General features: G+C 30.9%; 3 protein-coding genes across 11 annotated transcripts; all 3 read right to left on the reverse strand.

Annotated features, from left to right (window-relative positions):
• Positions 1–31,133: 31,133 nt before the first annotated feature.
• LOC148234059 (inositol monophosphatase 1-like) lies at positions 31,134–36,822 on the reverse strand. Of its 5 annotated transcripts, none has more exons than XM_088188318.1 (7): positions 36,775–36,822; positions 35,871–35,969; positions 35,647–35,780; positions 33,240–33,387; positions 32,142–32,359; positions 31,794–31,945; positions 31,134–31,733 (listed from the first exon to the last, which is right to left on the reverse strand). In XM_088188318.1, the coding sequence occupies exons 2-7, from the start codon at positions 35,937–35,939 to the stop codon at positions 31,627–31,629; spliced, it is 828 nt and encodes a 275-aa protein (XP_088044444.1). In that variant the 5' UTR covers positions 35,940–35,969; positions 36,775–36,822; the 3' UTR covers positions 31,134–31,626. The 5 variants fall into 5 exon arrangements, with proteins under 5 accessions (XP_088044444.1, XP_088044446.1, XP_088044447.1 ...); XM_088188320.1 differs by having other exon boundaries at positions 36,767–36,822; XM_088188321.1 differs by having other exon boundaries at positions 36,685–36,822.
• Positions 36,823–39,971: 3,149 nt separating this feature from the next.
• Positions 39,972–45,174, reverse strand: LOC148234060 (lysosomal aspartic protease-like). Its single transcript, XM_088188327.1, has 9 exons — positions 45,015–45,174; positions 43,171–43,288; positions 42,670–42,793; positions 42,473–42,591; positions 41,268–41,461; positions 41,071–41,193; positions 40,805–40,967; positions 40,421–40,513; positions 39,972–40,325 (listed from the first exon to the last, which is right to left on the reverse strand). Exons 1-9 carry the CDS (start codon positions 45,086–45,088, stop codon positions 40,167–40,169), a joined length of 1,167 nt encoding a protein of 388 aa, XP_088044453.1. The 5' UTR covers positions 45,089–45,174; the 3' UTR covers positions 39,972–40,166.
• Positions 45,175–46,580: 1,406 nt separating this feature from the next.
• LOC148234061 (uncharacterized) lies at positions 46,581–60,746 on the reverse strand. 5 transcript variants are annotated; one of them, XR_015810156.1, is made up of 8 exons: positions 60,654–60,746; positions 60,512–60,582; positions 54,886–54,958; positions 54,718–54,803; positions 53,548–53,642; positions 47,605–47,720; positions 47,253–47,529; positions 46,581–46,743 (listed from the first exon to the last, which is right to left on the reverse strand). XR_015810156.1 is itself a non-coding variant. In XM_088188324.1 (6 exons), exons 1-6 carry the CDS (start codon positions 60,679–60,681, stop codon positions 51,007–51,009), a joined length of 1,977 nt encoding a protein of 658 aa, XP_088044450.1. In that variant the 5' UTR covers positions 60,682–60,746; the 3' UTR covers positions 47,804–51,006. The 5 variants fall into 5 exon arrangements, 3 of the variants coding, with proteins under 3 accessions (XP_088044450.1, XP_088044449.1, XP_088044451.1); XR_015810155.1 differs by lacking the exons at positions 46,581–46,743; positions 47,253–47,529; positions 47,605–47,720 and adding exons at positions 52,625–52,703; positions 52,779–52,803; XM_088188324.1 differs by lacking the exons at positions 46,581–46,743; positions 47,253–47,529; positions 47,605–47,720; positions 53,548–53,642 and adding exons at positions 47,804–52,703; positions 52,779–52,800.
• Between the last annotated feature and the right edge of the window lie 202 nt (positions 60,747–60,948).

The following is a 60,948-nucleotide window of genomic DNA, read 5'->3' on the forward strand; positions in this document are numbered from 1 at the left end:
AATAGAAAAAGGCAAGACGCAATTAATAGAATATTATTTAAATTAAAACCTATTAAATATTATTTTTTTAATATAATATTTATGAGTTAAAAGATTAATGATGTATGGGTGTATACTTATTAAACGAAACTTTGAAAATTACTATAATAAAAATCATAAGTTTACAATAATTAAACATAAAAAATATGTATTGTTATCAAAATATGTATAATTATATTATATTATCTTTTTTTTAATAAATGATTCAAATAAATTTTATTTTCAGAATACAGATAAATTTATAATTGTATTTGATAATCAAAAAGCAAAGGTGCAATAAAAATTAGTACCTCAAAATTAATTAGAAAACTATTATGGTTGATAAATTTATCAGTTTTAAAATATTCTTATAACGAATAAACAATTTGATTTATATCTATTTTTATTTTCTATTTCTAGCATGCGTGAAAAATAAATTGCATAATTAAAACTAATTCAATACAATCACAAAAAGGCATAGGCTCTTTTAAGATTTTTTTGTAATAATCAAGATATTCCATCTTCATATTAATTTAAATATAATATTTTTTCTTAACATTTATTTTTTTATAGGTATTTTTTACTTAAATTAAATTAAAACCATTGTTTATCATTTTATTGAAAAAAAAATTTTAAAGATAAAGAAAAGTGGATAATCAAATATACAAAGAAATAGAAAATGTGCAACAAAAACACGACGAAAATAAATTATTTAAAAAATTATAAGAAACAGGACTAAATCGAAAAAAATTTACCCTCCTGAAAGACACAAAGAGAAAAAATGAATGGAAACAGTGCATAAAATAACTATTTGAGGACCATAGAGAAACCATAACCAATGATAACCAACATAAAACAGGACCGCACAAACGCCCATCTGAGATAGAATATGTGATGAGACTTTTAAAATTCTGTAAGTGGAAAACTTTACATAATTTCTCCAAAAATATACTTTTCTTGAAAATTACCTTACCTACTTCTGGTGGCGATCGTCATTTATATCACCAAAATAACAATTCAAACATGTGTTTCGACGTCAGCTAAATGAGTCACTTGCTGAAATTTTGTTAAAAATCATACAAGAGGTATTTCACACACTATTAACAGGAAACAATTTGGATTTAGGAAAGATTCAGAAGTAAGGATGTTATGAAATTTGTAAACCTGTTCACATTTGCTTCATAGATTTGTCTGCTCAGTGGTATTTTACGGATGCGAGAGCTGACTCGTACTAAAATGATTACAATAAATAGACTGGATTATCTTAATGATAAGATGCGACCGAGAACTTCTGAATAATAGTAAAAATGAATGGGGGAAAATGGATCGGAAGAAAGAAGATGTCTTGCTTGAGAAAAATACGCATATGGACAGTTTCGTGCTTTGAATTAGTTCCAAAGACTAGGAGAAATACTTGGAACTAATCAATAAGACTGTACTGACTTAGCAGGTTACCATAATGAGTCACGATAATAAAAAAATATATATTATATTCTCCATTGTGGTGTTTTGATTCGATAAAATAATTGAACATTTCCTTCATGGAACAATTACTATGTTCTGTAATCTTAACATATCTTATATTTTGAGTCATTTGCGCACTGTGAGCACTCTGTAGTATAATCCAATGATTACAAAGTACTTTGCCTTATAAATTTCATTTCAAGTATTCTCTCTCACTTCACTGGCAAATAGATTTATTACTTCATGTTAAGTGTTTTACAGCTTCGTCATGGCAGTATATTTCTAGTTAATTAATTACTAACTTATTAGTCTAAATAAAAATTCCGCAATATTTCGCTTTAATCATACAGCACATAATCATTCGCCTATGATTCATCATCATTACACATAAATCACATAAAACTTTGTACTACTATTCACTTTAAGCAAAATGCGAGAAAAATTATACAATAAAAAAATACCGGAAGTAGCTTCGATCGATCGATATTTTTCAAAAAGCGACCATGTAAGTAACATTCTCGACCGTCACAATGCCCACTTACATGTTTAAGCATTTGGTTGTCGGATCGAACGGCGCACTTTGTCTCCTCCAATTCTCCGCATTTTTGTGGTGGAAGAAGAGTTACACGGCATTTCCTGTGCTCGCCCACCCACCACAACGATTAGCCGCGTACCCAGAAAATAGTTGGATAATTTTTGACGAAACAATGTGGCCCCAAGTTTACAGAAATATATTACATGCATATACTATAGCATTTCCACCGCTGCCTGATACGAATCTTTGGAATTTGTAATGAAACTGTTTATTTTCTTTGAGAGAGGAGGGCATCGTTAAAAGGTCTAGTGGTATCTCTAGATCGGACATGACGCCTAGACGAGTTTCGGAAGCAGGCGTTGCGTTAAATGGGATAGGTAACACGTGGAATGAACGATTAATAAAGTAAAACAATTTATTTCACCATTAACACTTGTTCTAAGATGACGATAATGAAATAGGAAAATCTAGGGCTGTTGTTGTAATGCAGTAGACCCGCTTTTAATTCATGCAGGCTTCGATTTATATATATTTTTGCTACAGACAAACCTTAGAAATATAATAAATAAAAAGAGAACTAACACTCGTATCACTGATCTTACTGATTAGATACACAAAGTTACCAAAACATATCTTAAAAGAGGAACAATCCGAAAAGTTTAATGATCTGCATTCACGCAATTATTAGACACAATTCTGATGCGTTCTTTAAATTCAAAAATTATTACTACACTTGCTTTCATCCCAGAACAAGATATTAAACATGCTATTTCTAAACTGGAGAATTGCTTATCCAATAAATTAGAAGCAATTTTATAATGGTTTACGAACGCCTATATAGATCGCTTAAGAAACAATAGAACTAGGGCTCTATCGATTCTTCCCTCCAACGATTGGTGTGCTTATCATAGAACACTAAACGGAAGCCATAGGACCAATAATTTTACTGAAACATGTCATCAGAAACGGCAATTGAGCTTTAGTAGCAGTAATCCACATTTATGGTTTTTTTTTCAATGGTCTCAGAAAAATCCAAAAAAGTTATGATGTTGATTATTTATTTATTTATTTATTTATTTATTTATTTATTTATTAAAATTATAACCATCGTGACCTGACAGGCAAACCCAATGCGTCACGATAGTCAAAAGTACTAATACATCATAATACATACAAATATAAACAAGACAAAACAACAGACACAAATCACCTCAACAGGTGTGCATTGTCCCATACGAAATGAACCAAAACTCCATATGTGCAAGAGAAAATGTCAATATTACTATGGATAGAATTGAGCAGATAAATAGCCTTGGCCAGAGAAGAGTTGGCAAGTGCTCCAGTTCTAGACTTAACAGGCAAGAATAGTGGATGCGACCGAGAACTATAACCACCTTCAGGAGCCCACATTTGAAGCTGCTCGAGCACTGAAGGATTGTCTACGATGCCCTTGAGCAATTTCCAGAAGTGTTTAATTACATAAACACTTCTGCGAGTCGACAAAGAAACGTATCCCAGGGCTCCCAAAATAAAAGCACTGGGAAACAAGAACGGATAATACCCGTATTCCTTCAAGTATAAATATCGAAGAAATTTACGTTGTACTTTTTCCAGCTTCAATTCATTACATTGATTCATTACGCCTGGGATCCAAATGATGGAGCTAGTTTCTAGTATGCTGCGGACTAGAGTATCATAAAAAGTGCGTACTACTAAAGTATTCCTGAAGTAACGCGCATTTCTCAAGATAAAACCGAGCATTTTTAAGGATTTGCTATGAGTCTCTGCAATGTGCTGGCTAAATTTCCAACGTTCTTCGAAAGTCACTCCTAAATCCTTAGTTGAAGAAAACCTTTCCAGAAAATATCCGCCTAGATGGTATGAATATTTTGCCGGCGTTAATGACCTTGAAAATGAAATTGTGTGACATTTCTTTACACTGAAAGGCAATTGGTTATAGCAAGCCCATTTCCATATAGAGTTGAGATCCTCCTGTAGGCCGAGGGAATCAGAAAACGAATGCATTTTCTTGTAAATTTTCAAGTCATCTGCATATAATAAAAAATCTGAATGCTCTATTGCTGTTTCTATGTCATTAATGAACAATAAAAACAACAATGTACCCAAATTGGATCCTTGAGGTACTCCAGTAGGGGTCTTATATCGTTCTGAAAAGGAGTTATTATACTTGACGAATTGATATCTAATGGTCAAGTAATTTGAGAATAGATTTATGAGATCTTCAGAAAACCCGAAATTAGATAACTTTTTTACAATTAAAGCATGGTTAACTTTATCAAATGCTTTTTCAAAATCTGTGTATACGACGTCCACTTGTACACCAGAGTCCAATGATTTTGAAACATAGTTAGACAAAACCATTAGATTAGTGACAGGGGATGAAGAGAATTATATCAGGTTTTGAACATTAGCGCCAAGACATTGCGCAGAATCTGACCAAAGAATTTCTATAAAGGTTTTAAGGCACATGGTATTGCGTATAATTATAATAAGACTTAATAATTTTAAAATAAAATACTTTATCGTTTTAAAATATATTTTTACTAATGTTTACAATAGAGCTAAGCGGCAAGTTTTTTTTTAATTTCTGTCGCCCAATTAACCATCGCCCAATTGACCGGAATCGCCCGTTTGTCCGTCGCCTGATTTTAATAGTAAGAAAGTAAAGTTTTATTATTAAATTTTCTGATGCAAGATCGTGCTAGAAATGTATTGCGAAGTAAGTTTTGTATGCTCTTATAATAATATCATTATTTATTATTATATAAGGTAAATTACTATAAACTACAACTAGGTGCAATTATTTTATGTTAGAGTTCGTTAAAACTAATAATGTGTTATATTATATATATATTAGATTATTTTGTGCAATTTAATAATTTGTTTGCGAAGTGAGTGTACAGTTTATAATAATATTACTCTAAACTACAATATGCAATAATTCATTTAATAAAATTGGATTGACTGACGTTGCCTATTATCGACCCCAATAAATTATTCCTTGATATACGATATGTATAATAGATTAGTGAATTATATATTAAACAAAAATTATTCACAACAAACAGGTGTACGTCCATCATTTTTAACACGTTACGGTCCGACGTTTTCACACACATACACATAACTACTTTATGACTTTTCGATTGAAATGCGTTATCAAATTTTAACAATCAGCATTTAGTATGCTTTGTATTTATTAAGCATTGTATGTAACTACTTGACACTACAATATATTTTCATAAAAAATCTACTATAAAAATGAATATTGTGAATCTAGGCTAAAAACATATTTTTTGTATATGGTATATATATATATATACAATATATACTAAAAAATAAAAAAAAATTTTAGGAGTATATCGAAAAAATAAGCTTCTGAAAGACAAAGAAAAAAATATTGTCAAGTATATTAAAATAATGGATTTAGTATAAAAATCAATAATTGAGAACCATAAAGAAGCCATAACACAAAAAAAATTGAAACAGAACAGTAAATATTAAAGTCTGATGTAGAATATATAATAAAACTTAAAAAAAACAATTAGTATTAAAAATATTCACGAGGAAAACCTAAACATCTTCACGAAATTGCTCAATAAAATATACTTCTACGTTTACTACCAAAAAAGAACGTTTTGAATGTATAACTTCCTGATAACTACATGTGCTTGCAAATAAAAACAATTCTACAAAATTATTATCGAAGAATAAGTTATCATTTTTTTTCAACAAAAATATATCATAAATTTATTTTTTTAGAAATATATCGTAAAATAATAAGCTATATATATATATACCAGATAATAACACGGATATTTAGGATCGTAGTGCAGACGTTATATACCATCAATTACACACTTGTTTCACCAACCCATAATTAGATTATGATAAACACAGGTCATTACCACCTCAATGATATCCTTAGTCGATAACAACGATGATGAAGATTAACACCTCGGCTCAGTGTCAATTATTTTCAAATTTATCATGACGCAATACAATCACCACATTCAACGTTTTAAAGGTACTTGAACTTCGAATTTATTTCCAGGTGAATATCGTACCAATAAAATAATTAATTTCCAACCAGTTCCCTGTTGAAAGCTAATTTGTTTATAAACTTTCATTCTATTATCTTCAATCAATGTCAAGACTATTAAAAAAGCTTGTTAAATTTACGAATAATTTAAACATTAGATCGAATATTTATCTTGCAATCAAATACAGTGAAAAGATTTTCTTCTGAAAATTTTAACAGGCGCAACATTGTATTACGTATTAAATGTATATTTTTTTACGTTTTTTCAATATTTGTTAATAACATGTTTGTAATATAAACATTACCATTACACATAATCCTTACCATAGCCACCGTATAAATTCATTTAAAGGATTATTTTAACTCTCTTAAAGAGGTAATCGGGCAGGTGTGTCATTCTGACACCTCCGGTCGACTAATGGACCTTTATCGGAATATCGGGCAACTCTGCGGACCGACACGTGTCAAACACCTGCCCTTCTAGCAACCGATACCGTTGCTTATATTCGAATAAATAAAATGAAAAGTATTCGGCAATTACTTGGTGACATTTATACAAATTCCAAATGCCATTTTTACATAATATGTATATTGTTCCAATGGGTAACCGCAATGGCAAAATATGCTCGATTATTGTAGTAGTGTCGGAATTCCAAGCCTCAGCTATTTATTGTATAATATATAAAACATATCACCCCTCTAAATGTATGTTTATCGTAAAAGTGGCTTTCGCTTAACCTCGTTTCCTAATAATTAATGTTTAAAATATATTATTAGTCTTGAAGCAATAATCAATGAAAATTTCCATCCACCCATCGCAGCATCGGCGCTTTGAAATATCATGTACCTTTTTTTATAGGTATATAAAATGTATGTTAACACTTTTGTTTGTGTGTGTATGTTTATTTGTGAATTTTGAGTCGTGAGCACACAGAGGACATGTCAAGTTACAATGGAGCCAACAACGGCGGTAATATTGTCGGGGCCTTCGCCCGGGGCCTCGTATTAATGATCCATAACACAACTCAATGATCCTGCATCAAAAGGCCTCTTTACAACGCAAGAACAAGCGGTTCCGTTGTAAAATATGCAACAAGGGGTTTCCGACAAGGGAGTCTCCTCCGTTTTTACATCCCTTGTTACTTTTTTGTTGTTGTTTCTCCTCCTCTTCCTCCTCCTCCTCCTTCTCCTCACCCTTCTACAGCCGAACACGCATTAATTCCGACGCGGACAATAGGCGCGACACGCGCGCGCTCGTAGCTCCTCTTTGTCAAAGCACGTCCTCTATGTTCGTTACAAATGAAAATAATTATAATGATGCTAAAATTGATTAACCACTACAAGCACTCAAATTCTCAAGTCGGTGATTTATTATATAAAATTGAATTTAGAAAGTTTTTGAGAAGCGCGAATCGCGTAGTTCCACAGACACCATCCCTGGACGCCATCCCTGATTTTATATGTTAATTTGTCACTTAAAACTTCGTAGTTTCCTGATTTATAGAGATTTAATAAAGACACCTCGAACCACAAAAAGGGTGGAAAATCATGTATCGAAAATTTAATAACGGTCACCGTTGGGAAAAAAGTCCATTCTTAAGAAATTTCTTTCAAACAGATTAAACCACCACAGTGTATAGCAAGTTTTTGCTCTTTTAAAAAATACATCAGACAATCGTTTTTTTTTTTAAGACTGATGTCCGAGTTCAAATAGCTTAAGACAGATCTGTCCTGGTGTCCATCGGACATATGTGTGCTTAGCTATTGACAAAAAAAGCAAATCTTTCATTAGTTACGTAAAAGCTGATCTCAATTACTCGTTGTTTTAATATTGAGTAAAAACTGAGTAAAAATTGAGTTACCGATATTAATATATTTAATTAACTATTTATTTATTTTAGGAAATAAAACACTCTTAGATACAGAAATACCTGATAATTTAAATATTGTTATTATTATACCTGTACCTAAAATAAAAAATAATAAAAGGGTTGAAGAAATGAGAGCAATTAACATGTTGCCTTGTATAGAAAGAAGTAGTAATTAAACAATTTAAGGATTTCATTATTTCGCAAAACATTCTATGTGAACAACAATTGAGATTCAGAGAAAAACATTCCACTAAGACTGCATTATAAATGATTAGTTGTTAGCCAAGGATACAAACTAAATTATAAGAGCATTTTTCTTGCATTTGAAGAGAGCTTTCGAAACAATAGACAGAATAATAATGTAGATGAAATTAGAGAATATTGTTATTAGTGAAATAGTTTTAAGATGGTTTAATAATTATTTTAATAAAAGAAAGCAAAATTTAATATAAATTATGTGTATTCCAAAAAGCAAATAATATCTCCGGTGTGCCACAGAGGTCTAAATTGGGACCATTGCTGTTTATATTATATATTAATAATATAAAAATATTTAAATACATCTGTTTGCGGATGACACATTAATATATTGCATAAGTGATAATATTAGAGAAATTGTAGATGATTTTAATAATGCTGTAAGTATAATATAAATATGGTTAAAAAATAATGTACTTTAACTAAATGAGAAAAAAACAAAATTTATGTTTAATAATTATAAAGATGTTTTAGTTAATAATACAAAAATAAATATAAATAACTCTATTATAGAAATAGTTGATAATATAAAATATTTGGAAGTGATTGTAGATACAAAATTAAAATTTAAGAAACATTGTATTTACATATTGAAAAAAATTAGTCGAAAAATATGTATATTTTCCACAATGAAGAATATGTTAAATATAAAGTCAATAAAAAATACAATGCCATTAAATTGCCCCATTTTAATTATTGTTTAACAATATTAAATACGTTTAATAAATTAGATAAAATGATGTTGCAAAAATTATAAAAATTGCAATGAAAGTAGTCTTAAATAAAATTAATTAATTAATTGTAGAAATATGATTGATAAATTGGAATGAAATGTTCAAAAAATGTTGAAGAATAATGTTTTAGTATTTGTATATAAGTTATAAAATAATATGTTACCAGAGTATTTTATATTATTAAATAAGAAATATAGATGTACAAAGATTTTTTATTAGAAATAGAGAAAATTTAAGGAATTATGAATGGAGGTGTAAATTTGTATAATAATATTCCCAAGACAATCAATGCAAAAATAAAAAGGTAACGTATTCCTTAAAAAGAATAAAAAAACACCTTTATACATTAAAAAGTATTTTTTATTTTGTATGTTTATATTATTTATTTTTAGTTTATATTTGTTTAATGGTAAAATAAGCTTTATTAGCTTAATAAACTAATTAATTAATAAATAAATAAATAAGTTACGCGTGTTAAAAATCAATTTATTACCTGTAAAATATTATTTAATTAAAAAAAAAATGATTGCTTAATATAAATTATTTCAATTAATCAATAATACCTTTCATACTTTAAATTTTATAAAATATGCATAACACACTGCTGTGAAAATTATTAATCAGTGAGGGCGTCAAAATAAAAATGTTTAATTTAATATTTCATATAGTTTTTAATCCGGAATTTACTCAAATGTCAAAAGCAAATTTACTGCAGATATATAAGTGACTTTAGGCAATTTTAAAGAATGCCACTTTCTGTGTTTAAGACTAGCGACTGTTTTCCGGTCAATTATTAGCCAATGGATAAAAGGGCAAATTTTGGAAACAAAAAATTGCGCATAAAAAAACATGGATTTTGGAGCGGCACTAGTCACTCGGTTATATCGAGAGAAAAAGCGACTACCTCTGTTGCTCAAATATAATTGGGAATAGGCACTATTCTCGAGGAATACCAGTTTTGGATTCCGGTACGTCCTAGAGAATTTAAATCGCGTCTTCTTCTGATGACATTCGGCTCCTAAATACGCTGACATTTCACATTTATTTATTAGTCAGCTATGAGGAGCTGGCTTAGATCGTATCATTTTATGATTTTTTGTCTTTCCTACTATGTATTGTAATAATGTATTGTTTTTTTTCCATTAAAGAACATGTTGGTATTACAATCACCATGGTCTTAATTTAAATAAATGAATAAAGCTACGAACAACGCCTATCTATAGTAATAACACAATAACAGCACGTGATAAAAAATTATTGCCAAAATAAATATTCAAGGATCAATGCGCAATTATTTTTTCATGAATTTAGTATATTATAAACATTCAAAAAGTTGGTTTAATAGATTAAAGTTACAAAAAATTATGCCTTCTACCGCATCAGCTTAACCGAGTTCTACTGTACCCTGGAAAGAGTTCTGGTCAATTTAATAACACTGAATTGCGGTTTATTGTAACCAGTTCGTGAACGATATTAAATTTGGTTTACAGCCAATCTGTTTTATTGCTTTAAATATTGAAGAAATAACAGTATTGTGCATGTCACAATCGGTGTTTCCGTAACCACGATAGTTAATGGTTTCAATAATGATACGTTCACGAAGCAAAAACGCGACATACGTCAATATAATAAAATAAAAACGTACGTGATTGAACCCGCGTTATATTGCGCAGGTATATAGTAAAATATTTTTATAGTTATACGATTAACCAATAATAAAGTTTGCGCTTTCGCAAAGACCAGTTTTAAGACATTTTTAATTTTTATTATATGAGTATCGTAAAATATCTGCACTATAAATCCGAAATGGTTTTATTTATACTACCAACTTTACCATTAGCAGGTCCTATCTTGCCTTTGATTAAACTTAATTATTTTATCAGCAGTAAAACTACTAAAGGTAGCTGTAGACAAGCATATAACTAACAAATTAACATGAATTCATAACTATTTGAATAAAAACATACATTAATTTTCCATCTACAATTTTAATTTTGTTTGTTTGTTATTTTATAAATAAATTTGTTGAGAAATTGTTAGGAACTACTCCTTGAATGTGAGATTAAAGTTGTTTCAGTCACTTATTAAAAGCGTAATACAAGTAATTGCTATGCGAATTACTGTGAGGGCGGCAAAGAAAAATACTTAATTTATTATTTTACATACTTTTTGCTTTAAGACGTCATCTCAAAATTGTACAGGATTAAAAATTTATAAATAAAATTACAACCCCTCTTCATGTTTTTAATTGCTTATGTTCTATATATTCTATATATTTTTTAAAAATACACCACAGACGAAAATTTTTACAGTAAAATCAAATATGTTTTAATTGACTGTTAGATTATTGAATACTAATTAAAAAAATCAAAAAAAAATCTTTTTTTTTCAGTCTGTGTTGTTTACATAAAATAATGAGACACAGTGAATTTTATTTTAACTCTAATACGGTGTCGCTTTTTTTTATGGCAATTAAGGGTAGGATAATGCACCTCCCAAATGACGTTCCTGTGTCTCAAAATGAATAAATACGAAAATTCGTCATGTACTCACACATTAATGAAATTTGTTAAAATATATATGGATATGTTTCAAGATCCATAATGATAAAGAATTAACCATTCCCATCATAGGTATTACTGAGAGTGCACTTTTGCTGTATCCGGAAAGCTCATGGACTGCAATTCACCGACTGGTAAATTAATCTAATAGAAAATTCACCGACCCCGCAATTCGTCAAACGGAAAGTTCGCCGATTCCGATGATTTATTTATTGAAAATAATTATTTACATTTTTTTTTTTTACATTAATATTTTTTAATATTTGGAACGAATTTGATATACATTAAGAGCAGATCCGTATCGGCCTTTGTTTTGTGCCTATTTGCAAATAAATTAAATATGTAACTAGAAATAAATTAATCGAGCTGATCGAAATAAAAAATCTTGAAACAACAAATAACTTATAACGTTTTGCGATAAGCGTTAAACAACAATAAAGGGTAGTCTTTCCAATATTTTGTTGCCTTCAACAAACAATTTCTGTGAATTCGGTCATACTAAACACGGCCACAATTATTCTATTCACAAATGTTTTTCGAAAGCATTTTTTATTGAGAATGAGCTTTTAATTGTCTGGCATTTCGAAACAAAGATCATGAATTTAAAGCGGCATTAGTCACCCTGTGCTGCTCATGTATAGAAACTGTTTCAATCTAAGATTTTTTTGAAATTTTATATGAGATTGAGTGTAAATGAACATAATAAAAATCAGGAGAATAATTCAAATATTCGATTGAGGAACCTAGTCTGAATTCTTCAATGAAACTTGGCGACCCATCTCAGCTTCTAGATTTAAAGTTAATCGTTGAAGGTTTCGTTGAGAGTTTCAGTATTCTTGGTAAAGGCAGATACGACATAAAATAATTATTATTACTACCAACGACTCGGATGAAGATTGATATTAACAGTGTCCCGACGGACCGTAGGTAAAAAATGTTTTATGATAATGTGGCCTATGACAATATAAACAAATAAACACGTTATACTAATTTCATATATGGTGTTAAGCAACAAGGAGAGTCATTCTGGTATTTTCTGAATGAGCCTAAAAATAGCTATGCAGCATTTTATCATTGCCAAAATACATAATATTAATTGTTGAATATCTATAAAGCCCAAAAACACAGAAACGCTTCAATTATTAAATATTTCTAATATAAGCCTTTATTTTATTTATTTATATTTTTAATAATTCATGACATATTCTAAAATTGCACTCCGAACGTCTCTGCTTCTTTTACAAAAATTTTCCATGATTTGATGATGCATTAATGCAGTACAACTCGATTATTTAACTAATAAACTAAAATTGCCAATTAGATAAGTAAAATTAAATCGGCAGGTGTTATTACATTAGTCGTTATATATACTTCCGAGTGGTATAAACGTTGAAATGTCATGGAGTCATCATTCGGCGAGCCCGGAGCGAAACGATCATTATAATTCTTCGCCGGCCGTAAAACAATCCCGCGGTAGAATATAAATTAGTGTTATGGATCTAATTATGGTGATCTTATTTGTTGAACCAGCCAAAGGCCTTTACAAACACGGTGTTGTAAAACATCTCGGCCGGTGGTCCCGGCCCAGACTTTTACAACCGGAGTAGTCACCATAAACCGACGTTCTTATTCGTGTTATGATGCGTTAATACGACTCTGACATTAAAATTTTATATTTTATATTGTATGCATATAAGTTAATTTTTCACACGACCATAAAACGGCGGCTCGGGTGCTAGCCCTGAATGAGGTCACCAATCTGTCTGCAGGGCCGACCCTAGATTCCACCATGCAAAATACTTATATGTAAATAAATATGAGTCTGACAACTTTAACCTGCCGTGGTTAAGCGAATGTCGCAATGACTTTCTAAAGGCATATATATGATGCGACTTCAGCGATTGGCTGGATGATCGCTGCATAACGGTGATGGTCAGCGATCTCTGCAGCTCTGGATACTTAAGCCTGGACTCCGATGGGGAGAAGGCAGTCACCAGCAGACAACATACTGTCATGGGCGCTCTCATCTCGAGAGAAACTTCTCAATACGAACACAACCGTAGCAGAGAGGGAGCAACTACTATACCCCTGATGGCCTCCCACGGACATAATCTTTGCACCAGCTTCTCCACCACCGCTCGGAAAAAACATCTCATCATTTATCGTCTATCGCAATTGTAATATAATAAAAAAAAAATTGAGCGCATTGATAGCTAAAACATTTACTGAAACAATAAAACATATTTAAAAAGTATTATCATATAATAGTTAATTTTGTGAAGATTTTTCTTTTACTTTTGCTTAAGCATTGAGCGCGATCGCGTTAAGCGGTTACACGTTTTGACATCTTACATCAGTATCTCTTGACAGTTTCTGCGTGCCGCGTGTGTTTTAGATTAGCAATATATTTAGCTACTGATACATATTGTTTTTTACTTCAATTTGAATTTACAACGGTGAAAATAAATAATTAAAATGTACGTTTTTTTTAATTTAAGCAAGATAACAAAATGAGTTCAACAACTGAAACATTCGTAAATGCGATTCTGTGAATAGTGCTGATAGTAATATGGAATATGTTTTTAATCAAATAGAAAGTTCAGAAAGAAAAAAAATTTACACAAATACAACTTCCGGGTTTAATGACGTTCAGGAGAATTTCGATACATATCAGTCAACCTCCATATTTTTTGAATCGCTTGATCAATCAATTGATATGAAAAGCCATTTTTATTACAATAAATACATGTAAGAATAGAAAAAGTAACCTTCAACTTTTTTCCTTGTATGATCCTAAATGCTTATATCATTTATAAAATTAACGTGGGTAGTAAATCTATGTTACGTATTCAATTTACATCGAGCATAATTGAAAAATTGAGCAGGAATGGTTACAAATAAAAATCAAGTACAAATGCTACCCCAACAGAATTAAGAGGGTTGAAAAAATTACCTTATAGTGTATAAAAAATATTACTATTGCTTCTCATTTAAAAAGGTTTTGTTTTTTTTATATCCCTCTTTTTAGTTAGGAAATTGTTGGTAATTCTTACATAATATGAAAAAAATGTATTACACTCAAATGGTTAAGCAGCGAGTTGATTCTAAGTGGGAGAAAAAATCAGTAAATAAATTTATATACATTCAATAAAATAGACAATTCAATGTTAACGATTGTTTGATTTTAAATATTCAACATAAATATTAATCAATCGATTTTAAACATTTGGATAATATATAAGCATATTGTACATATTTTATATGTATATTCATAAATATAATACATGTCGTATAAACTCGTAGCCAGAACCATTACATTCCTTTGGTCTTGCATGCAAGCTATTGAATTCAATTAGCCACGTTATAATGACCATCAATAAATTTTATTGTGCCCACCTACATTGGACACGTATATTCAACGAACACGGTTTTTTAGAAAAATTGTGTTATAACTTTTATGGTTCCACTAATACAAAAAACAATATTAACTAAGTATATGTATACAGATGTAGTAAAACGTGATTATTGTTCGTTGAATAAAAATGGATTTTTATTCACAAAGATTATTTTATAGCTTTAAAAAAAATATAACAACTGAGATCAGAAAGAGACAAGCAAACGTTTTTATCGATCTGAGTTTCATAGGACATTTTTTGTGAAACGTAAAACTCTAATTTGTTTCAAGAGAATATTAATAAAAAATAAATAAATAACATGTATTCATAGATATTTTATATTCAGTATAGTAGCAATTGTAATAGTATATGTTCCCTTATACCTACTGATAATATATTAACAAAAATTTAAAGGAAAATTATGTATGTAACACAGCGCGTACTATTTCGTTGAAAAAGCCATTCATCATAATAATTACGGGGTAGTAATTTCGCTGTAAATAACAACAACACGTAATTTATTACAATTATGTAACACCCGTCATGCGACTGTAATATATGTGGGGCAATTAAATAATGAAATTGATATACAATCCTGATTCCTGTTTAATTTTTTGTTTATAAAATAAAAATAGCATTAAATTAGTAATAACATTATTAAAATCTTGTAACATAAAATAATGATACACAACTATTGAATTTACGTCCTATTGATCACAAGATCAAAAGGAAGTATCGTGAATATATTCTGTTATAGTCTAAAAGCTTTTATCTAAATTTACAGGCGTGATAATCTAAATAGTATGCTATTAAATTATAGATAGTTTTGGCATGTGATGAACAAAAATGTGTTTAATAAGAGAAGAAAGATTATTCTATGTTAAAATGGGACACCACCATGAGAAAACCTTTTTCCTATTAAGTAAATTAAGTCAAAGTACTCACTATCAAAAAAAAACAATTAGCATGAACGATTTTCCTTCTGTTCATCAGTCAAAAGTTTGGGAACAAATTTTACAAAATTTTTCATCGCTGACCTTTGGTAAACTGTATTTCATTTAAATAAAACAAAAAAGATTTTCCCCAATATTATTGACTAATATCAGTGAAAAATATTTTTTTGCTATTTAATAAATATTTTTTACTACATATACAGTGCTACTAATTAAGAATGCTATTTTTTATTAGTATTTAATTTTATATAATTATTTGCTATTTTTAGTAAATTTTTGCTAATAGTTTTAAAGTTTATTTGTAAAAATAGTATTTGCAATTTAAAAACGTAAAAAAATAAGTAAGTATCTGAACGGTTCAGGCCTAACCCCTATACTACGTTTCTTTTAACGGAGTCACTTTGAGGTTTCGTTATTTTCATAAGCGAAAAAGAGATGACAACTTTGGATGTACAAGATGCAAATATACGTTCGATATACTTATCATTACTACTTTCTATATTTTAAACAAAATTAGAGAAATTTTACTATATTTTTTTGTTGTCAAAATCAAGCATTTATCAATTGTTATCATTTACGTCCGTGCGCTGCAAATGTCAGAATAACATAACATATGAATAGTTGGATCGTATATGACAATTTTACACCAATGAGGTACCGTTGTAAAATATTAGATAAGCCTCAAAGTGACTCTGTTAAATGAAACGAGGTGTAGGTACCTAATAAAAATGATTCCAGTGGCCACTTTCAAAAGATCCTAAAACGCATTATATTGTATGCAGAAGATATTTACTTTACTATAAATATAAAGTGCTTAACACATTTTTGCACTACATTATTTTTTGAACAACCCACTTCTCTTGTCACCCTCCGTGGCTCTTCCATAGCCCACCGAATTCCCCAGAGCCAGCATTGCTCACCCAGATTCGTCCGGTGGGCGATATTGCCCACTTTGAGAACCTATGAGCTATTTTTTTTGTATCATAAAAAATATCTAATAAAACAATTTTAAAGATGCAAACCAAAAAATACGTTTGATAGAGTGACAATTTACAATTTCAAAAATATTGACTCTCAAATGAAAAATTGGACTGTTATTTCTGGTCCTTGACTATAAAGAACCAAATGAAAATGGTTTTTTATAGTTTGTCCTAGATTTTCAATCATGCCGTTATCTAACCCGATAACCCTACGCATGACCCTTCGGCCAGTATTTCGCAGTAATAGTACTCTCACAAAGCGCTAGGTATTTGTAAAACAGTAAAAGGGTTAAAGCATCGTTCGGGTGCGATTAAAACGCCACCTATTATTTTAATTGGACCCTGCCAGGTATAAATTAGGGGGCAGATGTGTGAAACGGCCCCAAACCAGCGCCGACTCACTTGATCGCCGGCCCCACCTATTTTTCTACTTGCACCGCTAATTACACGCCCACCAAAACAATATTTTCAACCGGACGAACACCGGTTGAACGCTTTTGGTGACAATAAAAAATCGGACATATCGCACCTCAGTACAATAACCAAATAAGTAAAAAGTCAGTAATAATTAAGCAAATGCGCCAGACACTAGATATGATTACGTTTAAATACAGCTTAGGAACCACTGAACTAGATTCTGCTTAACCTTTGCAATCAACTTTTGTTACATAGCATCATTGCAATCTATCAATATACAGGAAAAATATAAATCTCTTATATAACGTTTACAAATACACAATAAAACATTTAAGTGAGAACAATAAATATATAATAAAGTTTCATAGCGTGTGTGTTTAATTGAATAATAGTTAGAGTCTTTAACATTAAAGAAGAGCTTTAATAACAGAGAAAAATTAAATAAAAAGATCTTTAGTATGCAAACGAAAGAAGTTCCGAATTAAAATCTCCTTAAAAATGATTTTATTTTCAATGGAAATTAACTATGAAATTCTGAAGATAAGAAAAAAGAAGATTATTTTTAAAAGAACAGCAAGAAAATTGGCGACCGAAACAATTTTAACCAAGAAGATGCTATTTAAATATAATCACAATACGATCTCTTTCTTTCTAAATAATATTAGTATGCAATAAACTTTATATAAATAAGTAAAAAATCTGCAGAAGCTATGCTTAATAAATTAAATTTGTATTTATTGTAAATTTTTCGTTGCAACATACAGGGTAAAAATGATCAACGATTACTAGTAAGTGTTGAAAAACCTGTAAATTAGTTACATATTATATTAATAATAAATTATTATTACAGCTGAAAATCGATCTATCTCTATTTCATATTAATTATTAATCAGTGAAATTAAAAAATGTAGGAAAACTTTATTTGTGATGATCTATTGGAAATATAATTATATAATAATCACTGACTCCGATCTCGAAAATACGATACATATTGTTCATGCTCGTCCTTAAATTCATGAAATAAAATGCCCTCTACTGGACCATGGATGTGGAAACAATATAAGCTTTATTTAATATTGATAGTATAATGACCTATTAAATCATTTTCACATTTAACTGCTACTATCGAACAAGCTTGAAACTTAAAATTTGAATTGTTAAACATGCTAAATGTATCGATATTATCGTGAAATTATGTTTAATTGATTACTATGTAGTTAGTTGCAAACTTTTTTGGCATTTGAATCAGATTTTTTTCGAAACGTTTGAGAAATGTTGTGTGACAAATTTAAAATTACACACAAGGGTTCCATAAGCGGCCGTAATTGGGTCGATTATATTTTAGCAATCGCGTGAATCTGAAAAATACACACGCTAATGTGAGACCTCAGAGGCAATTTAGTGCCCAATTCGCGCAGACCCCAAAATTTGCCTTATTAAAATTATTTTGTGTCCTAATACAATGTTCCCATACGAGAGCCTAATTAAAAACTTCTAGATCTAAATAATAGGAGGTGCTGGTGTACAATTATACAACTAATAATGCTTAATGAACTAAAATAAATCATGTTATTAAAGCAGAAAAGGTGTACAAGTGAATACTGTATTGCTATTGGCGAAGTATTTTTAAGCATAATTTCACATGTACATTGTCACTTTAAATTTATGAAAGAGTTATTTTATATCATATAAATATAGATTCTGAATATTTTTCAAGTATTAAAATTTAAACAATACTAGGTTGATAATTTCCGCGTAGAAAAAACCGAAAAAAGTTCTAAAACCAGAATGCATCAGAATACTTTCATATACAAAAGTACCTAAAGGAAAAGAATACATAATTAAATACATTCTGTTCGTTACCTTCAAATTTTAGTCTCTCACAAACGCACACGACAAGAAATTTAAAAAATAAAAATAATGGATGACGGTTTGATGGATGCACGAGTAAGGTATACAAATATTTTATGATACCATACTAGGTATGTCGGTGCCTAGTTTATTTGCAATTCGAGTAATTATATTCAGTCAAATCTAACGTATATTTGTATTAAATCGGAAGCAATGATAATGTGTATGTATTGTAAAAAAAAACTCACTTTTCGGCCTCGGAACTCAAAATTTGAAGATCTCAACACGAAGATTGCTTTATGATTGATTATATAGTTTAATCAATTTATTCTTCCAATCCTCACTCACATTATTAATATACTTCATATTAATAGTTAAAACACAGATAATTCATTTACAATCCGAATATTCATATTCAATCAAATCGAACAACGCACATGACAAAATAATGAAAATTACCGTCGCGTAGCAAAATTATTTAAAACTGTCGGCCATCTTGTTTTATATTTGAATGCTTATTTTTCATTGGTCGAAACAACAGAATTCATTACCGGTGGCTCGAAAATCAATCGATCAAATTCAAATTTTATTATTATAATTAATATATTTCATTTGTTTACGTGTATTATTATAAACACCGTATATACAAAGCGATACGATTTATAAAGTAGAAAATTGGCATAGAATGTTTTATTTTAAATATTCCTCTAACAAGTTGAAAGCCGAACGTCCTTTTTACAGCAGCAGGTTTATTGGGTATCAAATTATATCAATATTAAATAGCAACACATTCAATGCTTTGTTATTGTTTCAGACATATTATTCATAATAAAATGGTTTGCTCTTTTATATTGTATATGCCAATTTTACTTATCGTATATCAAAATATTCTTATCTGACTTAAATATAAATATTGCATTAAATAACGGAATGTGTAAGAAACATATGACTTTAAAGACATGTTGATGGTCCTAGATTGGATTTCTTACTCTCTGGATTCTGCATTTCTATGTGAGTAACGTTTTATTATTATATTTGATGAACATCTTTTTCGCCTTCTGCTCAGTCGCTTCCTTGTTCATGTTCTTGGTCTTCAGTACTGACCATCAAAGAAACTGAGCACTCAGATCTTAAATACGGATTTAATAAATTAAAGACAGGGCGTTCTTCTGGACCTGATTTAATTCCCGATTTTATTTTGAAGGGTTGCGAAGTCAGTCTCGCTGCTCCTCTAAAATTTATTTATGATCTGATTCTCAAAACATCGTCATTTCCTGATCTATGGAAATGCACAAAAGTCTATTCATAAAAAGGGTGACAAATTAAATATAAAGAATTATAGACTAGTCGCAGTGTTGTCAGCTCCTGCTAAATTATTTGAAATAATTATTCATAAATATCTCTATAATCACTTTCGGCAAGTTTTGTTAGACCAACAGCACGGGTTTCGTCCTGCCCGTTCCACTGTTACTAACCTTATGTCGTTCACCAAAACGGTGACAACTTCTCTCGATGCGGGAATTCAAGTAGACGTCGTGTATACAGATTTTGAGAAAGCCTTTGACAAAGTTTGTCATAGGTTATTATTAAATAAATTGTCGAACCTCGGTTGCTCATATAATTTAACTCGGTTATTCTCGAGTTATTTAAGCAATCATAGACAGTTTGTAACCTATGGTGGACGATTGTCAAAAGAATATTTAACCCCTTCGGGGGTTCCTCAAGGATACAATCTGGGACCTCTGCTTTTTGTGTTATTTATTAATGACATAAATACAGCAATTAAAAATTCAAGTTTTCTTCTGTACGCAGATGATTTAAAATTATATAAATGCATTCGATCTGTTGTAGACTCCTTCTCTCTATAAAGTGATTTAGACTCTTTGTGGAGATGGGCTTCCATTAACCGTCTGCCTTTAGTGTCGGAAAGTGCCATACTGTGTCATTTTCTCGATCCCGTTCGCCATCAGCTTATTTCTACCATCTCGGTGGTAACATTTTGACTAGAGAAACTTCCACTAAATATCTCGGAATCACTTTCGAGAGCAAATAGAGGTTCTCTCTACACATACACGACGTCTGTGATAAATCTTCCAAGATGCTCGGCTTTGTTATGAGGAATGCCTTTCACTTTAACGATCCGTCAGTTATTCGCATCATCTATGACACCTTAGTTAGTAGCATTCTTGAATCGGGATCTATAATTTGGAATCCCTGAATAGCCAAATATTCCCTTTTAGTGAAAAAAATTCAAAAAAGATATTTAAGATACCTTTACAAAAGGACATTTGGTTATTATCCGTACTTATATCCCAGCGCCTTTCTTTTAGGAGCGTTGGGATATGATTCGCTGAGTTCTCGCAGAAAGCTGTATGTCGCTAAGCATTTTTTCAAATTACTAAAAGGTGCTGTCGACAATCCAGCTATTCTCGAGGAATTCCAGTTTTGGGTTCCGGAACATTTTCGAGAATCACGATCGAGACCTCTTCTGATGGCCGTTAGGGCTAGGACATCCGCACTTGCCGACTCGCCTATAGCTGTGGCCATCCGGCTCCTTAATACGCTGGCATTACATATTGATTTATTTAATGTTAGCTACGAGGATCAGTTTGTATTATTTAATTTTAATATTTCATATTTTTTTTGTTATGTTTAAGTATTGTTATATTTATGTATTTATATATACGTTTGTTTTATGTTTTATTATATAAATTTAAAATTTGTTTTCGACCATCGTGGCGCATTGGGGTAACCTGTTAGGCCACGATGGTCTTAATTTAATCTAAAAAATAAAAAAAATGTGGTCATCAGTATTGACGAGGATTTGTTTAAAATTGTTACATTAAGTAGAATGCAGGTCGCATCGCTCCCCAGGTGTAGGTTAATTCGCAGCAATGATATCGGAACATTCCACCGAGGCCGAATCGCTTTCCGCGACATGATGAAGTGGCCAACGGAGACGCCGGAACCACTGGTGCCAACATCCGTTCGCTCTAATGTGTTTTTCGTGTTGCGCCAAACTTGTACATGTGTACCAGTTGTGGTACCATTGCTCCTAGACCTAGACGACCCACCCACGACCTCCCGCCGGACACGAATCGATTAGGCAGTGTGCAATTTGTCATCTTGCCCGCAATTTATACCACCACCGCTGCTCACCAATCGATCATGTGCTCGGAGATATCGGACCGATGGGGTTGTAAGGAAAGAAAAGCTAGTTATTCGTACAAAGGGGTATATAAAATTCGGTTTAACAAAGGAGATCGGAAATTTATTTTTCATTTTACATCAGTACATGCTCTAAATTTCTATATTTAAGCGCTTGCATTTTATTCTGCTTCACAGTTTTTTTGTGCACACTCGAGTTCAAGTTGAGCAGTTTCAATAAAAAAAAAAAATATTAAAGCAAATCAATATTTGGGAGAGGCGAGTGCCAAAAATATGCATGAAATTTAAATTTAAAAAAAAATAGAAAAAGAAGAAATGACGTTTCTGATTCTAAACCAGAAATTCTCGAAAATCTAAGCCAGATAAGTCTCTATCCTAAAAGTGTTTTTTTTTTAATATGTAATTTCAGTGAAATCATAACGGAATAAATTCTCACTGGTTAATATATATTTTAACCTGTGAAAATATAATTTATCCTGTTCAGGGGGAATGAATATTTTTAATTTTATTTTCACCTGTAAAGTATAAATAAATTTTAACCAGTAGATAAATAAATAATTCCACTAGCGCAAATATAATTTAATTTATAGGCGTTAATAAAATTATATACTGCTCTAAAATGTCTATGAAACTCAATTTTAAAGAATCTAATGAAAATCTGATGAAAGTTCTAAAATGAATTATAGTTTCTAAGCTTGCATTAAGTGAAGTCTGAAAGAGAAATTAAACCAATTTATTTCTCAGGGGAAAATATGCGGAAAAAGAAGTCAGACAGACGTCGCATTTCTCATATTGCTTCATATTTTGTCAGCACTTTGATATCACACTGTGTTTTAAAAATATGATCACCGTAGCAATGGGAACGCTCGGTAACGAGCGTTCACACGATTTTATTGCTTTTGACGTGGATTTTTGACTTCTGAGAAAACATAATTGTTTTTTGCGCTCTCCTATTGGTCAAAATTTGGTTAAGATATGCTTCATTCGATTCTCACTTATCATAATATTGTTTAAAAAAAGTCTTAATATGATCACTTGATAACCGAGCGTTTCTACTACGACGCTGACGGCACGTTTTTATTACTTTTGACGTGGATTCTAAACAGCCTTTTAATGATATACTATGAATCTTAATGAAATGGAAATATTAAAAAAAGCAACCATTTACTTGCTTGGTATATTTTATTTTTTTTTTATATTACAAATCTGATTATCTTGATATAAAGCTTAAATTTTTACCAATATAAAAAAATGTTTATATATTAAAAAAATAGAAAATATGGTGCGCACCTAAAATAGATTAGTATTATCCCACATATTTTTTCCAGCTCCCCATAGCTAACGCCGAAAACATCCTTGTGCTTGGTAAGCTCGTCAAAAAGCTGGATGGCTTGTGCAATAGAGTACTGACGTCCTGGCCGCGACGAGCAAAAATAAAAAAACCCATTGCCACTCTCTAGGGCAGGAGTCGATAATCTTTTCAGAGTGGTGAGCTACATTCAATTTTTAGTTTTTAAACCAGACCGTAAGTAATTAAGATGATACGAGGTTCTTACTCAGTCAATTGCGATCAACAAGTAAATCACGAGATAAAATCTGATACATTAGATGATGTTTTAAAATAATTTAGGATTCACATTAACAGCCACTAATTTTGCTCAAAAAATAATTGAAAAATAAAAAAATAATTATTTAGTAACAATTAATTTTTGGTTTAACGCCCTTAATTTTTATCATTTTGGTGTCTCGATACTCTCGATACAAATATTCCAGAGTCCCTTGAGAAGCTGACGATATCAACTTGTGCTCTGTGTTTTGCGACTACTTTTTGTAATTTTTAACAATATACTTAAATGTTGTTTCGGTTGTCGCATGTACTTGAATTATGTTCAATAAAATAAGCATAGAATTTGATTATTTTACTTTTTAGATTTATTTTTGCAATTTCTTCTTTATATTATGAGATCTAGTAGTTCATTTTAATACAACTTTATTTATTTCAAAATAAGTGAATCTTTATTGGTTAAAAAGGTTGTCGTCCCATGATAATATTAAGCTAAGTATACGCTATTTTCCTCCCATACATATCTTCGAGGGATATTAATAAAAGTTCCCGCATTCAACGCTTAGGTATCGCAAGAATCTATAGCATGAAGTTATCCGCCAGACAAACCGTTAATAAAAGATCTCATCGAAAATATTTTATTATTATTTATAAATAAGTAGTATTCAATTAAATCAAAATCAAAATCAAAATTTATAACACATTTATTATTCACCAAAATTTATTTTATTATTGCACACAAAATATTTATAATTAATTTTTTTGCATGAAGTAATGAATAAATGATTTTATTTTTGATATGTTTGTAACTTTACTAAGCTTATAATATTTTAGGGAAAGAGATATGCTGGTAACTAATACTTGAAAAACATAGGTTCGTACCGCATTTTTTTATTCATATTCAACGATTTTTAGTAAATCAGAATCAGTGATTTTTATATAATTATAATTTTTATCGATCATCACAAATAAGGTTTTCTTAGATTTTATTAATTTCACAATTGAATATCGTAATAAATAATTAAAATAAAATCGAACTAATTAGTGTTTAATGTTTATAAGCTGTAATAAGAGTTTATAGTTAATAAAAATTAAAACGAAAGATCGACAATAAATAAATAAATAATAAACATTACCGAATTAAGCAAACTTCATAAAATAATTATCGATCTAATGATTAAACGTTGACTGTAGTATATACTATGTTATTATCTGGGTTATGATATATTTATATTATGATGCAAACATATTTGATCTTGAATGTTATACAAAATTTTATATACTTTTACACTCTCAGTTTTATGCGATGTTCGATATTAAAGGCGCTTACTGTAAATATGCATAATACATTATGCCCTTCGTCGAGGTTTCGCATCACGAAATATCATCACGTACAGAGAGATTCTAAGCTTTCAAGAACAATGATTTAAATATTGCCCCCTCGAAAATTCCGTTGCGAAGAGAAGCAAAAGTACATTCCACGTGCATAGCAATTGAAGAAATATTAGCACAATTACAAAAATGAAATTCTTAGTCATATTGTATCGATACTACAAACACTTTGAAAAGTAACATACAGCGAGTCCTCGTCTTATTCGTATTTAATAAATTAAAAAAATATCTGTGCTTAGTTTTGTTAGATAAAATAGTATGTACATATGTCAAGTCCCTAACACAATAGCAAAGCTTGGTAAATATTGAAGAATATCAAATAAAAAATCCAGAGTATTTAATAAGGAATAAATACGTAAATATATTTAATACCAGAAATAGAGACAATTTAAGAATAGTTAGTACAAGAAAATGAGTACAGCCAGGGGGAAAGTGTACAGAGGTGTGAATTTGTATAATAATATTACCATTCTGTTATATTTATAATATTTTTTGATTAAATTTGTGTATAAACAATTAGCTATATTAGCTAAATAAATTAATAAAATAATAAATAACAAAAAAAATTGTTCCTAAGTATGTAGTTATTGGTATTTGTAAAGCAACAACACTGGTTTTGTTTATAGAGCGCCACCCAGGAGACACTCATGATTCATTAGAAGGGCTAAATAAATTAGAGACAGTTTGACGATGTTGAATAACTAGGTTAATTACACATTTTTCATGCTTTTATACATGTCATGTATAAAAGAATAACCTCAAATTAATTTATTCTAAAGTTTACATTGTTTGTGTGTCAACATTCAATTTTATTGCATTTATACATATTATTTACATCAATCTCCATGTATTTTTTTCTTATTTGATTGCGAAAATTCAGACGACTAGAGGCTCTATTTCTAGCCCTGCCTTAACCACTTTCGATACGTTAAAAAAACGCGTTAACTGGATAATTCATAGCCGCTCTCGACTCTCCGACAACCCCTTGTACATATTTTTTCGAACAAACGAAACGTGTCGAGAATAAGCATAATCCACAGCTATGAGTCGGAGGGGTTGGCGCCATATCCATTATTTTGGCCAACGTCCACGTGGTTTTAATGGCCACTCCACTGCGTGACGAATTTGTTCATGTTGAATTCATTATTGTGAAGGATTAGTGTTGTGCGTCAGACACGCGGCCGACACTAAAAATAACAATACTTTCAAGTGAATCGATCGCTCGTCAACCGCTGGCTAGCGTGTAAATTGTAACCTTATTTATATATACATACATATAATATACATACATATTGACTCTCAAAACAAGAGAGGTCACATTAAAATATACAAATATCAAATTTTATACGCCTAAGAGATAAAGGCTCTAGCATAACATAAAATTCCAGCAGGAGTTCCTCAGGGAAGTTTACTCGGACTGTTTATTTCCAATGCATAACCCATTAAAGAGAGCACTCTATGCTAAGATAGTAATTTTAAGCGATTTATTTATTATAAATATAAAGATCTGTTTACAAACGTGTAATAAAAAATAATAATAAAATAATGAAAACGATTTATTTTCCTCAAAAAATCTATACTAGTTTTGTGGAAAGGAAAACTAACAATTATTCTATATAGAATTAAAGAGTGAAAAATATGTGATTAAATTATATAAGTTATGATAATCAAAATATTTGTCTCTTTTTCCATTTGTCATTGTCTGTTTGTACAAAAAAAATGGCAATGTCTGTCAACAGCAAAGGAATTCGGCCAAAACTAGCATCCGAAAAATATTTTTATTCACTTTATTATATGTAGAAAGGTTATTCACTAGCCTAAGGGCTAATTTACACGCTGCCAGTTTCTGGTATGCCAACTGGAAATCGTCTGGAGGGTCATTGGCATTCTAAATCAATGGCGCCTTACCGTTTACACATGTAAGCAACTGTAGGAACTATTGTTGAAAAAAAGCGCCACTTACCTTGCGCCAGTACGGTAGTGTGGGGTGCTGGCGTGACAATAAAACAAAAATATTTGTTCCATTTGAGCTGTCAGTGGCGCATTGGCTTCTCCAGTGACTGACGTTAAGTATTTGCACGGTGCTAATCACTGGCATCCAGTAACTGACAACCTCAACTGGAACGACGACTGGCATCGTGTAAATCAGCCTTAAACGTAAATATTATAAACATTTGAAGGCATTTAAGACCCCTTGAATTTGGCCATAAAAATGCATATCATTTAATTAAATACTGTTAATTTTAATGAAACCAAAATATTAAATGACTGGCCAACTTTTGTCTCCACCCCCTCCCTTATTGTAAAAGTCTGAAATCATGTCCTTGATTCTGAACTAAAAATCTCAAAGAAAATCCAGAAATAAACAATCTCGAATCCATTACAAAATTTTTTTTCTAAAAATATGTCAATTCAATGAAATCATATTGGAATATATTTTCACCGGTTGATATATATATTTTTACCAGTGAAAATACAATTTATCTGGCAGATGCTAGTAAAATATATATTTTTTACTTTTCCACGCGTATTTTATTGATATGCGACGTACAAATGCTACAGTGAATGTGTATTTTTCGGTGAAGTAATTGTTTCACTAGTGAAATTATATGCTGTTATGAAACCTAATTTGACAGTTGCGAAACGTAAATTTGCTCCTCAAACACAAACCTAGCCTACATGAATTAACCAAACCCAACTTGACCTTATGAAAATTTTAAAACTAATTAGAATTTTAGAATTTTCATTAGGTCAAGTTCAAAATACAAACTGAGCCAGCTCAACTTCCAGGGGAAATAAGCGGAACAAAATACAGACAGACGTCGCATCTCGCATAGTGCTCCATTTTGCAACATAGGGTAATATCGAAGTGCAGTTTGTCTGCACTTCGCTATTACTCTATGTTTTAAAAATATGATAGCTATCCTTGCCGATATTACATTGGACTTCTGATATTCTAGTATTGGTATATTCAAACCGAATTTTGGTCAATAGGAAGGCGCAAAAACAATTATCACTTCTCAGAAGTCAAAAATTCACGTCGTGTCGGCGCCGTCGCAGTGGGAACGCTCGGTAACGAGCGTTCCCAATGCGGTTTAGATATGCTTCATTCGATTCTCACTTATTGTAAGTCGTAATATTTCTATCGTAAATCGTAATGTTTCCCCTGTGACGGCATAATTTTATTGCTTTTAATGTGGATTCTAAACAAGGACGTCATTTGGCGGGAGCAGGTAGAGGCATTTACCCCCCCCCCCATCCCTACCTTTGAATTTGGCTAGAAAAAATTATCGTTTAATGAAATTCTATAAATCCTAATGAAATCGAAACATTAAACGACTGGCCAACTTTTGCCCCCCCCCCACCTGAAAAAAGCTAAAATGGCGTCCCTGTATTTAACTCATATTTTTTATTTCTGACCTATTATATAAAAGTTAATTTTACATATAATTTATTAAACTGATTTTCTAGAACCGAAATTCTAAGATTGTCATATTGTAATTTCGAGATTAAAATTTTAAGGTAAAAAATATGGGCTAATTCTAATAGTGGAAATATTTTATCCGTTTCTTACAATTTTCAATTTACGTTTGTATATTATGTAACAAACAATAAACGACAACGCGAAGAGAGAAAATTTCCAAAAAATAATTACAATTCGTTTCGTCGTTGCATGAATATGAAATAGCACTCCATTTTTAATTGGAAACGGTATAAGCTGCGAGATTTTAATTGATATTTCCATTTCACGCCCGCGGCGCTTGCGACGCTTTTTTCGCGAAAATCTCCACCCCTTAACCCATCAGGGTTCTCAATTTTGTTTATGATGCAAATGTATGTATATACGGGGGGATATGCTCAAAAACTTAATGAACTTTTATTTAATATTATATGGAGCTTCCCTGAGAATATAAAAAAATACAATAACAGCCTGAATATGTATTAATATTGTGCAATATAAGTAATAGAAGCATCTCTGTCCTCCTCTTAAACAATTTAAACAAACAAATATGCTAAAAGAATCCGTCGACGTCGAGGCAGGTAGAGATCCTGCCCCACCAAACCGCAGTGGCATAGCTGTGGGGGGGCGGAGGAGCGGGCCGCCCCGAGTGGCACTTGCTTAGGGGCGGCATATTCGCGATGGGATCGTCTAGTGTGGTTCTTAACCCTGAATGCACTAAAAGATATATAAATCCACAAATAACAAGAGCTTAATAATAACCAATTTACTATTTTAAAAAATGCTGATTTCATGACCCTGCAAAAAAATTATGGGGGGGGGCAATTTTAAGGATCGCCTAGGGCGGCACATACCCTAGCTAGCTACTGCCAAAACGCTCAAATAATTTGCACCCCAGATGCTGCGTCCTTCTAGAGCAGTGGTAACGAACCTTTTGAGTTTGGTGTGTTAAAATTCTGAATAAATCTAGCTTAGCTCTAGAAATATCTATAATTTAGTGATATTTGCAACCCTATTAAAAAATAGGTATTTTTTTATATATTTATTATTATAAAAGCATAAACAAATAACTCTTTACAATATTGACATTTTTGTTCTCGAATTGCGTTTGCTAAATCTTCAATTGAAGGTTGGTATTTCATACACTTCAAACCTAAGCAAGCGTTACTAACTTTTGTCAGTAAATTTTTTTATTGGTTTTAATATCTATTTGTTTATTTTTAAAATTGTGAGTAAAACCATCGCTAGAGTGCTAAAATTGTCCGGAAATCAGTACCAAGCACTATGAGTAGTACTCTTATTCATTCTCCAAACGATTTCTTTCCAGATTCTTACGTTTAGACCTCAAGTCGATAAACTCCTCAGCCCAGATACTGTCTTGAAATTCTGCAAATTGCATCTTCAAATCATCCATGTACATCTATTGGAAACTATTTAATTCCAAAGTACTACTAGGTACATCCGGATACTTGATTATTTTAATTGCCTGTTCCATGCTTCTAAAATGATTAAATCTTTCACCCAACTGCTCTAGTAAAAAAAGTACAATATACATGGGCTTTATTTAGTTTTGTACATTTGCGCTGGCCTTCTCGAAATAATTTTTTACTCGAGGGAAATAGTTTTAGTCTCTACATCTCGCTTGAAAATATTAAGTTTACTTTTAAAGACTTTTATGTATCCAAACTTAACGTCAATACATTTGTCAAAACCTTGTTATTTTATATTCAGTTCATTTATAAAAACTTTAAATAAGAGAGATCTGTAAAAAATATTTATGTGTTGACTTACATATGCTCATTGAGGTGAAGAAATTTGACCAGATTCTTATCCTCAAGAAATATCTTAATTTCTTCATAGTACTCCACAAATCGCTCAAATACTATTCCTCGGTTCAGAAACCTCACATTATTTAACACCAACAGTTCATTGTAGGCTAGATAAGCTTCTTGTAATAGCGTGGAAAATTCTCGCTTATGAAGCTATTAAGCTCATTATTATATCTAGTTAAGTAAACAACCAATTTTCATAAGTACTTGAGATAATCGAGTAAGTCGCAAATGTTTGATTTAAAATACCAGCAATAAAATGTTAGTATAGTAATCGATAGTAAGTTAACACTTTCGAAACACCTGACCCAAATATGAGAGTTGCAAAATTCTAACTTCTGTTGCATGTGATGTGCACTGTTTGCAGGAGGTATGATATATAATATATTATGAATATATGTCTCTAGTTCGACTCTAAATGCCATTGTGAGTCTGACGGACACGCATTATAATACACATAGTGATAAACAGAAACAGTATATTATTGAACTTTAGAATAAATTATAGATTTTTTCGGTTGTAAACTTTGCTAATTATTTAAAATTAATTGGAGAAATAAAATATAAAAAGCGCAGCTTTCACAGCTTGTGCTTTACAATAAATAACAAATAAAACAATGATTACTTATTGAACATGTTTTTATAACACAATAAATATTTTTTCTAAGCCTCTAACAATATAAAATAATATTACAATATTTTATAATACATAAGTCCATAAGTTGCTTTTTAAAAAATGTGACATAAATAATCACTTCACTTAAAATCATAGCCGACAGATTCGAAAATCTATGATATCACATTTGATATCAGAACGAAAATCTATGATATCACATTTTCTACACATATGAGAAGTAAAAATACAAATAATCATATATTATTTATTCCTTACATATAACCAAATACTAAACAGATCCATTTTTCAAATTTCAAAAAACATTTTAAAATATATTACTGACTAGTATTGATTTCAAAGAAAATGTCTAAGCTGAAGAAACAAAAAAATAAACTTAACACGATACCTTCAAAGTGTCAGCAGTAAAACAAATACGAAATAAGAAACATCACATCAAATATATTACAACCAGTCATAATTTAATGAGATCATCTTTTTTTAATCCCTCGGCGGATAATATTGAACTAACTCCTTAGAGAGAGCTTCCGCCAGTTCTTTAGAACTTGCGCAAAGAACTCTTCTTGACAAAACATCAAATGGTCCACCTACAATACACAAGAATTATTTAAATAAAGGTATATTCAGTTATTAAAATAGTTACATACCCGCTGGGTCAATGCAAACTCCACCAGCTTCTTCGACCAATAGTTGACCAGCAGCCATATCCCAAACATGAATGCCATATTCAAAGTTAGCATCGGCTCCGCCATACGCCACCATGGCCATATTAAGAGCAGCTGAACCCAAAGTTCGAATTCTACAATAAGATTGATTTTGAAATTATGGAAAACGTAAGTAATATTACAATTATTATAATTTATATTTTATTAATCATGGACTAAATGGCTAAAAAGAGCATCTAAAATGTTATTTTAATTATTTTACCTCACTACCTAAGTCTGCAAAGAAATCGATTATATATGTACGTATATATATATTATATGTATATTTACCCATGAACGAGCGGAATCAGCTTATTGTAATTCTGTAAGATCACATTCATCTTGTCAAGATCTCTGCTGGTACCGGCCTCCGTCATCAACAACGCTTTGGAAGGATCAGTTACTTTTGAAACGTAAATTCTCTTGCCATTCAAATAAGAACCTTCACCCTTGCGTGCGGTGAACATTTGATTTATAGTCGGATTGTAGATTATGGCAATTTCGGGCATCTATTAATAAACAAAAACCACAGTGAATGAATGTACAGCACTATAGACGAGTGTTATATATCTGGGAGATCGGAATTAGTGATTATTATATAATTATAATCATCACAGATTAGGTTTACCTAGATTTTCCTAATCTCACGGATGAATATCGTAATGATTAATTAAAATCGAGCTAGATTGTACATATCTGGTATTGAAAATTCTGTAATAATGAGCTGATATAGCTCATAGATAATATCTTATATGTAATAAAAAAAAGGCACTGAGATATAAGAATGGATAATAACCAAATATCCTCTTATAAAGGTATCTTAAAGACCTTTTCGACTATAGGGAGTATTTGATTATTTGGGGATTTCAAATTATAGGTCCCGATTCAAGAATGCTACGAACTAAGGTGGCATAAGCTGTAGACTACATCCACCAAGATTGTATAATCAATGGACTGACACAATCGCTTTCGAGAGACATAAGGAGCGATGCGGACAAAAACCACGTTGTTAGTCCACTAGAGCCCAACAACAGTGATTACAGATCTATTTGTGAAGATTTTATCAAGCAATTTAGGCAGTTGGCAAAAGAATACCAATACACGATTTGTCACTGTTTGTGTGGATCGTGCGACTTTTGCACATCTCTAATAATCTGAGATGATGAAGTTTTACGTGACAAATTGAAAATACAAATCAAATGTAAGCAAGGAAATTATCCTAACCCTTAAATATAAAGTCAGGAATGAAGTACAGCAATTTTTATGCAAATGAGCAAAGGATTTAATTTTTACACAATTACTCAAGAAAATCCCAGCTGCAAGGTGGTAATAGGTAAATTTTCTAAAAATGATATTGTAACAAGATGATAAAAAAATCATTTTCCTCACCTTTTTTATGAACAGTGCAATGGATATGCAAAAATGAGGAAATCCATGCACAAAATTCATTGTGCCATCAATTGGATCGATAATCCATGTGGGAGCATCAGATAAGATGCAATTTTCACCACCAGCTACTGCTTCTTCTCCGATAAATCTGAAACAGAATAAATTAAAAATTAGCATGTTCAAGCGCCGATAATTTAATATTTTGTTAATAATTAACCAGTTTACACTTGAGTGACGAGATCAAGCATCCACCTCGTTTATTTTTTGTGGGTATCTTAAGAAATATACTTATTGTAGAGGGACTCATGATACAATTCTATATTGTATGTGTATTGTATATGGATAGATACAACGAAATTTGATGTATTTCATAAATTATGAAAAATATTATCCATTAAATGGCCGCCTCTGGACCTTTTGCAGCAGCCGATCCTTTCGATGTAATTTTCCATGACTTTTTCATACATTTCAGGCAGTATCTCGGCTATAACTTGGCAGATGTTGGTTTTTAGGTACTCCAACGTTTCATGTTTGTCGGTGTAAACACGACTTTTAGCATAACCCCACAAAAACATCCAAGTGTTAAATCGCATGATCTTGGCGGACAGTTAACATCACCAAAACGTGAAATAACGTGACCTGGAAACTTTTCACCCAATGTGTAGCTCTCTTGTTGCACCCAATGTGTGGCCGTCTTGTTGAAACGACATCTCTTTCACATTAATATCTTCAATTTCATGCCAAAAATAATAAAGCCGAACTTTACCCAGATTACTTAGCTGACATTTTTACACAAATGACGATATTAAAATACCTTCTCTTTCGTAAACTCATAATTTCGTGAAAAAATATATGTAGGATATATTAAATAATATTTGAATCGGAAAGTCCCGGGCTATTTTTTTTAAAATTCCTGGGACTCGAGACAGCAAAAAATCTTTGGATTTCTGGGAACGAATTCCCAGGTTGTCTCGACACAGAATATCCATGCTAAATGCATAGTTGACGCGCCCTGGTAAATTAGAAACGCTGAGCTCCATTGTGATCTTAATATAGACTGTAAGTGAGGCAATACAAAAAACAGCAACAGCTTATCAAGCGAGGCTGCAAGGGCATGTCAACGAAGAGGTTGTCCGTCTCCTCGAAGTTGAAAAACGAACAAGAAGACTCAAGGGAGTGAAGCCTCATGAACAGTTAAGTTTTTGTGACCCAAAGAAAAGTTTGACACGGATCAATGTGTTTCACAACATAATATAATATATAAAAATAAAAAAAATATTACTTATTACCTGTGGTGACAATTAGATTGTAATAGGAATAGATAAAAACATAAAAAATTTATTCTTTCATCTTGAATTTCGTCAAACGCATTCTTAAAGTCGATGAAGTATTTATAAATAAACGCCCACATTAATATTGCGACAACGTTGTAAAAAACTTATATCTTAAAAAGAACTTCTCATTTCCATACATCTTTGTTTTGCCAATCTAGTGGTCAATTTTCTGGTATATTCTGTCATAAATTATAAGAAAGAACTCGGTGTTTATTGAACTAACGTCGATTTTAACACTATTATCAATAACTATATTGAACAACTTAACTAACACTTTAATCTCATTTATTTTTAATAATATAAATATTCCATCGTCATCTATAACTTTTTTGTTTTTAGCATTTGTGATTGCTCTTTCAACATCCCTCATAAGCGTAGAGGCTATTTTAATTCCATGAACTTAAAGTCAATAACAAATTTCTACAACTATGTTAACTTCGTGTGACCTCAACATAGAGCAGTCGAAATTTCAGATAAGGCATTTATGGCTTTGGGAATCTGTGAGTCAATGACAAATGTGGTTCTTTCTTTTTTAGTACGAGAACGAGGTAAGAGCAGAAAGTCTCCGAGAGTTTGATGATGTATTACAAATGGTAAAACAAAATACTACTGTAACGATGAAATAAATAGCCGAGTCTAAACTAGATCAATCTGTAGATTGAAATAAAGAACCATTTATTAATTGAATTGATACTAGTGATGAGATTAATGGATTTGGTACAATAACATTAACTGTCCAAAACCACATACATCAAAGAAAGATTATACCAATAAAATAAACTATCAACAATCCATAAGACATCGCAAAATTTTCGTGATTTCACACCATCAGATTGTCATATTTTTTGCAGTCTACAAAACCATACTAATACAGAAGATGATATACGAAGGGAGCTCGACTTATTATGCTTAAATCGCTAGGAAATTGAAAATTTCGGAGCAAGATGGAAGAAGTTATTTATTGGTATATACGAATATAGTTCGGACAAACTCTCAATCCATATTCACGGTGATGTTGAGCAAATGATAACCAACATTGATTGTTGCTTAACATAAATTATGGCGTTACTCACTTGTGATCAGGGTATTTTGCCGATAGTCCACCAACGAGTACTTCTTCGACTTTTTTATCGACAATCGTCACTAAATCAATATTGCAAGATTTTACTTCAATGTCTTCGTCTGATATCTTGGTGGTGAGGGCGATCTTAATTAAAAGATAATATATACATATTATAACATAAATACTGAATTTATATTAAATTTAACTCATAAGCAAATATATTTATTTTCTTACTTCACCGCATGCTATAACCAAATCGTTCACAGTTTTGAAATAGTCGTTTAGTATCATTTTGTTTGCCATCTTAAACTATCTTCTAAGAAAATAGCATATCTGTAACAATGGAAAGAAATACATGAAATATTGAGGTAAAATCACAACATGATTCTTTATAGCATAAAAAAGTAATTTTATCAAATTTAATAATATTATACATAATAAATTTACTAACTAGATAGTATATAACGTAGAAAACTACATATTGCTATATAAGTAAGAATAAATATTATACCAGCAAATTTAACAACAAATTCAACTTCGAATACACTAATTTGGCATAATAATTCACAAATATCCATAGAAGAGATATTAAATTCTAAACAATGCATTAATTATAATTTAGTCAAAACCTAGCACCAGATTAATGGCATTCAGATTGGTTGAACGAAACTTGAACCAACGGATGTAACGGATGAGCAATACTCGTGAATCACTATTTAGATGGAGATTAATACTCCAATGGATGACTCGAGATTAGTAAAGCCACGATTGATGTTAATAATATTAATAACTATGCTGAATTATTTCATTTTAAAAAAAATAAACTTCTAGAACAAATTTAAAAATATATACTATGAGTGTTAATTTGATTATGTTATATGCTTACAATGCCTCTTTAATTAATTATTAATTTAGTCAAACACAAATTATACATATGAATATCATTATTGTTGTTCTAATGATATAAAATGATTCAACGCTAAAGCTAATTAGAGATAAACAATATTCCATATGTAATACAAATCTGTCAACTGGCGGCAATATATACTATATCATGTAGGCCACTTATATGTAAATAGCATAATAATTGTGATTTTATGATAACAATCGCTATTATAGCAAATAAATACTACTATACACGTAAACAATCTGGCGGACGTGAAACGTCAAATCGATTATGGCGGACAGTGTTGCCAACAGAAGCGTTGTAGGATTTCTGACACAAAGCCGTCTCATGACAGGCATGGCGAACCTAGGGCACGCGTGCACAAGGTGGCACGTTTGAGAATTTGGATTGCAAATTCAAAAATATTTTTTAATTTTTAAATTTAAAATCTTGATTGAATAATCCATGAATTAATAATTTATTTTATTTTATTAATTATTAAATGTTTTCTAAGATAAACGACAATCATTTTATTAATGTAAGCAACTATTTTATCGTGGCACTTCAAACAATTTTTATGCTGGCAGCACTGCCTTTGACGTTTGTTTTCATTTGAGGTTATGTTCGTTGTAATTTGTTGTTTAATACCGGTGCAGGTGTCACTGTCAGTGAAGACAAGTTCGTCGATCTCTAACTTCTCTGTTGTTTCTGACAAGTGAAAAAAAACAACATCATTGTTGAGTAATGTTTTTCACCAAATACGATGTGATAAAATGAGCTGTGATTTGTTTTTGCTCGAATTATTGCTTAATATGTGAACTATAAAGGTAATTTAATTAAAGCATAGCTTAAAAATTTGAATAAATCGCATTTAACATGGCTGGTAGAAATGAAAAAGTATCAGAAACGAAACCTAACCGTGTCAAAAAACTGGCAGGGCGCACTGCCAGTTTTTTGACAAACGCTTGGCATTTGAAACATTGGGTAATATACAAATTATTGTGTTTGTACATTTTAAGGGTATTCTTTGCTAAGAAAATGCACCGGAAACTTTATATAGCGATCAAAGTTGTGATGGGGATGAATTGGACCAGGTACAGTCTAGAGCAGTGATTCTCAAACTCTTTTGGCCCACGGACCCTGGGTGAAAAAGTACATAAATGCATAATAGAAAAATTACAAATTTAACTTTGATGTCTTGAATAGTAAATGGTGACGTAAAAATAAAATATAAATAAAACATTTTGTTGAAGAGTATTATTAAAATTATAACTTTTGTTTTAAAATACAAAAAAAATTAAATGACTTGGATGAAACTGATGGGATGTTATGAGTGTATTTATGTCCGGCTCAATGTTTGTGAGTAGCAACCGCAAATCCCCATGAGTATAATACTAATTTCTAGTCGGTTTCTCTTTTTGTGATGAGGTTCATAACGGAACTGAATCCACGTTCTACCAAATAAGAAGACGGAAAAGCAATCAACAGCTTCTATACAATAACCCATAATGCTGGATATAAAATTGGGATCTGTTTTTGTAACCAAAACGTTGTCATATCATTGTTTAAACATTGGTTTCAGCTCCTAATTTGTGGATAATTCAATAAGTTGCTCCTGTATTAGTATGTATTTATCTGTAATTGTACTCTGAGTTTGACTACTTGCAAAAGGGTTCAACACCCAGTCGGGAATATCCAAGTGAAGAATGTCTTCAAATCTTTGGTTAAGGTCCGAATGAAGCGATGTTAAATGTTGACAATAAGCAAACAAATATTCATCTCTATTTTGCAATTTTGAAAGATTGGAAACTGAGAATATTCTCCTCTTCCCTAGTTTTGTTTGTACAGCAAAAGTTTTGCAACAAACGCAGATAATACACTTTTAGTTTTGATTAAATTTAATGTATCACCTTGTAGTTTCTAATTAGTCTCGTTAAATCTGGCAAATAAATCAGTCACATAAGCGATGTCATTTTTTGAGATATTTAAATTGTGATGCAAATCATTGTCTTTACTCTCCAGGAATTCAAACACTGAATCAAAGAGCGAATAGAAGCGATCCAAACATGCACTTTTAGATAATCAACGTACTTCTGTGTTAAGTAGTAAACGATTATAGTCATAAGTCATCATCATTTTTAAACAAAGTTGGGCAAATAATCTCTCATTTAAAGCATTCCTTTTGATTTAATTAACTGCTCTAATGACATAATGTAGTGATTCATGCAAACGTTCACTAAGGTTTTTTGCGACCAAATGATGTCGATAAATGACACAATGTACCGATAATACATTCGGTATAGCTTGTTTTAAGTATGCCAGAAAGCCTCGGTGTCGTCCTACCATTGCCGGAGCACCGTCAGTAGCAACGGAGATGATATTAGTCAAGGGTATAGCTTTTACATCGAAAAATCTTTTTAATTCAGTAATAACGTTTCACCTTTCGTATCAGTTTCCAAACATTTAGCAAATAACAATTATTGTGTGCTTTTTTTATTCGTTGTTATTTATTTTAACTTCTATATTAATAAAAATGTGTCGCAATTTTTTTATTTTATATTAAACCTTGCGCGGACCCCCTGACGTTCTTCAGGGACCCCCAAATCAATTTTAATTTTCCACGGACCCCCTGAATGGTCCCGGGGACCCCTGGGGTCCATAGGGACCACTTTGGGAACCACTGCTCTAGACTGTACCTGGTCCAATTCAGCCCTAAGATGCAAGTATTTAATTCTAAATTAAGATATGTTTAAACGAATAAAAATGCGACTGCGGTATTGTGACATAGTGATATTCCGTCAAAATTATAGAGCGTCGGCGAGGATCATAAACTTAATTTATGGTTTACAAAGAAAAATATGTGGCGGTGACCTCTGAAGAGTATCGTCCTCTTTGAACGAAAATTCCAAAAAAACTCTTATTTTAGCTCCCACAGTAAATTGTCCTCCTCAAAGAAAAATTCTGAGATGGTTTTTGAACAAAAAAATCCGTGACGACCTCTTTTTTAGAGCCCGAAGCGCTGAATATTCTCGGGCCGGCCCTGCGTGTACACTGAGTGTACATTACCATAAAACGATTTTTTTTTTGCACAGTAAGGGGAAGAATAAAGTAATTGCAAATCCTTTTGCAATATTTGCAGATATGGCTCAAAAATCAGATTTGGCTCAAAAAACACAATCGCTATCCTATAACATCTTTTTTTCTGGTCAATATAGGCTTATTAGTTCAGGGATAAAGCCTGAGAAGTTAAATTCTCACAATAAAATTTAATACTATAATATCAACAAAATAAAATATTAATTAATTATATGAACAATTATTTATTATATAACCATTGCAATTAATATCATCACAAATATAAAAACACGTAACATATGTAATTATCCATATAAAATGAAAATAATAAAATCGCAAATAAAGCAATTGTATAATAGTAAATAAAAAATGACGCAATGCAAAAGTATGTTTATTTATATAGTGAAAAATATATTACATACTGTATATGTTATAATGATATATTTTTACTTGTTCAGCAATTATTGTGAACTTTAACGATTAATTGTATTTATTTCATACATATTAATTTTAATAAAAAGCATGATTTATAAACATGTATTTATATAAAAAACGCTTAGATGTTATATTTACAAAAATGTACTGGCGAGTCCTATTTGACGTTTTTGAAAGTCGTATATAGTGTATACCTTTTTCATAAAGGATGTACCAAATATCCATTGATTATATTGGGTATTGTGTTTCACAAATATAGATAAACAAGCTCTTCCAATTTTCGCAACTGAGATCTAAAAACAACCGCAAAGTGTTAACAATATAGTCATAGTTCTTATCAACAAATTTATTTAGGTAGCTCGATATACTGGATTTTTAATATACTCACTTCTTGTATAAGATCCTGACCTCTAAATATATATTGTACACCACGGAAATTGAAAGAGATCTTTGGTAGTTTTGCAACAGCATCGCAGTCGATCTGAAATAATATTTTTAAAGTAGTATATTTTTAATCTTTCATTGTAACCTGACAATTAGTAAAATGCATCAAGTAGGTAAGTCAATCAAACGGACTTCGCTATTCCGACCTTGTTATTATTAAATTTAATATTAACATTATAAAGCATTATAAATTTGTATTACTACAGGTGAAACTCTAATCACTTATAAAATAAAAGCAAATTAGAATAAATATTGTTTTGTATAAATGTAATATTGTTACATTAAAGTAGGCCCATATATACTTAACTAAATATAATCAGTTACTTACTATATAGCGATCTAAAATAAATTTCCTCGCCCCTAAAAGCATATTCAGCTGATTGATATCTTTTTCCGGTCCATATATACAAGCGTTACCGGTATCAAGCTGCACATCGCATCCATTTTTACAAAAAGTTGTATTTTTAGTTTTAGTAAAGATCATGGAAAAGCTGAAACAGAACAAAACAAACATGAAACAAGTCAAGCTTAATTAAAAGCAATATCTTCTAAAACAAAAATAAAATAATACAGTAACTTAAAATTAGCACTCACTTGCTCATCTGAATTGTCCAACTTAAACTTTTACTAGGCAAATAAATTAATGTTTTATTGTCAAAATTACGATCATGTACACCACCGAGATACAAAGAGCCGCCCTTTGTTGATGTTTTATCTCTTAAAAAATTATATTAAAAGGTAGTAGACACAGTTTAAATAAATTATAAGTAAAGAACAAAACATAATAATACGCGTTAATGTAAATAGAGAAGATCGGTGCCGTAATGGCTCCACTCTGAAACATCTGTTCAATGAAGGTTTGTCGTTTATCTCCTGGCTGTTTTGTTCCAAAACTCAATAAACCGTCTGCTTTCAAAAACATGAACAACGGTGGTACATCAGTTATTTCAACAAACGTCACATTAGTAACATTGCTGTGCCCCAGCTGAAACAATCAGACAAATACAATTTATATGAAATTATAGTTTTATTAATATAGTCTTTAAATATCTTCAGTAGAATTATGTCCCTCGCCTTTCCACTCCTGACAAAAATCTTATTAAAAAATAACACGAGATCACACAGAAATATAAATTGCCACAGAATTTCAAAAACGGAAAAAAATGTCAAACTTGAGTTCCCGCTCTTTGTCACACGGACGTGGAAATAATCCTTTTTTTAATTGTAACATTTAAAAAGACAAATTATAAAGGATTTTCAACATATGGAATGTAGTTTTTTTGAGGCCACGACAGCAGTCGTAATTTTATTCAAATCGACATAAAATTTGATTTAAAAATATACACTGTAAACATCTTGGCTAAGCTCGTAAGCCAGCAGAATCCGCTATCTTTTTTTCAAAATAGCGGCGTTTCAGAAAATACAAAAATCTGAGAAAAAAATAAAGAAGTAAAATACTTTAAACAATATAAATTAAAATAAAAAGAATTAAGGACATGACCATATACTTTTAATGATATCGTCATGAAACTCGTTCTAAGAATATATCTTGTAAATAATTCGGTCAAGTTCGTAATCCAGTCTGATCCGTTATCTCTTTTACAAAATGACGGCTATTCAAAACATAAAAAATCATAATTTCGGTAAAAAAATCTCATAAGTAAATTCTTGTAGTAAATAAGTAATAAACATTTAAAAATATAAACTAAAATTAAAAAACAAACATTTCCAAGAAATAAAAAAGCATTATTTCGTTTAAAAAAGTAAAATGGTCAAAAATGTTCTCTAAAAAAGTATATAACAAAGTAGTATAAAATTTACAAAAAAAAAACTCTTTTATTCACTTTTATATATAGAATTCTTGCGGTGCTTGCCAGACAGGATTTTTTAATAATAAAGTTGAGTGTAGAGACCAAAACCGAGATTGTTGAGTTTCAGCCAAAACCGAAATCAATCGTATCTTTGCATATTTTAGAGATAAAGCTTATATATTTACAGTAATTGTGTCTGCCGATAGAAATCCTGTCATATTTCCATCGCCAAGCTGTAGAAGGAACGGTTCTCCATTTGGTATGTAAGTGGAGGATATTTTCGAGTCATATAATGTATGTGCAACTGTGAATTGTCAAAATAAAATTTTATAAATATATACTCATACATAGATTTTTAATTTCATATTATTGCATATCTTACGACATATTAGATTAGTATATGGGCAAAATTTAGATAACATCCACGAATCTCGCCACCCTATGTCTAAGACGAGCTTCATTTTTTGCCCTGGATGACCGACATTAACATAGGCAAAAAACTCCATCTGAAAAATAGCAAATCATTTCAGTTGCCCTATAAAAACTATGTAACCAACATTTTTTTTTATTTTTAAATCATACATGTATGAATTTTATGTTTAAATGTCATTACAAAATGTAGATGTTTCTAAAGAAAAGAGTCCAACATTTGAACATGTAATCAGATATTACTCGATTGAGTTTGGTTGCTTATAATACGTCATTTATTGCTATTTACAATTTAAATAATTGTATTGCACTATTTCATGAAAATTTTCAATTAAATATTATATCTGATATGTCATAAGTTACTTTAGATTTTTTTTGCAATTTGATTGAATGTCAAATATCTGACGTTATAAAAATACTAGTTTTGTAAATATATAAATTAAAAATAACATACGTCGGAAAACTTAGTGAGTGAAACTACGTCATCTATAGTCGAAGATTTTGGAATATACTTTAATTGACCTTGTTCCATGAGCATTTGTTTCGCTGATTTATGCCTCTCCAGGGGAATTCTGATAATAAACATACATAACACGTTAACACATATCAATATTTATTCACATTATTAATTTATTATTTATATGTTAAATATGTGTGTAATTGTTATTGTATATATAAAAGTTTATAAATTATTTTTAAGTTACAACAGTTAAAATTCGCCCTTACAGTAAATACATATTATCATATATGTATATACTAGATACGGGCTGTGTCGTACGTGTCTTCAACTCGCCCCAAAACTCGAGTTAAGCTCTCGATGCTTCAAGGTGACTTCGAAATGGAAGTGGCTGCTCTTCTCTGGACTTCAAAAAACCAAACTAAGTGCAAACCAGCTTTCAGCTGTTAATTTACCTCTTTTTTTAAACATTGTTTTAATTTTTACTAGTAGGAATTACCCGACCTAAAAAATAAGTTAAGTGTTTCATTAAAATTTCCTGATTTGCGAAGTGTTCTATTGCAGAAAAAGTTTGGGAAAACTTGCATTATACAATACAATTGTTGTTATATATTTTAAAAACAAACTTTTAAATAAAAAAAAATAATAAAAAAAGTATAATAATATCTAATTTAATGCGTTATGACGGGGTCAATACAATCGGAAATTTCTAAGTAATCAGTGAGACACCAGACTGAAATCAAAGTATGTAAAATAATGACTATTGTTACATACAATAATAGAAGTCATCATACATGACCAGTTCTATTTATATTTTAATTATGCGTTACAATATTCAACCGCGAGATTAAGAAAACCTAATCTGTAAAAATAATTTCTAAACAATAGAAATTTGAAAAATAATATCAAGTGTTCATATGGAATTCGAACCCAAGTCTTTCATGCATTAGTCACTGACTACACCACTGGTCTATTGTAATGTTAATTAATTCATTACATATGATCTGTGAAATGGGAGATCAACAAGCTTTCAATTTCATTGTGTTTTGGGTCAGAACTCAAAATTCTTCTGTACATCTTCTAAGCATGCGTCATGTGTTGCATAAACTAGACAATAATAAAAATTGGAAAGTTTTGTTATCTGCTAGATAGTAACTGTTAATTTTAAGCGCAGCTTTCGTTATTTGTGTTGTTCACAAGATCCCATTTATTGAACCAATATGTTGTTAATAATATTATATTTAATCAGGCCGCTTAATCACCAGATGATTCATTTTTACACTAAATTAAATTAGCACGAGTACGATGAGATTACAAAATGTTGCTATAACGTTAAATTCAAGACAGTTTTTTTTTAATTTAATCTATTGAAATATTACAAGACTGATAAATATGTTTTTTCGACAATTTCTTAGAATAAAAATTAGCTTAAACTTTAAACCTTATAAGATAACTTTTAACATATATTTACCACATTCTTAATGTAACGTGATAGTAGATTCGTCAATAAGTGACGCGAATATTAAAAAAAACGCAAACGATGATTACATATCTATCTCATATATAGATGTGCTTTTAATACACGTTCATATTAGTATGACACTGAGTTCTAACCTGATATATAAAATGTATAACAAAATAGTTTTGTATTTAAGGACCATGCGAGTTAACGTACCGTAAAGAACGGAAGTCGTCATTAAATTTTTAAATTGATACGTGCTCTCATAACTAAGCCAAGCATATTTGTCACTTTATCGTAAACTTTTGCGATGTGTATGTATACGAAATCAAATATAACTGTAGGGAAATTACGCCGGATATGTATTATTAAAAAAACTTACTCTATTAAGCATTCCGATAGAATAATCCAACAAAAAGTCCATAATATAATGAAAATATATTTAGAGCTCAACATCGTTGAAGTATAAGACAACGTCTTTCAGTACTGACACACCACAACTTATTGTGTATCATTAGGAGTATGCTTATATGTGCATGTGTAAGTCAAATTGTTGATTACAATTCACTCAGTGGTAATACATCATTTTTATTATTATTTTATTGAGTACTTATTCATATTAAAATATATGGGTTTATATAGCTATAGAATAATATCGATGTTCAACCTAATCCTCTCATCTTTCTGCTTTTATTTTCTACTAATATATTCACTAATGATTTTCAGTTTCATTTTATCATTCGACTCTTAAATAAAAATGCAATAGATCTAATTCAGAAATAAGAGTTCTGTTCAATTAAAAAATCTTATAACAGAATGGCGTAATTTTATAACCTTTCGAACTTCAAATTAACTGAAATAAAAATAATATAGTATCTACCAATATGGCGTAAAGTTAGTTTTAAGATATATTAACATTTTTAAATGGCCCTGTAATATTTATAATTTATAAAAAAGACCGCAAGAATTAGGTTGGTTTATATACATAAAGTTGTGCGAATTTTTTTCATACATTTTAAATATTCGTTTAACATGTAATAATTGCGCCAGAAAGAAAATTATAGCGTCATATCGCTAATCCAATTTTTTAAACGGTTAGCTCGAACAACCGTAAGTAATAATAATTCATTTGTTTTTGTGGCTTTGTTGCTAGTTTTTACTTATACTTAAAATTTCCTTTATATCACGATCCACCACAATAATAATTTGTAATAAATGTAACCAATAATTAATCAAAAATCATATTATTTTGTACTTGTTGCTATTATAATAAACATTTTTTTTAAACCTTCTTACAAAATAGTATCATACAACACAGATTTAGAGAGCATTATAAACATTGTGGAGACTTGAATTCCAGCCGTTTTCTACTATTAATACGAGTTTGCTCATTTGAAGGAATTGATTATAATTAATTTTCAACATGTTCTTGTTTTTTTATGAACTTAATTTACCCACAACTACAAAGCAAATACATATAACTGACATATTTTAATTTGTTCATATTAACTATATTTTCTTAAGGTTCAGTACCTCTGCAGTGATATTGGTAGTGTGTATTATATTAAGTATGTATATAAATAAATGAACTCAATGATAAAGTGTAACCTCCGAGTTGATATTTAATCTATTAGGAAAGTGTAATATTTGACATTTACCAATGGAAATTTCTTTTATTATATATTTAGAAATATAATCACCATTATTGGCTAAGTTTAATGAACCATATCCTCTATATAAAGTGTCTCCTTGTGAACGCTGTATGGCAACTGTCCTACAATTGGATACTTGAATTATCTTAACGCTCCCGCTCATACAGTTCGACGATTACTTACTCTTGCTTTTATTCTAAATACAAAATTACCTAAAACAGGAAAGACTCACGGGCTATAGCACCTGATTTTATCGTTTTGATGACTAATAGTAAAAAGAAAATTTTGTTTATTACCTCAATAATAAAAAATCAACTTTTTAGTATCTTCGGCTTGGATATTACTTCTTCAGGTACATCAAGAAACATATAAACTGATTTTTCATGGCGAATTCACCGCATTGCTTTCATTAATAGATCCATCACCAGAATCTGTTTCAATATAAAAATTTGATGGATTCTGCAAATATAGCAAAATGGTTAAGGTACGATTTTTGGTTATTGAGATCTAAAACTGTGAAGTTTAATCTCCACAATACATTTATACCTGGAACTATTCCAAATCAAAATATTATTTTTTTAGTAAACATAATAACTTTTGTATCAATTAAACAAATTCATTAAAAGCAAGCAAACCGATAAAAATATTTTATTAAAAACAAATATAAGTTTTTTTTAAGAAATATATATTCTGCAAATTAGTTTCAACATTTCTGCAAAGCTTAGGCAGCTTTTTAATTTTTCTATTAAGAATGTTTCCAAGTGATTTTGGACATGTTGAATTGATATAAAAAAATATTCTAAATATGTCAGATATTGTATAACTTATTTTTAATTTAATTAAGAAATTGTTTTTTAATTTCATAAATTTATCTAAAAAAGGGTTTTTAAAAACCGTCAAACCCTAAATTGCATGTTATTCGCCGAACACACGAGCTATATTATATAATTTTGTTATATTTACTATACCATTAAAGGTTGAAGTGAAGGAAGAGATTTTGATTGGTCTTAGTTAATCTTTCTGGTGAGGGTATGTTTTGAATTTATAGTCTCTCTGGTCAGTCTGTAGCGCTGCTCTGAGTCAACCGCTCTCTTTGTGTCGAATTTCTTTAAAGTAGCTTGACAAATGAGAGAAAAGGCTCATTTAGTCCAATGAGCGTACTGTTAAACCCTTCCAACAGCGCAAGTCACATTGGTGAACCTTTAAAATTGAAACTGTTGTGGCCACTTCTGGATGATGATAATTCTGTATTTGATAACTTCACATAAAATACTCTTGCAACTTTAATAATATATTATATTAGCACTTCGCGATTTATACCATAAATTAGTTTGTAGCTTCTTCAAATATATTATTATAATTTTTTAAACATAACTCTCCATATGTAGATCTTTGTTTTGTGTGATAAATCCTGATAATCTGCATATATCCCAACACTGAATGATATAAAGTAATGTATTAATAATGAAAAATATATACGAAGAACATCTAGTTAATGTTATAGCAAATAAATACAAAATCATTGCAAGCCTTTTATTGACATCAAGATAAAGATACAGGTTTAAACAATTTCTGAATTTGAAGCATTTATATTTCTAGCATACAACTAATTTACATGAATATAACTTGTAGAAGTACTAACCACTTCTTAGAATATATTTATTACAATATGGCAGGTGGTAAATACAATATGAATTGATTACACAGGGCCTGAGAATTATTATTGGTTATTTAAATTACAATGTATTTTAACGATTGTACATATAATCAAAATGACAATTTTTTCGAAAAGTAACTGAATACTATTATATGAATTCAAAACACATTTATTATATATCAATTATATTACTATAATGATAAAGAAAGACTATTATTTAACTTTAATTACTTCAAAACATCAATTTTAGACTGAACTTTTTTTCTTGGTAAAAAAGGCAAGATTGTTTTAATTATAATTTTAAAAAAATACGCAATTGCGTAAAAAAAATTTTTAGGAACATATAAATAAAATTATTAAATCAATAATGTAAATGTGATTTTATTAGAGTATGAGAAAGGCAGAGAAAATAAAATTTAAATTCAATTGTTAAATCTAATAAATAATTTTAAAACATCTCTATTTCACATCAATTATATTACTTTAATGATTACGACTGACTATTATTAAACTTTTAAAAGCTATTATTTCAAACTGCTGAATTATCATAACTACAGAATAAAACACATATACATTAATTGATTCAAAAAGAAAAAACAAATTATAAAATAAATCAAATTTTAGGAAACATATAAATAAAATTAGTTGTTCAATTGTGCATACATTTGTAAAACAACAAGGGTTGTATTGCAGCAGATATTAAATATCATTAAACAAACAATGTAAATTAAAAATCACATATGTTGGATGAATATAAAACCATGACAGAAATAAAAACAAACATGTAAATATAGTTTGGTAAACATTCGCGCCCTTCAATTATGAACGCATTTACAAAAAAACTATAACAAAGGTACAGTTGTATCGTTGCAAATTGTATATATAATATATATAATTACAACGTAACAAATATAAAAATAAACTACTGAAACCAGTAGTCAAAATTAGCAGTCATGGACATCCAACCATTGTGCATATTTCAAAATTACTTATAACAAAGATAGACTCGTATTGTTGTACCAATATTGTAGTAGCATTACATATTCATCATACATATTAATTTAATGAATAAGAGTATATGGTAAAAAAAACTTATAAAAAAAATTTGTATTGTTGCAGATATAAATAAAACAGGTTCACTCATAAAGGCGATTGAAACAAACTAAGGGTCACAGAACAAAGTTTGTGCCGTTACTGGTTTGCGTTTGGAAATTCTGAGATTTTGGATTGCACCTTGTATATCATTACAAGTTATAATTGAACGAATAAGTGCCCATGATCAAAATTAAACAAACTTACTTGCAAACATCAGTTAAAATTTTCAAAATAGCACATAATAAATGTTGCATTTTTGTAGATATTATATGTATCATTATAGCTTATGACAAAAAATAAGCAAACAAGCGTTCATTAATTTGGTACATATTAACATAAAAAACTTCACAGGGGAAGCCAGATCTGTATTGTTACAGAAGTTACATTACATATAATATTACAACAGCAATACAAATTAAACACACATTTATAATTGGATGGATAAGCGCCTGTGACAAAAAATAGCATATGTACAAAACAACAACTGAAACCAGTAGTTGATATTGGAAAAGGCCTGAGCGTCCATCATGTATGTATACATTAGCAATAAGAAACCGCATAGTGAAGGCAGATCTGTGGTGTTACAGATGTTACATTACATATAATATTACAACAGCGATACAAATTAAACATACATTTATAATTGGATGGATAAGCGCCTGTGACAAAAAATAACGTATGTACAACACAACAACTGAAACCAGTAGTTGATATTGGAAAAGGCCTGAGCGTCCATCATGTATGTATACATTAGCAAAAAAGAATCCTCATAAGTGAAGGCATATTTGTGCTGTTACAGATGTTACATTACATATAATATTACAACAGCGATACAAATTAAACATACATTTATAATTGGATGGATAAATGCCTGTGAAAAAAATATGTACATAACAAAAAATAACATATGTACAAAACAACAACTGAAACCAGTAGTTGATATTGGAAAAGGCCTGAGCGTCCATCTTGTATGTATACATTAGCAAAAAAAAGAAACCTCGTATTAAAGGCAGATCTGTGTTGTTACAGATGTTACATTACATATATTACAACAGCAATATAAATTAAACATACATTTATAATTGGATGGATAAGCACCTGTGACAAAAAATAAAATATGTACATAACAACACCTGAAACCAGTAGTTGACTTTGGAAAAGGCCTCAGCGTCCATCATGTATGTATACATTAGAAAAAAGAAACCTCATATTGAAGGCAGATCTGTGTTGTTACAGATGTTACATTACATATATTACAATAGCAATATAAATTAAGCATACATTTATAACTTAATTGATATGTGCTCATTAAAAAAATTATCCAAACAAGTTGATACAAAAATAAAATGAAAAACATCTACTGAAACCAGTAGTGTTGAAATTAGTAGCGGTACGAGCGAGATTCCATCAATTATGCATGCATTTGAAAAAAAAACCTTCGAAGTGAAGACAGATCTATGTTGTTACAAATCTGTGTTGTTACAAATGTTACATTATATAAGGTTTTAATTAAATTAAACATCTTATGAATCAAAAAATAAGCGCTCATGTTAAAAATATACATATAAAAATGCACTCAAAGTAGTATGCAAAATTATTATAATCATGAGCGCAATAATGTATTTACATAAACGCAAAAAATTAAATTAACATTATAAATGTCTGGAAGTATCTGTAAGTAATTACAGTATCTGTTATATTTTTTATATCTCTTCATCAAATGTTCATAGCAGTTCACTTTCACATTGTTTTAACTCAATTTCTGTTTCACAAAATCCTATCATAAATCTACAAAGCCATCTTACTGGGCAGATTAACACAACACAACACAAACAATATTACATCATATGTAATGTATCACACTGTTGAATGATATTGTGATGTCGTAAATAAAAAGTTTATATCTGTACAGCAGCAGCTTTTTTATTTTCACGCAAAATAGCTATGTTATTAAGCGTTATCAGATAATACTATGCTGGCAATTTAATATCCTTAAGCGTCGTGCAGAAAAGTCCACTTTCGGCTCTCTTCATGTGTTTTAACAAGTAGGATTTGGTTTGGAAGCCTTTACCACAGTTTTGACATTCAAAGTCATACGTGTTACAGTGAACTTCGTTGATGTGACGTCTGAGGTTAAATTTATTCTTGAACAATTTACCGCATTGATCGCAACCAAATTCAAAAGTTTCACCATGAGTACGCACGTGACGTGTGAGAACTCGTTTGGTCTTGAATGCCTTTCCGCATTCGAGGCATTTAAAGTCGAGCGAGTTGCTGTGAACATCGCTAATGTGACGTCGGAGGACCTCCTTAGTTTGAAACGTCTTTTTGCACTTGTCGCATTCAAAGTCATAGTACTCATTATGAATGATGATGTGCCGCGACAGGTGAAATTTGCTCTTGAACACCTTGCCGCACTTGTCGCATTCGAAATCGTAAACCTCTCTGTGGACGACGCAGTGGCGTTTGAGATTGAATTTATTCTTGAATATTTTGCCGCACTCGTGGCAGCAAATATCATAAAAGTTGCTATGGATAGAGTTCTTGTGACGTATGTAAACGTGCTTGGTCTTGAACTCCTTTTTGCACACTCCACATTTGAACTCACTCTTGTCATTGTGAGAGATAGCATGACGCTTCAGATAGAATTCAGTCTTGAAGGATTTGTCACACTTGTCACAGGCAAAGTTGCAAGTTTCGACATGAACCTCGTCAATGTGACGTTTGAGGATCTCTTTAGTTGGAAACATTTTTGTGCAATCGTCGCATTCAAAATGATGGTAATCGTTATGAAGGAGTGAGTGACGTCCTAAATGAAATTTTGTCTTAAACACCTTCTCACATTTTCCGCATTTATAATCACTAGAAACGCCGTGAACGTACTTGTGACGTATGAGAATATTCTTAGATTTAAAAAACTTTCCACATTCGGAACATCCAAAATCAAACGTCTGCCTATGCGTTTGTGCGTGTTGCCTCATGAGCAATAGACTTCTAAATACTTTACCGCATTTGTCACACGTTGACTCGAAAGTGTTGCAGTGAACCAACACATGACGTGCTAGTGTTGGTTTAGCTTTAAACACTTTATTGCATTTATCGCATTTATAGAGACTAGATTCATTATGGATCTCTGTGTGACGCGTCAGAGCATGCTTAGTTTTAAACGCTTTTGGGCATTTGTTACAAGTATGGTCGTAGGTTTCGCTGTGAATGTTTAAGATGTGACACGAGAGAATCCGCTTACTTTTGTAGGATTTTCCACACATGTGACATTTAAAGTCACAGGAATTGCCATGCACGATGAAGTGCTGTTTGATAAGAAGCTTACTTCTGAATCCTCTTCCACACCTGTCGCACTCGACGCTGCGTTCATTGTGAATCTGCATGTGACGTCTGAGAATACGGTTTGTCTTGAACGCCTTTTCGCACTTCTGGCATTTGAAGTCATATGAACTGGTGTGGACTGGCAGATGGCGAGTGAGAAGTTGTTTCGTTTTAAATTCTTTACTGCAGGTCTGACACTCAAAGTCGCGCGAATCACCGTGAATCTTTTCATGCTCTTTGAGAAAATCTTTATCGAAAAACTTCTCACAGGGTTCGCATTTTACGACATTTGAATCGTTACATATAGGCATGTCTATAGACATTTCTTCTTGAGTTTCATCTACAACAAAAATGAATAAACATAAAACATCAAAGTATTATTTATTATAATCATTAGTTATATAATGTATATTACCATTGGGTTTTTTTTCTATAAGCTGCTGAAAATAATTAAGAATAATTATAGCAATACATTCACATAATATATTCATGTAAATAAATTTAAAAATTATTGTAGTCACAAAACCGAAATAGACAATGCTGTATCAATTGGCATGTAACATATTAGCTTATTATATCTATTGTGATGACAACTATAGCATACAAAATAAAATATTATAAAAAAAATTGGCGAGACAATATCAGAAGATCTGTCTAAACAACTTATATGTATATTGATCTTATAATTGTAAACCAAGTAAGTCGATTTTCATATTTCTTTATTTTTACACTATTTGATACTCTACTTGTCAAGAAAAATTCAACAAATGTTATTTTAAATTACAATTTCATAAAATAGACTTACATGATTTAATATAAGAAATTATATATAAAAATTGCATCAAAGGTTATCACTTATGCAAAATAGTAAAAATTCTCACATTTACCAAAAAAAAAAGAGCAGGCTGTATCTTTCTTTTTTGAAGTGTTTTTAAATCACAAAAATTTATGCAACGCTGCATACATAACACACAGATCTCTCAAAGGTTCAATGCAAAAGCAGACGTTTCAATCTGTATTGGTCGGTGATTATATAAGTATCTTTATTTAAATTTGAAGAATAGCATCCGCATTAAACCTTTCAAGATAAGATATTTCTGGAAAAATAGCCAGAATAAAATAACAGAAATCACGCTCAATTTTTATAATTTTAGTTGTTTACAGTGTTGCAAGTAATTACCTACACATTTATAATGTTGATGTAGTCTCAAATGGCAAACGAGCCATGGTAGAATAGTTGTCACCCGTCTGGAGAACGATCTCTTTCAAGTACTGAAATCTGAAAGTGGAACTTTTCAAATATGGAAGAAAAGTATCCTCCCACGTGACTTAATGGACTCTCCCCGTCGATATTCTGACATAATAATTTTAAAGATCTAAGCACCACATATGCAAGTTCAACTGTTTTAGAATCAAAATAACAATTTATTTAAAAAATTGAACACAAATGAAATATTTGAAGTGTTAAAATGTGCCTTCTGACTGAAGCTCCTTTACTGAAAATCATTAATAATATTCCGATTATTATATAATATTACACTGAATTCAGCTGCATCGTGTTCTCCAAACGTCTCATTTTTAAGATTTTCCAGCACTTTTGCTTTGATAAAAATGATATTTAATTACATTTTGATTGTCAAATATAATAGTTAACATTTTAATAATTTAAAGTTAATATTTTTGCTCCATATTATATTTATGATTTTTTAAATAGAAAGATATTTTTTTTAGATTTATAACAGACCCTGCAGTAATTGCTCTCAAGTATATATAAACGATTTCCAAGAATTTTTGAAGGTTTGGAAGCGTTCTACATCAATATTAGTTAATTTTATCCCAGAGATTTTTGTTTAATCGAACATCCTTGCCTTCTACTTCATCTTATAATATATTTATTACATCGTGCTAATACTTATATTTTTTCCATCAAATCAAAAGCATGTATCAAAATAAACTACTCGGAAAAAAAAGGAAAAAGGATCTTTCCTTACAAGTGCAAAATATTATCTTGAATACAATGATGTATACATGTCAAAGGATCAAAATTGCTTAAATGATTTTCATATTAGTATTTAATATTAAGATGTATTGAAATTGTATTATAAATGTTTTGATATGTAATTTAAATTATAACTTTGTTTTAGTGTATATTAGCTGTAGAAGTAATAGGTCGGTGAAGTGATGTAAACGATATGTAAACAGTGTCATAATACAGAAATTCTGATATATGTCTTCAATAGAAATTTGAGACATTGACTCAATATTTGTCATCATAATGGACAAATATTATAAATATTATATGATATGAACGATCTAATAACGGTTTTGTGATGTTTACAATGTTTAATAATCACCTGTGCATCAACAGGAATAGTTGCCTTTTCAGGAGATAGTGCATCTGCATCATCTGTACAAAATTCACGTTTGACATCATGGTTTTCTGGAAAAGATAATATAATAACATATAATGAATGTTAATAATTAATTTTATTTTTCATAAGAGCCAGAAATGTCATACTAACCCATTTCAAACATATCGTCATCTTCAGCTTTACCATCGCCGCTGTTATCGTGCTCAATTTTCACATTTTCTTGCTAAAAAAATTAAATTATATTTTAGTAAGAATTAATTTTTGTGAGGTTAAATCGGTTTAAATTCGATAGCTACAAAAAAGTGATCAAATCTGTGACTGTGCTTTAAATTATATTAAAAAAAATAAAAATTCATTCAATCCGAGTGTATCTGTATTACACAATATTAGCAGATGTATCAGAATCATATAAAATATTGACAAACTATTTAATGTTAGTTATCTAAACACAAAAGAACAAAAAAATTTATCGGATTTTGTGGAGATAACTATAATGTCAATTTTGGGGGTGTAAAACGGAAAGGAAAAAACAATATTCACAATATAAACAATATTGATGTTCTACTTATTGAAATAGAAACTTTAGTGGGCAAAATTTATACTGTTCGAAGCACACAACTGAAAACATTCTGTGAATATATAGACGTAGAGTATAAAAAGGTTCAACACGGCAACGCCCGTTTTCTTTCGCTACTTCTTGCTATTGACAGAATACTTGAAATCTTTGCAGGACGGAGATCATATTTTATTACACAAATACACTGTCCATTGATAATAATTCAGTTTTTTGAAAATGATTGTTGTAAAATGTATTTGTGGTTTGTGCAAGGGCAACTCAGATTATTTAACAAATATATTTTAAATACGGAAAGTACAAAAGCGAGTGCAACTGATAATCAGTGATATTATTAAATTAAAAACAAATCTTAATGAAAGGCAGTCCACTAAATTTATACCTCAAAAAGCAAAAATGCTTTTTAGATTACTGGAAAAAAGGAAGTTCTAATTCAGCAAAGTGCCTATAATAAATGTCAAGTGTGCACTCAGTGCAGACCATACATGACAATAGACGGATGCATCACAATAACCATTTGAAATCTTTTAAATTTGCAAGTTCTATTATATATTGTATCAGCATTTTGGGAATACTTAAAGAAATACAAGTGTTATTGCGTTTTTTTGTCATAAAAAACCGCAATAACACTTGTTATTGCGTTTTTGCATCCCGATAGCCTTTTGTAACCTGCCCATGTGACAAGGCCATCTGTTTAAAAACATCATCAAGAACTTCAATCGGAGCTCTCTAGCTTGCACTCACTGAGTTTGTACAAACTCGAACCAAGAGAAGTCGCCGACCATCGAGAGGGAAAATACCGACATAGCAACCGCTTCCCTCTTCACGCCAACCTTGGTCTAGCTCTGAAATCCAGAGTTCGACTAGATCTTTTGGATGCAGACACAAAAAGAACTATACATATATAGCAATATAAATATACAAACTATATGTGAACGTAATTAAAATTGCTGCACAATATTAACTGTTAAAAGGATATTTTGTATTATATCAAAATAAATACATTTAACACAAAAACCAGGACAAAGGGAAGTTTTGAATTCATCGGCGTCGGAATTAACAATTCATGTGTGGAAAACCTATTGCTCATTTTATTGTGAAGATATCAATTTGAGAACATCTGTTTGTGACCTATTTATAGTTTCTCAACTACATAAAAGGTCACACACAAAGGAAACAGTGTGACAGACTGAATAACATCAGTGGTAAGTCTTAACACATCGCATAAAATACATTACTCCTAAAAATACAGCCATGTGGCGGGGCTTATTTGTGAAAATTAGAACCTAAGCTTAATATTTTTAAACCATCATCACTTTTTAATTAGTTAACGTTTTAACGTCAATTAAAAATACGATTTCGTAATAATTGTTTTTTATATTCACAATGGTAAAATTAATAAACGTCAAACTGTGGATCGCAAACCAATAAAAATAAAAAGTAAATTTATGTTTAGAATCACCAAATATACATATTTTAAAAATAAATTTAATATAAATTACAGTAAAATACTTTTATTTTTAAAACAACAAATATCAAACTTTGTGACTTCTACAAATATTTCTTTATTTTTTAACACTTTACGGTCGATTTATACAGCAATATTGGCAAGATTATTCAACTTTGATACTGTTGACAGCGATAAAATGTCATTACATCGTTAATGTTTTGACCCCAGCTTCTCAGACATCATATGAATAACAATGGCCTACTTCAGCGACTCCCAACCAGCGGCAAACCTCAGATTAGGGATTAATTATTATGTTCAAAGGCCGTGAGTTATAAAGAAGAGACTAGAATTTTATCTAGCCTCAATTTTTTTATGAAAGGACAGAAACAATGGCGAAATCTTCTTCGAAATTTGTCTTTATATGATGTCATTGCTGATCAATAAGGGCAATGTACTTGTTTAAAACTATGCGATGAGTTGCTATGCGAATTTATTTTTAATAAAATAAAGTGAGGTTATTGAACCTGAGCATTAGCAGTACTTAATTTGTTGGATGATACTAAAAGTTTGCTGGGGGGGGGGGGGGGGTCCTTTTAGTAACATCTTTGGCTAATGTGTTAAATTAATATGTTACGGTAAATACTCGTGTTTTTGTTATACGAAATATAAATGACAACACGCACAAATTTGTGCACATGGTATTCAATGCGTTAAAGAGCAGACATAATCTCCATTATTAAACAAAAGGAATACATTATGCTGATGCTACAATTAAAACAAATACATGACTTTTCAATGAACAATTTAGGTATTATGTTTGTAGCATTGAAGCCTTCGACACAAAGTTATTTTGGCAGCTCATTTAACAAATATAAGCAGGAACATAGCAGTTAATTGTGCTTTGATAATTTAATGTAAAACAAGTTTTGATTAAATTATCACTACGAATTAGAGAACACCAACATGCAGTAAACTAGAAAAATTTTTGGTGTGAATCTCAACTGATTGAAATAATAAAATAAAATGATCAATATGAGCATAGGAACCGTGGTTAAAATCGTGATTTAATATTGTGAAAGACGAAAGATTCAGTCTCATGAATAAGTGCTGAGATTGGTGAGACATGCCAGACTTAAAAGAATTCAGTTAAAGCAGTTTTAGCACAATCAACACCAGCAGTGATATTAGCGTAATTGATAAAAGCAGCGGCTTCAGCGCACTGACAATTTAACCGCAATCGACGGAAGAGATAGTTCACGAATAGTCTCAAGTTAAGATTTAGCAATTGCCAACGATCAAATCGGCACAAATTTGGCAACCCTGGAACGAATAGTCTCTGCTCAAGTCGTTCCATTTGCTAGATTTTGACAAATGAGGATACTGTGGCAATTTAAACAACGGTCGCATATTGTTGTGACCAATGTAAGCAAATGGAAACGAAATATAAGCACCATAATAATAAATGTGGATAGTAAATAAAAGCTCTAATAATGACAGTGATAAGTGATATGCTGCCAATGAAAGTTATCTAAGTAAGACAGTTCAACCGATGGTGATTTATCTGTATTGCGCATTGTACAAATTCAAATGATTCCAAAGTATCAAGTGGTTGGGTTAAAATATATTAAAAAAACACTGAACTTAAGCTTGGAATCCGTTAAATTAATGAAGCTGCGAGAGACTACATAATGATGCAGAATGGCCATTTATTGTACCACTAAAAATGGAGGAAATGGTCGGCAATCCTGGGAGTGGAATAACTTATCCTTCGAAATAAACTTGTCTCTGTGAGGGTCATTACCTACAGTGAGTCACAATATTAAATGTGGCCAGGCTAACAAATTCTCACCTGCTTGTATAGGAGTTTAAAGCATTTTTTAGAAAGTCAGCCATGTATGAAAGCGCTTCAGAATGTTGCAAGAAGTTAAGTGGTGGCACTATCTGCCGAAAGCGCTAACGCCACTAGGGCCCACCATCGCCAGAGCTAACTATAAGTTCTAGGGTCGGATCCAACCAGATTCGAGCGGCAGTCTTCAGAAATGGCCCCTATATTTGCGCAGTAATCGGGTCACCCAAAAGATACCCATTTAAGTAAGGAATGTTAAATTCGCGGATCTTTGCGAAAAAGTATCCGTATGCGCTGTATTCGCTTTGGGAACAGCAATACGTTGGATAAAATCATCGAATTGTGTTAAAAAAAAAGGTAAGGAAACAAACGATGAATATGACAATATGCTTGGAAAAATATTTTTCCAGAGAACGAAACTAACAAATATAACCTTAAGCAGGCGAAATGATTAGGTATTAATAAAATATAGTCCGATATTGTGCAATTATGAGACTCGTGGAGATTTACTAAGATTCGCCCTAGTGTTAAAAAATACAAGAGATTTTTGATTAGTATTCTTTAACGACTTTTACATTTTAATAGAGCTAATTGAAAATTATTAATTAATTATTGAGTATATTTTTGTTGTAGGCGGCTTTAAAAGGAATAAAAAGACATTGATGATTATTTCATTGTTCTGCTCCCATTTAAGATTCTAATAAGCAATATTCCACTTTATTCAATTCAAAATCTATTATAGGGCACTCTTATCCTTATAACTATTTTCTCTAGGATTACTTTCAATGGACTAATAATAATTCTGTGAAATAGTCGCCATTTTGAAAACAAGAAGGCGGATCAGACACCCACCTAAGATTCTAACAAGCAATATTCCACTTTCTTTAATTCAAATCCATTATAGGACACTCTTATCCTTATAACTATTCTCTAGGATTACTTTCAAATGAGTTTAACCACTTAACAATCAGGTGTTATTTTGCAGTGTTCCAAAAAAATCATTTTTTTATTGGAAATTATAACAGTAAATATCTTTACCGTTTCTTAAAAATCGAAAACAATAATAAAATAACGGAATGAGCCCAATAATAAACAATGGATGTAAGGAAATAAAGATATATTTATTTTTAAAACGCACCATACAAAAACATATTGCGTTTTATAAATTCTAAGAAATATGGGGCAATATAGTAATAAAAGTGTGTCAAATTATTGGAAAGATAAAGCAACCCTAACTAGTCAAGGATGTTTACATGTTTTGCCAGCTTTGCTACCTACATATTCATTCAGGTAATTTATTGTCTTCAACCCATCTAATGCAATTGAGAAATACTTCAAGAGACGAAAATGTAAGAATGCACTGCCTTGTATTTTTCTAATTTATGACTTCCACAGCTAATAAAAATGTGACCTTTTTTACTTGAAACGAAATGCCGAAGGAGTCCCGTGTATGCTACGAAGCAGAGTATAATGACAAATATAATCACGTTTATATGTGGGACCGCCTTTAAATCCGATTTTCCTATTCCCGCACAGCTCGACACCGCGTGTAATGGACATTTCTAAATTCGCACACCCGCGCGGGACCGTGTGTAGTGGTTAATAAAAAGTATTATTGAAATGGTCGCCATTTTGAAAAAATGGCGGACCAGACTTTTAGCGCCAAACTCTGCAGGCAATGTTTATCGAAACATATTATTCACATGCGCATACATGTGTCGATCTCTAAAACACGTGAACAATCTATAATTGGTCGACGGACGGCTTTAACTAAGCCGCCATTGCTTTTTTAACCGTCAACTAACCTCCCGTCAATAATAAATGAAAAACATATTGAACCGAAATTGCGCAGTTGCCGACTTCAGCCCACGCCACCCTAACAAGTCTGCCCCTTCGTTAATTTTACCTTTACTGCGCATTGGACGCGAACGACGTTCAAAGTGTCGAAGTTCTCGTCGCCCATCTCATCGCCCGGCTCTGAAAAGTCAAGTACAGGTTGTTCAATATGGATGACAAGCACGTTAAAAGGCAAAATAAGGACACGATACCTATTTTGACTGGGGCGTAGAATGGCATCGTCCGGCCTTCCGAGGAGACTACACGAGAACCATCACCGTACCCGCCGAAGACGCCATCGATGTGACGATTTTGGCCTAAGCACAGCACTTGCGCGCCCAGCGGTGACCTCGTTACAGCGAGTCTATCGATCTGGTAATCCCCGCAAAAAAATGTTTAACTAAAATAATAAAGGATAATAAATTATTAAATATTTTATTTACAAATAAGAAAATAATATAGAAAATTTTGCGTTTAAAAATTTTAATTTTTATAAATGTAATTTGA

This window comes from Plectrocnemia conspersa, unplaced genomic scaffold, assembly GCF_051122295.1.
Source record: "Plectrocnemia conspersa isolate PC_06_02 unplaced genomic scaffold, ASM5112229v1 ptg000006l, whole genome shotgun sequence".
NCBI classification, from domain to species: Eukaryota; Metazoa; Arthropoda; class Insecta; order Trichoptera; family Polycentropodidae; genus Plectrocnemia; species Plectrocnemia conspersa.

What these genes read in the sequence shown, in the direction of transcription:
- LOC148234060 (XM_088188327.1), bottom strand. Translation starts at nt 45,088, where the DNA reads ATGTTGAGCTCTAAATATATTTTCATTATATTATGGACTTTTTGTTGG. An exon ending in TATCGGCAGACACAATTACT is followed by an intron (nt 41,462 to 42,472) that starts GTAAATATATAA and finishes TGATTGTTTCAG; the next exon opens with CTGGGGCACAGCAATGTTAC. An exon ending in TTATTTTAGATCGCTATATA is followed by an intron (nt 40,514 to 40,804) that starts GTAAGTAACTGA and finishes ATATTATTTCAG; the next exon opens with ATCGACTGCGATGCTGTTGC.
- LOC148234059 (XM_088188318.1), bottom strand. Translation starts at nt 35,939, where the DNA reads ATGGCAAACAAAATGATACTAAACGACTATTTCAAAACTGTGAACGAT. An exon ending in TTGCACTGTTCATAAAAAAG is followed by an intron (nt 32,360 to 33,239) that starts GTGAGGAAAATG and finishes GTTTATTAATAG; the next exon opens with ATGCCCGAAATTGCCATAAT. An exon ending in CTGATTCCGCTCGTTCATGG is followed by an intron (nt 31,946 to 32,141) that starts GTAAATATACAT and finishes ATCTTATTGTAG; the next exon opens with AATTCGAACTTTGGGTTCAG.
- LOC148234061 (XM_088188323.1), bottom strand. Translation starts at nt 60,681, where the DNA reads ATGCCATTCTACGCCCCAGTCAAAATAG. An exon ending in GCGTCCAATGCGCAGTAAAG is followed by an intron (nt 54,959 to 60,511) that starts GTAAAATTAACG and finishes TAATTTTTTTAG; the next exon opens with CAAGAAAATGTGAAAATTGA. An exon ending in TATAGAAAAAAAACCCAATG is followed by an intron (nt 52,704 to 52,778) that starts GTAATATACATT and finishes TTTTTGTTGTAG; the next exon opens with ATGAAACTCAAGAAGAAATG.